We start from the raw sequence: 72,089 nt of genomic DNA on the forward strand, positions 1-72,089 counted from the left end.
TTGCTTAGAATTTTTAGAAATTTGCAAAATCTGGAAAATGTAAAAATGTTGCAGTTTCATTTACACAAATTGCTTAAAATGGCGGCCTTTATATTACACATTGCGGAAAATTGCATCAGATCACATGACATTGGGTACGGCCACGCAGGATTCCCCATAATGCCTTGCAGATATCCCGTCACTTGGTATCAATCAGCAGTATCCTGTGTAAAAGCAGAGGCAGAGAATGCAGCAGTCTTCTTAAGGTGAATCTGGATAGTGAGATGACGTCACAGCTCAGCGACAGATTCCTGTTTGAAAAAGACTTGTGTTCAAGCCGAAACGCGGAACACTTTGGTGAAGAGCATGGAATAAAAATCAGTAAATTGGGCAAACTTACAAGTCAGTGCCGTGTTCTAATGTTAATAGCTCAGTCACAGAAATAGAAAAAGCCATAAAACACTGAATAAACATTGAAAATAGTGTGCGACAGCTCAGCTGGGAACAAGAGCAACCCTCCGTTTACCCATAACCAGATATATGACGGTCACTTTTACTTTAACTAATGCAGTGTTTGCATTAAGGAGCTTTAAAGGGGAAGGATACAGTCCTAGGAGACCTCAGAGTGTTACACCGGGTAAGTGGACGTTTTGCAGTAGTTTTGATTCACGTTAAATCGATTCACCTCAAATTGATTTTTTGTGAAAAAAATTGAGAACCTGGTAAATTGAAATTTTAAAATATTTGCTCGTCAATTGGTATCACTGAAAAAAGGGAAGGGAGGAGGAGGACTCCGCATGTCTACTCTCATGTGCATAGTTGTACCAGATACAAGCTCCTTTTATCAAGGGCAGTTCTATAGCAGCCATAATTTCAGGCCCACATGTCACCTAAAAGTTCAGGTCTAATTCCACCAAAATAGTGCATAGGTTTATTTATTTATTCATCCTTTGTCTTAGGAAAAAGCTACATGTGCCCTGTCTCTTAACCTCCGGGCAGAAGAGTTTCACCTGATGTTGACCCGGAAGCATCTATGTGTCCAGAACTAGCTGCAGACTGTACAGATGGCAAATACAACTGTAATACTGAACTTGTAAGAAGCTCCTGATTTGTAGGCTCTATGACGCTCAAATAAGAAAAAAAATCTAAATCTGCAAGAAAAAATAAATAAAAAACAGCTTTAACTAAATAAATATAAACCAGGGGTCATAGAACATGGAGCCTCTCAAATAAAAAGTAAAAAGACAAAGATGAAGGAGAGAAAGTAGAACAATAGAGTACAAGAAGATTAAAGAGCTGGTCATCAATGAACGAGATGAATAAGAAGAAAAGCAAGAAAGAAAAGAAATAAAAAAGCAAAACTAATATAAAGAGATGTAGTAGAGTAAAAGGAAGAGTAATTATTAGGAGGTTACGATGAAGGACAAAGAAAAACAATACAACGATGTGCATAAAACAATAAGTGCAAGAGTCAGATGAAGAAGAAAAGTAAGATACGTAAGGAAAAGTGAACAAAAGAAATAAAACAAGAAAAAGGAAATGAAGTGGGCGAAAAAGAAGAAGAGGAGGAGGAAGAAGAGGAGTAGGAAGAGGAGGAGGAAGAAGAGCAGGAGGAAGAAGAGGAGGAGGCAGAAGAAGAGGAGGAGGAAACAGATAAAGAGGAGGATGGAGAGGAGGAGAAGCAACGATAAGAAGGAAGAAGAGGAAGAAAAACAAAAAATGGGATTGAAAGGGAAGAAGAAAAATTTGATGTATGAAGACAAAAAAAAGAAAATGAGGAGAGAGATGAAAAAGGTGAGGAGAAAAAAGAAGAGGAAGTAGTAGGAAAAGAGTAACACAAGGAAGTAGGTAAAGATGAAAAAAAGGAGAACAAAAAAAGCAAGAAGGAGGAAATGAGGAAGAGGAAAAAGAAGGAGAATAACAAGAAACAGAGGAAGAGATAAAGAAAGGATAGAAGGAAAAGAAGAATGAGGGCAAAGAACAAGATGATAGAGTAGATGATGGAGATGTAGACTATTAATGCACTATCCTCTGATTGGACGGAGGATTCGATGCTTTGTGCTATATTTTATGGCGATTTGTGCCGTGAATTACAATAAATGTGTTGGGTTCCTGGAGATCCAGTCGCCTCCTACTGAACCCTGCGCAATTTTCTCATTACTTCAAAGGACAAATCTACCCAAAGTTGCAAATTTTTGTGTCTTGCATCAATTGCAATTTTTTAGACATTTTTTCTGGGGTAAAGCCAATAATAAATCCCCCTGTAATTCCTGCCCATTCATAACATTGTGTCCTTTTCCTACAAGAGGTAAAATTCCGGGAGACAATTGAATTAGGCTTATTTTATGTAACAATGTAACATATTCTTCTTCTCTTGATAAGAACAGAAAACACGTATGTTCAATTATAAAGAATCCGATTAATAAACCCTATACAGTGGAAATATAATTTTCATTTTATCAGCTGAATCAATCCTTTGACATTACCTTGAAAAGCAATTTGATTTCCCCTTAAACATATGCTGACAATTTAACATATTATAATAATGGAAAATGAGTAATAGGAGAGGGTTTTATCTGCTAATCATTATACATTTTACTCTAATCCTATAATTGTGTAAGGGAATAGTTGGTGTTTCTTAAAGAGACACAATCCTAGAAATGGGGAGTTTTTTAATATAATTGAATTTTATATTTTGAAATAAAACTGAGATTTTTTTATATTATTAGTATTTATCACATCTCATATATCTTAATTAACTTCACTCAAATGAATCCCATTTAGTGGGATATTTAAGCTCATTTTGCTTAACCTTATAGCGCCCCAGAATTAACTAGAAAAGCCCCTTTCAGTTGAATAAACTGCTGCTCTTCTGTGGTCCTGCTTGTGAGTCAGTCTTGCAAATTTGGGGCTTTTGAAAGTCATGAATACAGTGGGATAACTTGGATTACTTTGTAGCAGAGTTTGTTCTGGGTTTCCCGACTATTTTGAGTCCTGGTAAATCCCTAGAAAAAAAACCCTCTAAAATGTCTACTGTCATGGATAAATAAACCACTTAAATTTATATGTTTTGGAAGTGCTGCAAAATTATTGGATTTTAATTTTTTTTTAACAAAGATAGATAGATAATAGATAGATAGATAGATAGATAGATAGATAGATGATAGATAATAGATAGATAGATGATAGATAGATTTTTCCAAATCCAATCCTTGGTGGACTGTGAAGTTCTAGGGATCATGGTCCTGTTGGAAGTTCTAATGATACCCGAGCTTCAGCTCTTCTTAGCATACATGACGTTTTCTAGGATTTCCTGTTACTTCATTGAATGTACCTTGTTTCCGTGTGCTGCAGCTTTCCAGCATTAGAGAACAAAACAGTCACAGAACATCATTGAGCCACCACCATGCTTCACTAAAGATATCAATGACCACCTACAATACTTTACTGTAGATATTATTGAGCCAACACTATGCTTCACTGTAGATATCGATGAGCCCTCGCCATGCTTGACTGTAGATATCACTGAACCTCCACCATGCTTCACTGTAGATATCTATAAGCCACCGCCATGCTTGACTGTTGATATCATTGAGCCACCACCATGTTTCACTGTAGATATCTTCAAGCCCTCGCCTTGCTTCACAGTAGATATCAACGAACCACCACCATGCTTCATTGTAGATATCATTTAGCTACCACCATGATTCTCTGTAGATATCACAAAGCTACAACTATGCTTCACTGTAGGTATCACTGAGCTTCCACCATGCTTCACTGTAGACATCGATGAGCCCCTGCCATTCTTCACTGTAGATATCACTAAGTTACCGCTATGATTTTCAGTAGATATTACTGAGTCCACCTCCATGTTTTACTGTAGACATCATCGAGACTTTGCCATTCTTCACTGTAAGTAGAACTGAGCTTCCACCAGGGCTTGCAGTAGATATCAACCAACCCCCTCCTTTCTTCATTGTAGGCATTCCCAAGACTCTGTTGTGCTTCATTGTAAATAGAATTGAGATCCCACCAAGTTTCTGCTAAGATAGTGCATCAATTCACTGTAGAAAATAGGGTTCCTGTGCAGACTAGAGGTCCCGACCCGCAGTCCCTAGTAGTTCATGCATGAGTTGAAATAGCCCTAACCACAGACTAAACAATGTCAACTTCAACATATGCTGCCTGAAAGGCCGTTGAGCGCTTCACGTTCCTCCTAAAGAACGAGAGGGCAGAGCAGAGTGTAAATTACCTACAAAAGGGAAAGTGTGCTGAAACAGAAAGAGATCCCATAGAGAGTAAAACAAACCACAAAATAAAAGTTTAAGTGCATACTGTTAGAGAATATGCTGTTTACTTCCTAAAATAAAACAGAAGATAGGTGCAGGGAGAGATATACCCTAGCTGGTCTTTCACTGACCGGCTTAAACTACAGCAGTATGGCATGAGAATATCCCCAGCAGGAAATACCATAAGGGGGAAGTATAAAAAGCTGCACCCAAAAGATGATAGGGCAGACAAATAAGTAAATAAAAACACATGCTACCCTAAAAAGACTGAAGCAGAGATAACAGAAACTAAACACCCAGAGAAAAGGTGTATCAGCTATGGCTCAGCAGACAGAGAAGCCAACCACAAAGTGCAGGCTCAGTGGTTAGAACCCAGACACATGATCTCTTCACTGTAGACATCACTGAGCCACTACTATTTGTAGGCAGGGTGTCCAGGGGGGTAGATGCTTTATTATCTTGTCTCCAGTTATGCCTTTGATCCATAGATCTGAAAAGTTGTAGTTTTATTTAATCGCTCTACAGAACAGAATCCCAGAACTTGTGTGGTTATTTCTATGGATTTGAGCTTATTGGAGGCAAATCTTCTTCTGCTTTTCGGCCAGTAAAGATGACATATTAGAGTTCAGACACGGAGACAAATTTGTGCCTTATTGTGTAAACTGAAAGCTCAACACACCTGCTGCCACAAGATCTCATTGCAGGTCTTCTGTAGTCACTCGAGGGTTTTGACTAACTACTTCCTCAGGAATCTGGTGGCAGTCAGTGACAGCTTCCTTTTTCTACCACATTCAGAAAGTTTATCCAATGTCCAATATCTCTTAACTTATTGGACCTTTGTCTTCACAGCCAAAGAATATTAATGACTTGGAAGCCACTGCCCATGAGGAATGGGCTAAGATTCCTCAGGAACTCTGCCAGAAGTTGGTATCTGGGGATGCATCATGTCTGTGGTGGGTCATAACAGCGAGAGAGACAGCAGGTCATAACAGCCAGAGGGGCAGCAGGTCAAAACAGCCAGAGAGACAGCAGGTCATAACAGCCAGAGAAACAGCAGGTCATAACAGCCAGAGTGACAGCAGGTCACAACAGCTAGAGGGACAGCAGATCATAACAGCCAGAGAGACAGCAGGTCATAACAGCTAGAGGGATAACAGGTCATAACAGTCAGAGGGGCAGCAGGTCAAAACAGCCAGAGAGGCAGCAGGTCATAACAGCCAGAGAAACAGCAGCTCATAACAGCCAGAGTGACAGCAGGTCAAAACAGCCAGAGAGACAGCAGGTCATAACAGCTAGAGGGATAACAGATCATAACAGCCAGAGGGACAGCAGGTCATAACAGCTAGAGGGATAACAGGTCATAACAGCTGGAGGGACAGCAGGTCATAACAGCCAGAGAGACAGCAGATCATAACAGCCAGAGGGATAACAGGGCATAACAGCCAGAGGGACAGCAGGTCATAACAGCCAGAGGGATAACAGGTCATACCAGCCAGAGGGACGACAGGTCATAACAGCCAGAGGGAGAGCAGGTCATAACAGCCAAGGGGATAACAGGTCATAACAGCCAGAGAGACAGCAGGTCATAACAGCCAGAGAGACAGCAGGTCATAACATTCTCTACTAAGTAAAGAAGATGCTGGTTATGAAGTAGGAGAATAATCCTGAGACTGTAGGAGTCAGTAAAAGTAGCACGTTGTGTTGAGTTTGGAGACACCTCTTGTATATTAGTTGTGTTTGGCTACGTTAATTATTCTGCTTTGATTAGTTTATTGCATTATTCAGAAATTGTTTAAGTTTTGCTAACAAACGAAATGTATATTGTGGGAGGGCGGATAATTGTCATTGACGCATCAGGCAATAGCAGCATTAGCAGATACAGTAAGTGGATTTAGTGACCACTGTGTTAGAGCGGCAGTTACGGGTGGTCTGCCAGATATATAAAGCTCTGCCGCTTTTACTTGCACTAAACCTTTGTATATTTCTGCTTTCTTTGCTATAAATTAGACACCATTTACGTGAATCCTGGAATTTACTTTCACTTGAACAGAATAATGGGTTTATTCTTGTTTGCTTAAGGTGTTAGGAAATTTTTGTGTATTAGACGAGCCAAGAATTTCTAAACGATTCCAATTTCCAGCTTGCTCTGAAAAAGCACTTAGTAAAGTAGCGAGCGTTCCTCTTTATCTGCACTAAATCCCTCGGTTAATGCACCGTCAGGCTGGAAATTGTGCTCTCACAGTATCATCCTAGGATGGAAAATGGCTTCAAATCCTAGAAATAAAATCTTCGAAAATCTGTAAACAAATCACATTAAGACGATTTCCACTAAAGTTCAGGAAAGCTATTTGCGCTGCGCAGACATAAATAACTCGCTGTATTATCACTGCTTCAAACCGCTCTGATGAAACAGATGGCGAAGTCCTAAAGATGATTGTAAAGTTGGAATTACCACGACGAGCTTTGTGTAAAGACGCACTTTCAGTAGAGGAAGAGGCTGGAGGGGCATTACGGCTTCTAGAGAGGAAGTGATGTCCGCCGGTGCCTCCTCTTCATGTCATCTTCATCAATGACTTTTCCTCTAATTAATTAGCACTTTACACTTTCACAGAGCCGCAGTCCTGTTGGTCCTGTATGGGAGCCACTTGGGCATTGTCTGTCTGAAGATCTTATGCCACTTAAAGGGGTTCTTCACTTTGGACAATTCTTACTATTCAGGAAACTTGACAATAAGCAGATTGCAGAGTTTTCTCCTGCCGGAATTTCCAGGGATCAGCAGAATCTGTGGCCAGAAGTGTTACAGCGTCACCAAAGGAGGGATGAAGTATTACACGTTGTCCATTCCCATCACTGGGTGTCGACAGGTCGGGTCCTCCGGAGACGCTGTGCGCTGGGGTTCAGTGTGTTATAATCGGATAAGGGTTTATGCACTTTCCGTATACTGCAAATCTGCTGAACATACTGATGTGCTGGCAGGTAAAATTCAGCAAAACATACCCACATTTTTATTAATTTTTATGCATTTTTGACTTTTTTTTTGCATGCATTTTTTATGTGTTTTACTTATTTATTAGAACAGGTGAAAAACATTGCAAAAAAGGCTGAATGAATTGACGCTGAGACCTCAGGAATCTTTTTCTCTGTGCTGTAAAACATTGTGCATTTTCTGCACCGATCCCATGGCTTTGGAATCTAGACAATGTTTTCACGTAGCATTTAAGTCTTATTGCATTGATGTCTTGTTTGCTCTTTAAAGGGATTTTTGTTTTTCAGAGATGATGCCGCAGTTCTCCACAAGCCATTGGGATGTACTTCCACTGAGTATCTCGCTTAGTATACGTTTTATACCACAGTGATCTTTACACTGTAGGATCGTGGACGACTGTTTTATGCAGTGATACATAAGTACGACTTGTACAATGGGTCGTATAACAAATGTACATTGCAAACACATGACAGGGATGAGGAATGTTTTCCCAAAGCACGACTGGCCCTTTAAGATCGGTAGATCCGACATCCTTTCTGCTTTGTCAGGTGGCATTAGAGTCGCCCCAGATACATTTAGGATCTTTGATTCCACCATTGGACCTCTCTTCTTCAGGTTTTTTTTCTTGTCTGATAAGTTTTAGATATTATCTGCGACTATCTGACCAGGGCATCACGGATGGTAATAATGGGCATTGTGGCGCCATAATGTGACTGGTGATGTATAAGAGGTAATTCGTAGTCACCAGCATGGCCGGCACTATATGGGAGCAATGAAAGCAACTACATCCCAATGAAGCAGGACCCCCTGTTATGTGTAAGCTGCAGCAATGGGGTCTTCATTAGTAGCAGAAACTCCATAACCAAGTGCACGCTCTCCCTCTGCGCCCTGCAGCTTCCATCCTGCCTTTATACGGTTAGTAGTAGAGTTTCAAGCACAGAAAAGCCGTCTTCTTCTTCTTCTATGAACACATTATATTTCTTGCATCATTAGTTAATGGTGAGAAGAATAACTGATAGAAGTAACAATTCCCATTTGTCTCAAATTTTGCATTAAAATTTAATTCAAGCCCCAAAACATTTTTTTGAGATTTTCTACAGGTGATTGTGTGTGACGACGTGAGGACCGGTCAATGACAGATCGGACAGAAGGAAGAAGATAGAAGAGACAATCAGAGGACTGGTGGCAGCGGTACAGGTACAAGGAGAGCGGGGCTCAGGTGAGTATAACGCAGAAGCTTTTTTTAGCCCCTTTCCCGGCTGATTTATACACAACAAATTTATTGGATGCAGATTTGCTGAACTGTAATTGTAGTGGTTGCAGTATTGCCTTGATTGGAGCTGAGCCGCAGCACCGGATGTAACCCAACCAATTTATTGCGCCAATTTTTAGGTGTAAATGCCTGTCCCAAGGTAAGCCAACAGGTACCTACTGTAAGGGAAAAAGTGTGTCTATCTTCTAGCGAGATGTCCCAAATCATGACGTCAGGTGCCCCTGAAATCATTGGGAGCATGTTCAGACTGCCTGGACTAAAGGCGCTCACACACATCATGGCCCCATTACATGTGAAATAATATGTGTCCAATTCTGGCTATAACGAAGGTTCATTGGCTGACTTGGGGAAATGAGCAATTCTTCATTTTGACAGATAGCCAGCTGAGGACTGACCAACTGGGTATGCTCGATTTTTTTTTTATAAACATTGGCTATATCATTGGTTAAAAAAGTTCAGCATGGTCTGACCTGTTTTTTTTTCCTGCAGTGCATTCAGAAGCAGCAGCAGCATAGGTGACAATATAAAATAATACTAAGCAGTGTAACTGTGAATCCAGCTCTGCGGTGAGATAAACATTTGCTAACAAGCAGCTGTATGTGGGACATTATTGGACAGTGCGGCTCTGAACCTAGCAATGGCGTAAGATAAAAGACTGGAAAATCAACACGACATTGCAAATGGCATGTGAGCAGGCAACGGAGCGCAATCCGGACTGTTTGCATAATGCGCACTGTCAAGATTTGGCAACCTGCCTTCACATAGAGTAACTGCACACATTTGGCTGAAGCCTTGAAATCCAGTGTGAGAGCCTGATTTAGGGATGCAGATATCGGTGTCACACTCTGAGCCTGGAGCGGGAGAGTCTGCATTATTAGTTTGCCACGTAAGGAGACACCAGTCAAATATTCATGTCCTTCTCTAGACATGTCCCAAGAACAGTAGCATAAGCCTTGAGAGTAAAAACATGATTTTGGGATGCTCTGTTGGTCGATGTTTCTGCCACATGTGCCTACATGTGACCACCAACATCTCTGGATGCCTTTTTACTTATGTTTCTCAGCTCCTCCTCCTCTCTCCCCATTTCATAGACTTCAATAGGCTGCTGTAATCTGATCCCTCACTGTGCTGGCAGTTCTTCTTATGTTCAGAAAGATGGATTTTAGTAGATTTTCAGAGTGAATGATGAGTTGGAGAGGTGGGTTCATGGGTGGAGCGTGGCTCATAAGTGGAGAAAGTAGTAGATTTCTATGTTAGAATGTATGACAAAGTTTCCTTTATTCGCTTGTGATATTGATCTTTGAGGAGTCCCACTATGTAAAGGTGAGACAGATCTGTTTCTCAAATTGCCAATGGCCGACTTTGTACTTGCTCCGAGGTGGTTGAAGGACGGGGCGGCTCAGGCTCCCACTCAACATTTTTGTTAATTTTTGCTTTCACATTTCAATCGTTCTGTAAATGAAGTCGACTCGCGTTACGTAAAACCTCGCGGCGAAGGGAAATGTAACATAAATCCATTGCGAACATAAAGGCTGAAAATTGGACCAAAGATGGGACATTAATTCTACTAGTTGTACTTTACTGTACTAATATCCCGCGGCTATGAAGGTGCTAAACTAATTTACAAGGTGTTAAATCAAAGATGAGTCTTCCTGCTTCTGGGGATTCTCCGCACCGAGAACAAAGAGCTGAGCGAGTCTTGTTTATACAGTACTAAATCCTTGTAAAGTCACACCGGGGCAAATCTGCTATCTGACCTCGCCTGGAAGGCTGCGGAACACCTGCAGATTTATGGACTTCAGATGTCTGCTCGGTTTAGGGTAGACGTCACTTCTGAGTCAGCGCCTCACATGGCCGAGGCCCTTCAATGATCACAATTCGATTTCTCTTGTTTTCAGGTTCCGAGTATCAGAATAAAAGGACAAATTACGAGACCCGCTGAGCGCCGAAAACCCCCGTATTTCTCCAACGCCAAACCTTTTAGTAGAATATTTGAATTAGGTTTTGAAAATGTTACCTGATCGGGAGGATGAGGACGAAGGTCAACCCAGTTCTTCCCGAAATGATGGTTTTGAGAAATCGCCTATGATCGTTAGAAATGCACAAAATCTTTTTTTTTTGGGTGATGATTAAGTGGTGCGAGTTCACGGAGGAGAGAGGAACCTGATGAAATGAATGAGGAGAAGGTTGGAAATCCTCTTCATTCCCAAGTTTTATCACAAATGTCCAGAGAGTTTTAATCAATGACGGGAGGAGAGAAAACTCTTCTGACATCTTTCCTCTTCTTACAGATGGCCATGAATATTTGAGATCTCACTTTTAAAGTGTTTTTCCAGGATTCATCCAAATTACTGCAATCACTCAATTTAAGTGCAAATTGCCGATTCCTGACAGTGTGCAATATACAGACAGTGAGGATTGTGCTGCATCTCTTAACTGGGAGCACGTGACGGCTATTTTTCACTTTTATCTCAATGCTCAAGAAAGAGAAGTAGATGAGATTCTAGTCGGCACATGACCTTGCAAATGGCATCTGAGCAGGTAACAGAGCGCAATCCGGACTGTGGGCTAATTACACACTGTCAGGATTCAGCGATCTGCACTCACATAGAGTAATTGCACACATTTGGCTGAAGCCTGAATAACTGCTCTAAGAGCCTGATTTAAGGATGCAGATATACAGGAGCTTCTCAAAAAATTAGAATATCATCAAATAGGTAATTTATTTAGTTCTTCAATACAAAAAGTGAATCTCCTATATTCTATAGAGTCATTACACACAGAGTGATCTATTTCACGTGTTTATTTCTGTTAATGTTGATGATTATGGCTTACAGCCAATGAAAACCCAAAAGTCATTATCTCAGTAAATTAGAATACTTTATGACACCAGCTTGAAAAATTATTTTAAAATCCGAAATGTCGTCCTACTGAAATGTATGTTCAGTAAATGCACTCAATACTTGGTCGCGGCTCCTTGTGCATCAATTACTGCTTCAATGTGGCGTGGCATGGAGGCGATCAGCCTGTGGCACTGCTGAGGGGTTATGGAAGCCCAGGTTGCTTTGATAGCAGCCTTCAGCTCGTCTGCATTGTTGGGTCTGGTGTCTCTCATCTTCCTCTTGACAATACTCCATAGATTCTCTATGGGGTTAAGGTCAGGCGAGTTTGCTGCCAATCAAGCCCAGTGATACTGTTGTTTTTACACCAAGTATTGGTACTTCTGGTAGTGTGGACAGGGGCCAAGTCCTGCTGGAGAATGACATTTCCATCTCCAAAAAGCTTGTCGGCAGAGGGAAGCATGAAGTGCTCTACAATGTCCTGGTAGACGGCTGCGCTGACTTTGGTCTTGATAAAACACAGTGGACCTACACCAGCAGATGACATGGCTCCCCAAACCGTCACTGATTGTGGACACTTCACACTAGACCTCCAGCAGCTTGGATTGTGGCCTCTCCACTCTTCCTCCAGACTCTGGGACCTTCATCTCCAAATGAAATGCAAAATTTACTTTTATCTGAAAACAACACCTTGGACCACTGACAACAGTCCGGTTCTTCTTCTCCTTGGCCCAGGTAGATGCTTCTGGCGTTGTCTATTGGTCATGAGTGGCTGACACAAGGAATGTGACACTTGTAGCCCATGTCCTGGAGACGTCTGTGTGTGGTGAAGCAATGACTCCAGCAGCAGTCCGCTCCTTGTGAATCTCCCCCACATTACTGAATGGCCTTTTCTTAACAATCCTTTCCAGGCTGCGGTTCTCCCGGTTGCTTGTGCTCCTTTTTCTACCACACTTTTTCCTTTCCTCCACTTCCCATTAATATTCTTGGATACAGCACTGTGTGAACAGCCGGCTTCTTTAGCAATGACCTTTTGTAGCTTCTCCTCCTTGTGGAGTGTGTCAGTGACGCCTTCTGGACATCTGTCAGGTCAGCAGTCTTCCCCATGATTGTGGAGCTACTGAAACAGACTAAGGGACCTTTATAAATGCTTAGGAGACTTTGCAGGTGTTTTTTTGTTAATTATTCTAATTTACTGAGTTAATGACTTTTGGGTTTTCATTGGCTGTAAGCCATAATCATCAACATTAACAGAAATAAACACGTGAAATAGATCCCTCTGTGTGTAATGACTCTATACAATATATGAGGTTCACTTTTTGTATCGAAGAACTGAATTAAATTCACTTTTTGATGATATTCTAATTTAGTGAGAAACACCTGTGTCTCACCCAGAACCTACAGCGTGAACATTTGCATTAACCTTTTGCCACGCTAGAAGACACTAGTAAAATATTGATGTGTCCTTTTCTAGACACATCCCAAGATGAGTGGCATAAGACTACCACCCTGGAGAACAAAAAAAGTGATTTTGTGACACTCTTTTGGGAGATGTTTAGGCTCTATGTGTCTACATGTGGCCACTCAGTGGTTGGGAGTTGACTTACAGCCTGTTAAAGATTTCACTATCATGTCACCATAACGTTCTGAAATTGAATAGTTAAAGCTGGAGTCCTTCATGAAATTCGTAGAAAGGTAAATGTCGGCATATATGTCAATGGTGGACTTGGTCAAAAGCATTTCCAGGATCCTGGTTCAGTGGCCATGTCGGTAGTCCATGGTATCAGAGTGTGGCCTGCTCCCAGCAACATCCCCCCCAGCTCCTCTTCTGATAAGTAAACTGACCCAACATCATCATGCTGCACCGCGATTCACACATGATGTCCCAATGGTCTACTACTCAGAAGAGAGGTCGGGATTGTCATTGGTAGTAGGAGCTCACAGGGCTCTGGGTTGTTGGACTATGGACTATGGACGTGGCCGCTGCACCAGGGCTCTTGGTTGTGGGACTATGGACTATGGACGTGGCCACGGCACCTGGGCTCTGGGTTGTCGGACTATGGACTATGGACGTGGCCACTGCACCAGGGCTCTGGGTTGTGGGACTATGAACTATGGACATGGCCGCTGCACCTGGGCTCTGGGTTGTCCGACCAGGGCCGGCGTTAGGGGCAGGCAGACCAGGCAGCTGCCTGGGGCCCCCACTCCCCCAGGGGCCCCCCACTCCCTCAGGGGCCCCCAGCTAGCGGCAAATCACGCAGCCGCTATGGGGCCCCTGTGAGGCAGGGGGCCCGCCTGCCGCCAGCGCTGACTTCCCCGCCGCATTGAACTGTACCGGCGTCTGCCGGTACAGTTCAAAGCAATGATGGAGGAGAGAGCGTCACCTGACGCCCCCTCTCCCATCATTCCCCGCTCTGCCTCTGACACAGCGGGTGCGCGCGCACTCACTGTGTCCCAGGCAGAGCAGCTGCAGCCGCCGACACAGGAGCAGCGCGGGCACGTGTGGAGAGGTGAGGAGTTTGTGTTTTTTTTTTTTTCTTTTCTTTTTACTGGACGGGGAGAGGAGAGGGGAGGGGAGGAGAGGAGAGGGGGGGATGTGAGCTGTGGTGTACACCACTGGGGGCTGTGCTGTATTCTACTGGGGGCTCTGCTGTATACCCCTGGGGGCACTGCTGTACACCACTGGGGGCTGTGCTGTATACTACTGGGGGCTCTGCTGTATACCCCTGGGGGCTCTGCTGTATACCCCTGGGGGCTCTGCTGTATACCACTGGGGGCTGTGCTGTATACCCCTGGGGGCTCTGCTGTATACCCCTAGGGGCTCTGCTGTATACCCCTGGGGGCTCTGCTGTATACCCCTGGGGGCTCTGCTGTATACCCCTGGGGGCTCTGCTGTATACCCCTGGGGGCTCTGCTGTATATTACTGGGGGCTGTGCTGTATATTACTGGGGGCTGTGCTGTATACTACTGGGGGCTCTGCTGTATACCCCTGGGGGCTCTGCTGTATACCCCTGGGGGCTCTGCTGTATACCACTGTGGGCTCTGCTGTATACCACTGTGGGCTCTGCTGTATACTACTGGGGGCTCTGCTGTATATTACTGGGGGCTCTGCTGTATATTACTGGGGGCTCTGCTGTATACCCCTGGGGGCTCTGCTGTATACCCCTGGGGGCTCTGCTGTATACCCCTGTGGGCTCTGCTGTATACCCCTGTGGGCTCTGCTGTATACCACTGGGGGCTCTGCTGTATACCACTGGGGACTCTGCTGTATACCACTGGGGGCTCTGCTGTATACTACTGTGGGCTCTGCTGTATACTATATGGAGGACTATGGCGTGTGCATTTTACAATATGGAGGACTGTGGTGCACATTATAATATATGGAGGACTATGGGGTGTATTATACTAAACAAGCAAAATGCTGCATATTCATTGGGTGATTGGATTGTTTATGCCGGAATAAAAATCATTGTTCTCAGCAGCACATCGCCGATGTAAACTGTAGATGTGCTGCTGATAACATGATACTGTATGGTGATCTGTTAGTGATCTATTAGTGATGGTTCTGTCCCATCATTCTTTCTCAGATGGTGGAAAGAGGCCGGGAAACAAGCGTCCAACGACTTCAGTATTGTCGATCACACTCGTTTAGCGGCCTGAGATCAGCGCAGGTAAATACAACCGAAATGCTTCCGTGTGATGTGCAATATGTTAGCATTTGGGGCCCCATTTTAAACTTTGCCTAGGGCCCCACTTTGCCTAAAACCGGCCCTGTGTCCGACTATGGACTATGGACGTGGCCGCTGCACCTGGGCTCTGGGTTGTCGGACTATGGATGGCACATGGCAGATGTGGGTCCAGAAACCTAATCATCCCTTTGTATGCCACCAAAAATACAAGTCATAGAGACATTTATTAAGGCAGATGAAGGTTTTTTTTCCAGATTAGAAAAAACTGCGAGCTATATTCCAAAAATAGTGCCACCCTTCGATCCATGGGTTGTGTCTAGTACTGCAGCTCAGACCCAATAGTTATGCATATCACACACAACCTATGGACTGGTCCTGGAAAAAGCAGACATCTTATTCTAATCTTGATCAACCCTGTAAGACTTGTACATATTAGTTCATCACTTGGTGTCCCAATGGCAGGGTACGATAAAGTTTATGTATAGTGTATAGTGTATATATAGTGTATATATATAGTGTATAGTGCATATATAGTGTATATATATAGTGTATAGTGCATATACAGTATAGTGTGCCGATGTATAGTGTATAGTGCATACATAGTGTATATACATAGTGTATAGTGCATATATAGTGTATATGTATAGTGTATAGTGCATATATAGTGTATATACATAGTGTATAGTGCATATATAGTGTATATACATAGTGTATAGTGCATATATAGTGTATATACATAGTGTATAGTGCATATATAGTGTATATGTATAGTGTTTAGTGCATATATAGTGTATATACATAGTGTCATAGTGTGGGCCCTACCGGTCAACCTAAAGAAAACCAACACCATGGTGTTCCAGAGGAGAAAGAGAAAATCAGACCAGCACCCATCATTTGTCCTCAACAACTGCGACCTCACAGGAACGGACAAATATACCTACCTGGGCCTAGAGATTCACCGGTCAGGGAGCTTCAAACAAGCCATAGAGACCCTGAAAGACAAGGCCTGCAAAACCTTCTATGCCATCCAAAGGAAACTCTACCATCTGAAGCCACCAGTGAGGGTCTGGCTAAAAATCTTCGACTCCATCATCGCCCCAATCCTCCTGTATGGCAGCGAAGTCTGGGGTCCCCACACCTACCCAGACTGGTCAAGGTGGGATTCCAGTCCAACAGAAATATTCCACCTGGAATTCTGCAAGCACCTTCTCCAGGTCCATCGGAGCACCTCCAACAGTGCTTGTCGGGCCGAGCTGGGCAGATTCCCTCTACACCTAACAGTTCTAAAGAGGGCGCTGTCATTCCGGGCTCACCTGCATAGGAGCAATCCAAGCTCCCATCACCATAAAGCCCTGATACATGTAGGTGAAACAGAAAAACCAGAACCCTCGGAACAGCCAAGCCAAACCCAACCGGACCAGAACACCAATCACAACAACCTGACAAAAGCCGGAATCAGGAAGATGGCAGAAGAAGGCCAGGAGAGGTATGTCAGTGACTGGAAGAATGATATCAACAACTCACAGAAACTGAACACGTACCGGAGTCTACAGAGAGACTACAGACTGGCCCCATATCTGGAGAAACTCCCGGACCCCAGAGATCGCAAGATCCTGAGCCAATATAGACCCAGTGCCCACAGTCTGGCCATCGAATGTGGCCGACACAGGCAGAACTACAAGCCCAGGGAGGAAAGACTGTGCCAACACTGTGATCAGGAGGCCATAGAGGACGAAACCCACTTCCTGCTACACTGCTCCAAATACTCAGCAGTGAGGGACACTCACTTCAGGAGACTCTCACATCTCTTCCCGGACTTCATCACCATGAAGGAGGAAGAGAAGACATATATCCTGCTGGGAGAAGAAGAGAGAGCAGTGGAGATAGCAGCGCGGTATGTGAGCGAATGTCATAGACTGCGGGAAAGAGAACTATGATGCCATGGACTATAGCCCCCACAATGGATCTGCCCCCATCCACCTTCCCTATGCCATGGACTATAGCCCCCACCCTGGATCTGCCCCCATCCACCTCCCCTATGCCATGGACTATAGCCCCCACCCTGGATCTGCCCCCATCCACCTCCCCTATGCCATGGACTATAGCCCCCACCCTGGATCTGCCCCCATCCACCTCCCCTATGCCATGGACTATAGCCCCCACAATGGATCTGCCCCCATCCACCTCCCCTATGCCATGGACTATAGCCCCCACCCTGGATCTGCCCCCATCCACCTCCCCTATGCCATGGACTATAGCCCCCTCCCTGGATCTGCCCCCATCCACCTCCCCTATGCCATGGACTATAGCCCCCACAATGGATCTGCCCCCATCCACCTTCCCTATGCCATGGACTATAGCCCCCACCCTGGATCTGCCCCCATCCACCTCCCCTATGCCATGGACTATAGCCCCCACCCTGGATCTGCCCCCATCCACCTCCCCTATGCCATGGACTATAGCCCCCACAATGGATCTGCCCCCCCCATCCACCTCCCCTACAGCTCCTACCCAACATCCCCACAGTCCCTACTCCTATTGCCTTTATACACCTGCTTTAGCAAAACTGATGTGTATTTGGTCCTGCCAATAAAGCTTCTTTGATTTGATTTGATTTGATGTGTATAGTGCATGTATAGTGTATATACATAGTGTATAGTGCATATATAGTGTATATACATAGTGTATAGTGCATATATAGTGTATATACATAGTGTATAGTGCATATATAGTGTATATGTATAGTGTTTAGTGCATATATAGTGTATATACATAGTGTATAGTGCATATATAGTGTATATACATAGTGTATAGTGCATATATAGTGTATATACATAGTGTATAGTGCATATATAGTGTATATGTGGAGCGCCCCCACACCGCCGCAGGGCCGAGGGGTACCCGGAGCCGGGCCTCTAGGTCTCAGTCCTGGGGTTGTCACGGTGGCTAGACCCGGTCCGTGGCCCTGTCTGTCAGTGGGGGACGTCCGGTGCAATAAGTGATGTTGTAGCGGTGCAGTTGTGGGGTGCAGGTCGCGGTAAATAACGAGGACACCAGGTTGCAGTCTCTTTACCTCTTTACTGAAGCTCTCTGGGTCCTCAGTCCGGAATACGGCTCACCAGGCTGCGCAAGTCCGGCCGGCCCAATGGCACTTCCAGAGCTCTCCTTGCAGGTGGAAATCGGTGCCTTCCTTCTAGCGCTATGTGTTGCAGTCCTTCCCTGCTGTGCTTACGGAAAGTACCCCACAACTGTTGTGTCTGTTTCTCGTGTTCCCTCACAACAACTTAATTCGCAATGATCTTCCTCGTCCCTCCAGATACTATGGTAGGAACGCACCCGTATGACGGGGAGGCTCGGAGATCTTCCGGGACTCTATCTGCGCCCCTCTCCTGTTGGTACCCCCCTTTGCCTTCCTGGGTGATGCGTGAGACAGTCCGCCTCAAGCTAACTGCCCTGCCGTAGGTCTGAGGTATGGCTTGAAACTCTTTACCTCCTCGGCGTTCCGGCCACCGGTAGTGCGCCTCAGTAAGGTGCTGCCTCTTTCAGCACAACCCTCACTGGTATCTCCTTTCGCTTGATTTCGTTTCTCACTCAGCACAATCTATCTCGCTTCTTAGTCCTTCCTTGGGCACCGCCGCTATGCTGAGCAGGCACGGTCCCTTTACGTTCTTTCCATGCCAAGCCTCTGCCAGGATCCCACCCCTGGCAGAGACCCTACAGTCTCTCCCTTCACAACACCCTCTGCCACCAGGTGTTGCTCCGTTCAATCCTGTCAGCGTTCTCTCTAACTTCCTGCCTGACCCCCAGTTTACCCACTATGGTGGGGAGTGGCCTAATGAATAGCACCCTTAGCTCCCCCCGGAGGCCCAGCTGTGAAATGTATTGGTGACTGTGATACCTGCTCAGAGAACTCCTTCCGTGCCATCGAACGCAGCATGGCCCCCCTTAGTGGCTGAACCATGCTACTGCAACGACCAGGACTCTGGGGCGCTGCACTCCCCCCTGGTTAAACACAGTACTCCGGGACTGGGAAGAAAAACAACAATACAGGTTAGCAAAAAGACATACAATTTTGTTGAGTGCAAATAACAATAAGTATACTTAAGTAGGCTTCCCTTTATGGGAGGTGAGGACACTTGTAACGTTACAAACATAATTAACCTTATAATTTACAGAGTATAAATAACTTCTGTTACCCAACCGGGTATTCTATTTAGTGCAATTTTTGAAATAATAACTTAACATTGCCTTTAAGAAACTCACACTCTTAGTCTATCAAAGGCCTTCCTATAATCACATTATAAGGCATTTCAACTTTACATTCTCCTTCTTGTGAACCTGCAGGACCGCGTGTCCCTATGGCACCAGACCTACTGCCTCTCCTTTCTTTTACAGGACCGCCCCGTTCAGCCAGGGCCTACTGCCTTTCGCTACTATACACAGTATAGACATAACATTCCTTTCGGTTGAAGAACTCTGAGCCAGCTCTACTCGGCCCCTTTAAGGACTCACTCTCTAACCCCTACGGGTTCACTCTCTGTCCTTAGCAATAAAGTAACTTTTCAATGGGGACGCAGGGTTTACCTTCTATCCTCACCCTCATTATTACTTCTTTTACTTTCAACTATGCAGACCTCTACTTCTACCCCTACGGGCTCTCTGCATCTTTCCTGTCTTCAAAACATTATTCAAATTTCACATTTTAACAAATTCAACACATATAACTCGGCATGTAAAACAGTTACATTTTCTTTTCAAGGCATCATTACCACATTACTGTTCGGTAACAGTATCGCTTTCAAGTACAATTCTTCACATCCCCTTTAAGAGGGGACCAGGTCTCTCTGAGGTAGCTCGTCTTCTCAGCCTACCAGTCTCATGCAAAGTTCCGGTCCGGTATCTTCACAAAGTGTCTTTAACTAGGACCAGTAGGGAGCAACTTTAAGAAGGTGCAAACTATTTACAGGAAAGTTCGAATCATGCACAGTCCATGATTCAGCAGTTTTTATAACATTGTGGAACAAAAAGCAAAAATGAAAGTGAAAGCAAAAATAAAAAGCAATAGGGATCCCGGGTAAACAAAGGGATCCCTTTAAGAGTTAACCCAGGACGGGTTTTAGCAGCAAAATAGCAAGGAAATAAACAGTTAACTATTTACAGTTTCAGGTTTCCGAGGCTTAGTGGGACGGCTTCCAGGGCTGCACCTGGCACTTAACCCTTCTTGGCCTGGGCAAAGTGGGATCCAGGGTTACTCCCAGTGCTGGACAAACGCCGTTAATCCGTCTCTCATGTACGGTTAGGTCATGCGCAGCGATGGAGGTCTGCGCAGCTTGAGTATGGGCATTTGCTGCAGCAGAGGTAGCGGCTGCTGCAAGATCAGTCACTGGAACGGAGTCAGCAGCTGTGGCACTAGCAGTCACTGGAGTGGTGTCGGTTGTCAGGGCAGGGTCGTCCTTCATACCTGCTTCAGATGCGGTCCCTCCGGTGCCGGTCTGCTCTGCCTCCGCTGGGGTCTGGAACGCTGGTTGCAGGGCCTTGTGCTGCGACGCTATCATCTCTGCTTGCAGCATACCCCTTTCCGGCAGGGCCTTGCTTTCCAGCTTCGGAGCGCTGGGACTTCTTCCCTGCTCCGGACCAGATGAGGCTGCCGACAGATGTCCGGTGAGGCTCCTGATGATGGCCTTCTTCCACCCGGCCTCGGTGCTCAGCTGCGTCCGCCGGGGTCGGTCGCTGAGCTCGTCCACTCCGACCTGCAGGAATTCAGCATCAGCGGTGGAGGCCTGGTTGCGGTGCCCCTCCGGGTGGCTGGGGGAGTCCTCTGCTCCGACCCCACGCTCCGGCTCCGGGTGGCTCGCCATGGCGTCCTCCATGTCGCTGACTTCTTCTTCCTGGTCCTTTTCCCGCTCTCTTCTTCGTGGGCGGTTTCGTTTTCTCTGTCTCTGCCCACCATTAAGGATCAGGAGGCGGATCTCAGCTGCTGACGGACACGTCCTCAAGGGGCCGAGATATTTAGACTGGGCGGCCATTGTCTTTCGCGCTCTTCAGCTTGTTCACGCCCACTTCCACGCCCTTCTTCTTCTCCTGCGCTCTCCTTAGCGCTGTAATGGCGGCGGTTTTGGCGGGAACTTCTGGCGGCAAGTGGCAGCACACAGTCCTTGTAATAAAGCACAGTCCAAGCACGATAAATCACAGTCTCTAGGCACACATGACCTGATTCTTCAGGCTTAAGTAGATCCTGTTCGTGACGCCAAGTTGGAGCGCCCCCACACCGCCGCAGGGCCGAGGGGTACCCGGAGCCGGGCCTCTAGGTCTCAGTCCTGGGGTTGTCACGGTGGCTAGACCCGGTCCGTGGCCCTGTCTGTCAGTGGGGGACGTCCGGTGCAATAAGTGATGTTGTAGCGGTGCAGTTGTGGGGTGCAGGTCGCGGTAAATAACGAGGACACCAGGTTGCAGTCTCTTTACCTCTTTACTGAAGCTCTCTGGGTCCTCAGTCCGGAATACGGCTCACCAGGCTGCGCAAGTCCGGCCGGCCCAATGGCACTTCCAGAGCTCTCCTTGCAGGTGGAAATCGGTGCCTTCCTTCTAGCGCTATGTGTTGCAGTCCTTCCCTGCTGTGCTTACGGAAAGTACCCCACAACTGTTGTGTCTGTTTCTCGTGTTCCCTCACAACAACTTAATTCGCAATGATCTTCCTCGTCCCTCCAGATACTATGGTAGGAACGCACCCGTATGATGGGGAGGCTCGGAGATCTTCCGGGACTCTATCTGCGCCCCTCTCCTGTTGGTACCCCCCTTTGCCTTCCTGGGTGATGCGTGAGACAGTCCGCCTCAAGCTAACTGCCCTGCCGTAGGTCTGAGGTATGGCTTGAAACTCTTTACCTCCTCGGCGTTCCGGCCACCGGTAGTGCGCCTCAGTAAGGTGCTGCCTCTTTCAGCACAACCCTCACTGGTATCTCCTTTCGCTTGATTTCGTTTCTCACTCAGCACAATCTATCTCGCTTCTTAGTCCTTCCTTGGGCACCGCCGCTATGCTGAGCAGGCACGGTCCCTTTACGTTCTTTCCATGCCAAGCCTCTGCCAGGATCCCACCCCTGGCAGAGACCCTACAGTCTCTCCCTTCACAACACCCTCTGCCACCAGGTGTTGCTCCGTTCAATCCTGTCAGCGTTCTCTCTAACTTCCTGCCTGACCCCCAGTTTACCCACTATGGTGGGGAGTGGCCTAATGAATAGCACCCTTAGCTCCCCCCGGAGGCCCAGCTGTGAAATGTATTGGTGACTGTGATACCTGCTCAGAGAACTCCTTCCGTGCCATCGAACGCAGCATGGCCCCCCTTAGTGGCTGAACCATGCTACTGCAACGACCAGGACTCTGGGGCGCTGCATATGTATAGTGTATAGTGCATATATAGTGTATATACATAGTGTATAGTGCATATATAGTGTATATACATAGTGTATAGTGCATATATAGTGTATATACATAGTGTATAGTGCATATACACTCACTGGCCACTTTATTAGGTACACCTGTCCAACTTCTTGTTAACACTTAATTTCTAATCAGCCAATCACATGGCGGCAACTCAGTGCATTTAGGCATGTAGACATGGTCAAGACAATCTCCTGCAGTTCAAACCGAGCATCAGTATGGGGAAGAAAGGTGATTTGAGTGCCTTTGAACGTGGCATGGTTGTTGGTGCCAGAAGGGCTGGTCTGAGTATTTCAGAAACTGCTGATCTACTGGGATTTTCACGCACAACCATCTCTAGGGTTTACAGAGAATGGTCCGAAAAAGAAAAAAAATCCAGTGAGCGGCAGTTCTGTGGGCGGAAATGCCTTGTTGATGCCAGAGGTCAGAGGAGAATGGGCAGACTGGTTCGAGCTGATAGAAAGGCAACAGTGACTCAAATCGCCACCCGTTACAACCAAGGTAGGCCTAAGAGCATCTCTGAACGCACAGTGCGTCGAACTTTGAGGCAGATGGGCTACAGCAGCAGAAGACCACACCGGGTACCACTCCTTTCAGCTAAGAACAGGAAACTGAGGCTACAATTTGTACAAGCTCATCGAAATTGGACAGTAGAAGATTGGAAAAACGTTGCTTGGTCTGATGAGTCTCGATTTCTGCTGCGACATTCGGATGGTAGGGTCAGAATTTGGCGTAAACAACATGAAAGCATGGATCCATCCTGCCTTGTATGGAGCATCTTTGGGATGTGCAGCCGACAAATCTGCGGCAACTGTGTGATGCCATCATGTCAATATGGACCAAAATCTCTGAGGAATGCTTCCAGCACCTTGTTGAATCTATGCCACGAAGAATTGAGGCAGTTCTGAAGGCAAAAGGGGGTCCAACCCGTTACTAGCATGGTGTACCTAATAAAGTGGCCGGTGAGTGTATAGTGTATATACATAGTGTATAGTGCATATATAGTGTATATACATAGTGTATAGTGCATATATAGTGTATATACATAGTGTATAGTGCATATATAGTGTATATGTATAGTGTTTAGTGCATATATAGTGTATATACATAGTGTATAGTGCATGTATAGTGTATATACATAGTGTATAGTGCATATATAGTGTATATACATAGTGTATAGTGCATATATAGTGTATATACATAGTGTATAGTGCATATATAGTGTATATGTATAGTGTTTAGTGCATATATAGTGTATATACATAGTGTATAGTGCATATATAGTGTATATACATAGTGTATAGTGCATATATAGTGTATATACATAGTGTATAGTGCATATATAGTGTATATACATAGTGTATAGTGCATATATAGTGTATATACATAGTGTATAGTGCATATATAGTGTATATGTATAGTGTTTAGTGCATATATAGTGTATATACATAGTGTATAGTGCATATATAGTGTATATACATAGTGTATAGTGCATATATAGTGTATATGTATAGTGTATAGTGCATATATAGTGTATATACATAGTGTATAGTGCATATATAGTGTATATACATAGTGTATAGTGCATATATAGTGTATATACATAGTGTATAGTGCATATATAGTGTATATACATAGTGTATAGTGCATATATAGTGTATATACATAGTGTATAGTGCATATATAGTGTATATACATAGTGTATAGTGCATATATAGTGTATATGTATAGTGTTTAGTGCATATATAGTGTATATACATAGTGTATAGTGCATATATAGTGTATATACATAGTGTATAGTGCATATATAGTGTATATACATAGTGTATAGTGCATATATAGTGTATATACATAGTGTATAGTGCATATATAGTGTATATACATAGTGTATAGTGCATATATAGTGTATATGTATAGTGTTTAGTGCATATATAGTGTATATACATAGTGTATAGTGCATATATAGTGTATATACATAGTGTATAGTGCATATATAGTGTATATGTATAGTGTATAGTGCATATATAGTGTATATACATAGTGTATAGTGCATATATAGTGTATATACATAGTGTATAGTGCATATATAGTGTATATACATAGTGTATAGTGCATATATAGTGTATATACATAGTGTATAGTGCATATATAGTGTATATACATAGTGTATAGTGCATATATAGTGTATATACATAGTGTATAGTGCATATATAGTGTATATACATAGTGTATAGTGCATATATAGTGTATATGTATAGTGTTTAGTGCATATATAGTGTATATACATAGTGTATAGTGCATATATAGTGTATATACATAGTGTATAGTGCATATATAGTGTATATGTATAGTGTATAGTGCATATATAGTGTATATACATAGTGTATAGTGCATATATAGTGTATATACATAGTGTGTAGTGCATATATAGTGTATATGTATAGTGTTTAGTGCATATATAGTGTATATACATAGTGTGTAGTGCATATATAGTGTATATACATAGTGTATAGTGCATATATAGTGTATATACATAGTGTATAGTGCATATATAGTGTATATACATAGTGTATAGTGCATATATAGTGTATATACATAGTGTGTAGTGCATATATAGTGTATATACATAGTGTATAGTGCATATATAGTGTATATACATAGTGTATAGTGCATATATAGTGTATATACATAGTGTATAGTGCATATATAGTGTATATACATAGTGTATAGTGCATATATAGTGTATATGTATAGTGTTTAGTGCATATATAGTGTGCCAATGTACAGTGCCTTCATGAGGCACCCTATTACAGAGGTATTTTCCCCATTAAGGGCACAGCCAGACCGCAGTATAAATCGGGCCGATATTGGGCTGCAATGCTCGCACTGGCTGTGGCTCTCCTGCACGGCGCTCCGACCTGTGTCCAATTTATATAGCCATCTGTAGAATACTAATACATTGTAAATATGGTTCCATTTGATATAAACTGTGAGATTAGAGTGTGAGGGATAACGCCTGTATAAACCATGAGACTAAATTTTCTATATTCCGTATACATTTCTGCAGGTCAATAAACTTGCACGGAGGAATAGCATGGATGTGTGCACGAAGCCGAGAGGAACAGAGATGGTACCCAGACCTGTAACGTCCCGTCCTGTACGTGTGGGGCTCCTGGAGGCTCGTACTATGCGGCCATTGATTTTACTATAAGAAGAATGACTCTTTTGGGAATATTGAGCTGATTTATTGATCACTTGGTTGGCTAATTGCCGTGTCCTATATGCTTCATAGATTGGAGAGCGGGGGCTAATTCCTAGACGCTCACATATTAATGTTCTCACCTGCGACTACACTACTTATTACATTGTGGCACCATTGACCTCTGATCTCCATATAGTAAAACTATGATCCACTTGTTGCAATGAATGAGGTTAGGGAGCACCCCAGAACTGACATGGGGGTCCCACTGGTGGAAAGCCACCGAGAACGGCTCAAGTAAAATGACGTCTTGCACGTCTCCCATTACAATCACTGGATGGATTTCCTTTAGGCTAGGCTCAGATTGCGTTAGTGCAATCCGTTTAGCGCGAGCGCTAGCGGATTGTGCTAACGCAATGTCTTTTTCGGGGCCGCGTTCAGGGGTCGCGTTAACGTCCTCGCTCTCACAGATCCCCGATCTGCGAGAGCGGGGAACGGACCTCTGGCGCGCCGCGGACGCTGCAAGCAGCGTCCGAGGCGCACTACAAAAGACTGGCACATCGCTAGCGCGAGCCGAAAATGACACGCGCTAGCAATGCGCTCTAACATTGCCGGCAATGGGAGCGCTAACGGACGCGGTGCACGGCGTTAATTTCGCCGTGCAACGCTGTCCGTTAGCGCTATCCCATTAACGCAATGGGAACCTAGCCTTAGTTTGTACAAAACTCTGGCAGAAATGAGAATCATTCCGGATGAGACCGATGAAGACTCCTGAAATTATAGACGAGGGAGCCGCGAACCCTAATGAGGGACACATGAGAAGGAACGCCAAGATTTAATATCTAGAAATGTATTAGTGACAAGAAAAAATATTAAAGGAGTTTTCCCAGAATCATATAAATTTTATCTACTTACATAAAACTGGAGAAACTCGCCAATAACCATCAATTTCACATTCAGCCAGGGCACTTCTCCCAGTTCCTGTGGTCGTACGTCCGCTTTGTGGTGATGATTTCTCATAGTCATGTTACGTCCATGGTTCTGATACAAATTCACGTCAGCCAACTATCTAATGGCTCTAACACTGAATATTGCACCCAACATGGAGGAGCAATATGGGGTCCACCACTCGGAGTGCCCTCTTCACTTCATTAAAGGAGCCCCAACGTTTAGGTAAAGCAATATGGATAATTTTTGGAATGGGAAGTTGTGGTCCCCCCAAACACTAGTGAATGAAGACTTCCATGGCGGTGATTCAGATCAATCAGTGAACAGGAGATCCATGAACAAAAGAGATGAGGAAATCAAATTTGTTGCAAATTTCATCAAAAATTTGGATTTGCTTGAATCCGAATTTTCTTGTGATTCACTTTATGTTAATACAGGAACATGGCAGCCATCTGGTAACAGTCCAGCAAAGAAGATAACACATCTTCATTTAAAAAAGCATTACACTTACCGAGTTTCTCACCTGTCTTGGTGCTCCGCTCCCGCCCAGCTCGCTTCCTCCGTGGTCTTCTATTCCACTCACTCTTTGGCGTCTCCAGCATTGAAAAGACTTTAAATGCCAGCATGACCTTGTGGAGCGGTACCTAGTCAAAGAGTGGAGAAGACGGAAGATAGTAGAGAAGCCTGGAGCGTGCAGACGACCGGGTGGGAGCTGCGGTACCGGGACGAGTGAAGGGCGCGGAGAGTCTAATATTTAATTTGAATTTGAGCAAATCTGGAAAATCTAATTTTGGCAAATTCAACATCTCTAAGGCTACAGCAGCAGGTGGCTCAGAGCAGAAGCTTGAAGAGAGGTGGCCCCTCTGTGACGTCTTTGTGCCTTTGTACAGACAAATCCATAAAATCCCAAGAATGTTTCCCCCATACCTATTAACTTCACTGGTGGGATGTTTCAGCTGTGCCCCTTTAGGAACCCTCCAAACTGGAAGTAAACTCCAACGTATTTATAATTTTACTCTTTTATATAGTGCCATCATATTGTACAGCACTGTACAGACATCGCCACTGTCCCCATTGGTGCTAACAATCTATATTCCCCGTCAGTATGTCTTTGGGGTGTGGACGGACACCCTGTCCCTATCCAGTCCAAGACTTGCACAAATCACCATGGTTGTTTCCAAAAATGTTGGGCATTCTCAGCAAACTCCGGACTGTGGGCAATTAAGTATCCCGCACAGTCAGAGCTTATGACCGCCTGGACTATATTTATAGGTGCAGACATTTTTCTACATTTCTTTTGGCGAAATTGAATGGAAACAATCTTAGCGGTTTTGCAATTTTTCTGAGTTTTCCAGGACATTGTCAGCATTGTTATCGGAGCCCCGTCCCGTATCACCCCCAGTGTGGCTTCTTACGATGACCTTCTCACGTACAGACAATAACGTCCTAAGAACGGTTTAATCTTTTTCTCTATTTTCTTAACCCAAATCATTTTCTCCTTCACACATATCAGATACAGGCTGGACAAGGTTTATCTGTTCCAACCAACCATCACTTAATGGGATCAGCCCCCTCCGCCCCTGGTAAAGTGATGAGGCTTCGGGGTCATGAGCTTTGTTGCCGGCCTGTTGTATCCATTAACAATGCAATGATCACAATGACAGCAGGTGGCTTGCATGCACTGTTTGGCGGCTTTCATGCTGCCCTTTGAATAGTCTTGACCTAGGCCATGGCCTTAGCAGACTTTCCCTAAATGTTATTTCCATGGGAATACTCCTGAAGGTCGTTAATGGTCTCTCTAATCTCTGAAGAACAATTACCGAGAAAATTGCTTCTGTATTTTTTTTTTTTTGCAATGCAAATTATGTTAGTGAGAGAACTTTCTGGGGTGAATGTAAGGTCCATTCACGCTACACGATTATCGGGATTATTTCTAGAAACACTCATTGCGGGAAGTAATGCAATAATAAAAAACAATACGTTTTGCTGCTGATCACGTGACGGACGAGCAAATCGCTTGGGTAAAACGATCTTTTATGCTGCACACAAGATCATCATTCTCAGCAGCACATCATCCTGCATAAATAGAACGATGACGAAAACAATGGCAGCCTATGGGCCAAGACCGATCTTCACCCGATCATTCAGTGAGCGGCCCGTGTAACCTGGCTATTAAACAAATGCTGATCAGCAAATAAGCAGCTGATTGGTGGTCTTAATGACCCAGGCTGCCCGTGTAAACAAGCCCTTAGGCCCACACCTATCATGTAATCTATATAACTGCTTCAAGGGACACTACTTAAGGAGACCAGCTAACTATGGAGTCTAAGCTCAACGGGAAGCAAAGTTTGCAAATGAGCCGTCTCGGAGAAGAGGCATGCACAGAGGTTGCTCCCTATACGTCAATGTATGTAGGACCTTTGTAACACGACCGGAGATATTAGCCATGCCAGAGAACACCAATAGGCAATCCTCCTTGGAGGTCCTCATCAAAGGTGAGGACCTTGAACGCTTCCTAAAAGATCACACATCTTGACTACTCTGATGCCCAATGAAGGTCCACTTTGCAATGTTTTCTTGGATTGATCGAGGTCCATAACGTTGTGCCAAGGTACAAAATGGACTATTGTTTGACGCACGCTACATCTTCATATACAGAAGTGTAATATGAAGCTCCAGAGCCAAATCTGTGCCAGGTGCCCCCATACCATGCACCATAATAATCCCAGGGTCCTCTTATGAGGCTTTTGGAGCCCCCAGGTGCCAGGGTCAGGATTCTTCTGCTTCCTTTGTATGTCCTATATACGGTATATACTGAATGCTTAGAATCTTACACATCTCACTCTCTTTTCATTTTTTCCTCCCATCACCGAGGTTCTGGGGAGAAAATATGCAGCCTCCCGAATGTATACAATCTCATCTGCTAGAATCATTAACATTGCTCCAGAGGTGTTATATTTCTGGCAAATTTCTATTGCTGCAAATTCTGTGCACATCACTGGAAAGAACTCAACTTGTCAGCAACAATTTAGAAAGAGAGGTTTGAAAAGTAAAATTGCTAAAACAGCAACAAGACTGAAGTGAAGCAAACGAGGGCATGTTTAGTGAGATGTTTCCAATTACGGGAACCAACGCTGCAACCAGGCGTCTCAACCACCTCTGAAAATAAGGTGATCATAAGGTGTCGTGCTGCATTGCCCCCAAGTAATCAGCTGTGGTCTGTGCGGGAGACAAGCAGTAAGGGCTCCGTTTCCCTGCAGTGCCTCCGCAGGAGTGATGAGGTATTACACTGTTGTGTTTTGACTTTATTTCAATAAGTTCCTTCAACTCAAAGTTATGAAACGACTTATATTTATTAGTGAAATTTTATCCTGATTGGAAAAACTGTTTTATTTATTTCCCATTGCTTTTATAGCACCAACATATTCTGCAGTGCTGTACTGCGATTGTCCTTGTTCATATCCATCTCTGCACCCAAGGGGGATCACAATCTACTTTTCTCACTCATTAGGGTCAATTTCACAGGAAACTGATAAACTTCTTATCTTAGTGTATTTTTGAGACGTTGGAGGAAACCCACACAAACATGGGGGGAACATGAAAAGTCCATGCTGACAAAGAATTTTCCACCCAGAACGGCGAGACTCCAATGTCATTCTATTTAAGGGCATGTTCATTCACAGAGATATGTGGAATTTTTTAGACTATGAACACCACAACTTTGAAGATGAAACTAAGATTGTAGATTTGTTTTGTTTTTACCTTTTTTTTTGCTAATCGTTTTAGATCAGACTCTATACCGAGGTCACTGTTCAGCATATATAGTTTCCTGATGTTCCCTATTCACAAACATTGTGGGCAGGATGTTATTAGATTCCATCATGATCGAGGTGAATCCTCACTGGGTGAATATGGCCTAACTGGCTCCTCATGGGCGGGGCTTAGAAGAGCTAAAGGCCATACGAGTAACAAAGCTGCTGGCAACAGCTTTTTTTTAACAAGTTTGCTATAAATATGTAACTTCTGGTTAACAACTTGTGCACATTTTTTCAATTGGGAAAAAAAGAGAATCATTACCAGAACCTATTTGTAGCAGTTTATCCTTTATGGGAATAAAGGATCGGGCATTTTTGAGATCCTTCTTTTTACCAAAATCTGCATGTGCTGGAGAGCCTGGAAGATAATTTTTTAGCCCATATTACAAAATCCAACATTTACCTAATGGCTACGGGCACCTTGAGGTTTCCCACAGGGTTCACAAACTTTACTAAATAAGTGAGGATGAAAGCCGATCAGAGTGTCATCCAGCCATTCTACACTACAAGGGGCAGGATTTATTGGATGCTGGTGGTTGACAAAATCACTTGACCCATTGCCTTGTAGATAAAGTTGTGGCACGGTCACTAGGAGGGGCCTCACTATTACTTTCGATAAGTGGGTCCATCGCCAACCCCAACTATACAGCAACGTAACCAGAATACAGAGTTACTATATAGACATAGACTAATCAGAATCCATTGTATCAGAGTCACGGTAGCTAATATCCTGCCGGCTGCCGCGGCTTCTGGCACACCATCGCTCGTGGCCAGTGCTGATTATACATTCCCATTAACACCCACTGTGCAAGTTGTGAAATTAAGAGCGATTCATTTTTATTGGTTGATGCTGGTGACATGATTTACGGTAATAGGTTTAGTAATGGCGCAGGTTTAATACGAATGCAATTTCAATGGATGAAGATTACAGTGAAATTATTCCGATCAATACAAGAAGGTGAAACGCAGATCGTTGGCCTTAATCGGAAAGCTTTTAAAAAGAGCGAGTTTAGGGTCAAGCAACTGAGCCATCAATACTGTTATACGGCTCAACCTCAGCTTTACCTAGAACGCAGTAATTGCCGTGTCATTAACATTGTGCTAGATTTATGTAACCTCTGGCACTATCACTATTTTCCAGGCCTGAAATATTGGAATCATTTCTCCAGTATCTCAAGTGCAATAAATCTTGGAATCTGTGATAGATCACTGTAAGAAAGCCATTTCCCATTGGAAGCAAAACCTCTCCGTAGGCAGTACTCATCATCTCCATAATGATGACTTCAACTGTACAGTTACCAAAAAAGACCCCGAGGGACGGGAGGGGAGCCGAGCCGGCCAAGATACATACTTGTGATTTGTTACCGATTCTCTTGGCATAATTGACCAAATAACTTTTTCCTTGCCAGACGCTATAAGATACGATGTTCTTACGACACATCCATTAAAAGTGTTTTTGGAAACTGGCCATTTCATACCTTTCGACTCACATCAAAGGAAAAACTACAAAAGAGTTCCTTGCTCAATATAAAGATATATATTTATATATTTCTGCAGAACAAACCGAACAAAAATTTTTTAATTTTTTTTATAGATTTTTAGCCAGGACAGAACAGAGAATGCGATCAGATAAAATCCATACATAAGCCTGCAGACAATACGTAACGATGGCAGCGGAGTCACTCTGTCCCGCTCTGGGTCGTCGTCTCTGACTAATCATAGGACATAAATTGCTTCTAGCTCTGGGGGAACTTCCAGACTGAAAATGTGAGGACTCTTATAGATGAGAGATTTTTTTTTTTACTGAAAAATCATAAAAGGGATGGCAAAAGTGAGCGAAATGTGTGGCGGGCCGGCTCCTCTCTGTGATTTCTCTATGAGATAGACCCGTCTTAATATCTCCGGCCGCCTGCTCCAAACTTTGATTACAAGTAGGAAGAAACTTTCCATTACCGCTCTGTAAATGTGTGAAAATCTGCTAAAGACGACCCGTCCGCTCCCCTGATCACTAAAAACTTTCACTGCCTATAGCACTCGGGTATCTCCAGCAGTCCCAGCCCACACAATGCATGAAGCAGCAGTGCGCATGCGCAGACGCGGGTCTATTCAGATAGGACACTTCAGAGCCTCATTTTCATGCATAATTGAGGTTCAAGTGGTGGGATCCCCAGCAATCAGCAGGTCATCAATCCTCAAGATAGGTGCAGTCATGAGAGATCCCCAGCAATCAGCAGGTCATCAATCCTCTAGATAGGTGCAGTTGGGAGGGATCCCCAGCAATCAGCAGGTCATCAATCCTCTAGATAGGCGCAGTTGAGAGGGATCCCCAGCAATCAGCAGATCATCAATCCTCTAGATAGGCGCAGTTGGGAGGGATCCCCAGCAATCAGCAGGTCATCAATCCTCTAGATAGGTGCAGTTGAGAGGGATCCCCAGCAATCAGCAGGTCATCAATCCTCTAGATAGGTGCAGTTGAGAGGGATCCTGTTGTGAACTCTGTTTTCAGGCTCCCTCTTGTGGTCACAGGTGGTATTGTGTGACTTTTGTTTTGGGCTCCCCCTGGTGGCTTTGTTTGTTATCCTGCGGGTCTGTGGCTGATCAGCTGCCTCGTTATTCACTTGGGGGTTTCCTATTTAGCTCTGTTTCACTTCCACTTGTTGCCGGCTGTCAATGTATTCAGTGCTATTCTGATTACTCCTGATTATCTTCGGTTTCAGTCTCTTCAGGAGAAGCTAAGTTCTGTTTAATTATTTTTTGCTCATCAGTCTGCAATATGATTTCTGTGTATGATGAGTTTAGTCCAGCTTGCTAATATGTGATTTCTTGCTGCTGGTTTGCTCTGGGGTACAGAGTTGCTTCCCCCGCACCGTTAGTTGGTGCGGGGGCTCGAGCAATCTCTGCGTGGATATTTTGAATAGGGTTTTTAATTGACCGCACAGTTCCCTTTCTATTTTCTGCTTTCTAGTGTTAGCGGGCCTCATTTGCTAAATCTAATTTCATCTCTGCGTTTGTACTTTCCCCTTAACTCACCGTTAATATTTGTGGGGGGCTATTCTATATCTTTGGGGTCATTTCACTGAGGCAAGTGAGGACTTTCGTTCCCTCTAGGAATAGTCAGTTTCTCAGGCCGTGAAGAGACGTCTAGGATTTTCAGGTAACGTTCCACGGCTACCTATAGTTGTTTGCGGATAGGATCAGGTTGCGGTCAATTCAGTTACCACTTCCCCAGAGTTTGTAGTCTGTTTAGTTACTTAGCTAGTCCTACTTGCGATCCTTGCCACTAGGATCATAACAGGATCCCCAGCAATCAGCAGGTCATCAATCCTCTAGATAGGCGCAGTTGAGAGGGATCCCCAGCAATCAGCAGGTCATCAATCCTCTAGATAGGCACAGTTGAGAGGGATCCCCAGCAATCAGCAGGTCATCAATCCTCTTGATAGGCGCAGTTGGGAGGGATCCTCGGCAATCAGCAGGTCATCAATCCTCTAGAGAGGCACAGTTGAGAGGGATCCCCAGCAATCAGCAGGTCATCAATCCTCTGGATAGGCGCAGTTGAGAGGGATCCCCAGCAATCAGCAGGTCATCAATCCTCTAGATAGGCGCAGTTGAGAGGGATCCCCAGCAATCAGCAGGTCATCAATCCTCTAGATAGGCGCAGTTGAGAGGGATCCCCAGCAATCAGCAGGTCATCAATCCTCTAGATAGGCGCAGTTGAGAGGGATCCCCAGCAATCAGCAGGTCATCAATCCTCTAGATAGGTGCAGTTGGGAGGGATCCTCGGCAATCAGGTCTTCAATCCTCTAGATAGGCGCATTTGGGAGGGATCCCCAGCAATCAGCAGGTCATCAATCCTCTAGATAGGCGCAGTTGAGAGGGATCCCCAGCAATCAGCAGGTCATCAGTCCTCTAGATAGGTGCAGTTGGGAGGGATCCCCAGCAATCAGCAGGTCATCACTCCTCTAGATAGGCACAGTTGAGAGGAATCCCCAGCAATCAGCAGGTCATCAATCCTCTAAATAGGGGCAGTTGTGACGGCCTCTTTAAAGCTTTGTTCACATTAAACCGTCTTCTGGAGTAAAACTTTCTGTGCATCCACAAACTTATAAACAGGACTTCATTTACCTTATTGATGCCCAGAAAGTGAGCTTTTGACATTCTTCAAGGTAGTAGATATTTTTTAAGTATATAGAAAATCATTGCTGCAGAGGAAGCTGGAAAAAAAGTAAACCGTGCCGTAAACATTTATTAAGATGGAAGTCTGAAGATTCAATTCATCCCTATATGTCCAAATAGTGGCATGCATCCGAGACTCGGGTCAGTGATGTACCTGCCTGGACCAGTGGTCGTCTGCTCAGACCCATTTAATTTAATACATACTGCAGAACCATGCACAGCGCCACTCCTATGTATAGGCTGTGTATGGTACTGCAGCTCAATCCCTTTTAATTAATGAAGATATGTTATAGAACCATGCACAGCGCCACTCCTATGTATAGGCTGTGCACGGTACTGCAGCTCAGTCCCTTTTAATGAAGGTATGTTATAGAACCATGCACAGCGCCACTCCTATGTATAGGCTGCGCATGGTACTGCAGATCAGTCCCTTTTAATTAATGAAGGAATGTTATAGAACCATGCACAGCGCCACTCCTATGTATAGGCTGTGTACGGTACTGCCGGTCAGCTGCAGTTATTTCGGTTGAAATTGCAGAGGCACACAGCCCATTTTTCTGTAAAATGACATCGTGGCTTCTAATCTCATACAACCCCTGTGATAAGGCAGCAGAGCTCGCTTTCATGCAGAGAACGTCAGAGAATAAAATATATTTCCATCCGAGCCGCGGATCAGAGAAGAACAAATTGTTTAAAATAAGAAACAACTGAATCCAATAAATCAGCTCTGACGATCAATAACAATTATGATATTCACTTCAGGGCCAATGATGGTAACAATGGAGAGTGTAAAAGACGGAAGACCTTACCGATATCTAATAGGCGGCGGGTGTAATCCTCGGGATCAAAGACAGAGAGATCCAGAATTACCTGGTCCTGGTGGTCAGCTGGTCGCTCCCCCCTGAATAGGGATATGCTGTATTCTATATGAGGGAAATGCAACATTTATTAGAATGGATGGGAGGATTATCCAAAGCGTGAAGGATCCGACCGCTCATTTCTGTCCTTCAGGGAACAATGTATCAAATCCATAAATCCAATAAACTTGTTGCTTCTTAAGAAACTCTTCTCTTTATCGTCGTTGTTTCTGCATTTAACCTTTTGTTGTCTGCAGTTTGCTGCATTCTTATTTATTAATGGTATTGTCAAACTAAAGCTTAATAAAAGAAAATCAATAAAACCAAAACTGATACATAAAATGTAGTTTAATATCCGTCCTCCAACTGCAACTTTTACTGAGCTCTACATGGAAAAGAGACTATTTGTACTCAACTAGTGAGTTCTGCAGCAGCTTAGGTGTATTATGGGGCCCCTCTACCCAATCTACTGAGCACAGTAACATGTCAGGAGCCCCTCTACCCAATCTACTGAGCACAGTAACATGTCAGGAGCCCCTCTACCCAATCTACTGAGCACAGTAACATGCCAGGGGCCCCTCTACCCAATCTACTGAGCACAGACACATGTCAGGGGCCCCTCTACCCAATCTACTGAGCACAGACACATGTCAGGGGCCCCTCTACCCAATCTACTGAGCACAGACACATATCAGGGGCCCCTCTACCCAATCTACTGAGCACAGACATGTCAGGGGCCCCTCTACCCAATCTACTGAGCACAGTCACGTGTCAGGGGCCCCTCTACCCAATCTACTGAGCACAGTCACATGTCAGGGGACCCTCTACCCAATCTACTGAGCACAGTCACATGTCAGGGGCCCCTCTGCCCAATCTACTGAGCACAGTCACATGTCAGGGGCCCCTCTACCCAATCTACTGAGCACAGTCACGTGTCAGGGGCCCCTCTACCCAATCTACTGAGCACAGTCACATGTCAGGGGCCCCTCTACCCAATCTACTGAGCACAGTCACGTGTCAGGGGCCCCTCTACCCAATCTACTGAGCACAGTCACATGTCAGGGGCCCCTCTACCCAATCTACTGAGCACAGTCACGTGTCAGGGGCCCCTCTACCCAATCTACTGAGCACAGTCACATGTCAGGGGACCCTCTACCCAATCTACTGAGCACAGTCACATGTCAGGGGCCCCTCTGCCCAATCTACTGAGCACAGTCACATGTCAGGGGCCCCTCTACCCAATCTACTGAGCACAGTCACGTGTCAGGGGCCCCTCTACCCAATCTACTGAGCACAGTCACATGTCAGGGGCCCCTCTACCCAATCTACTGAGCACAGTCACGTGTCAGGGGCCCCTCTACCCAATCTACTGAGCACAGTCACATGTCAGGGGCCCCTCTACCCAATCTACTGAGCACAGTCACGTGTCAGGGGCCCCTCTACCCAATCTACTGAGCACAGTCACATGTCAGGGGACCCTCTACCCAATCTACTGAGCACAGTCACATGTCAGGGGCCCCTCTGCCCAATCTACTGAGCACAGTCACATGTCAGGGGCCCCTCTACCCAATCTACTGAGCACAGTCACGTGTCAGGGGCCCCTCTACCCAATCTACTGAGCACAGTCACGTGTCAGGAGCCCCTCTACCCAATCTACTGAGCACAGTCACGTGTCAGGGGCCCCTCTATCCAATCTAATGAGCACAGACACATGCCAGGGGCCCCTCTACCCAATCTACTGAGCACAGTCACATGTCAGGGGCCCCTCTACCCAATCTACTGAGCACAGACACATATCAGGGGCCCCTCTACCCAATCTACTGAGCACAGACACATGTCAGGGGCCCCTCTACCCAATCTACTGAGCACAGACACATGCCAGGGGCCCCTCTTCCCAATCTACTGAGCACAGACACATGTCAGGGGCCCCTCTACCCAATCTACTAAGCACAGTCACATGTCAGGGGCCCCTCTACCCAATCTACTGAGCACAGACACATGCCAGGGGCCCCTCTACCCAATCTACTGAGCACAGACACAAGCCAGGGGCCCCTCTACCCAATCTACTGAGCACAGACACATGTCAGGGGCCCCTCTACCCAATCTACTGAGCTCAGACACATGTCAGGGGCCCCTCTACCCAATCTACTGAGCACAGACACATGCCAGGGGCCCCTCTACCCAATCTACTGAGCACAGACACATGTCAGGGGCCCCTCTATCCAATCTACTGAGCACAGTCACGTGTCAGGGGCCCCTCTGCCCAATCTACTGAGCACAGTCACATGTCAGGGGCCCCTCTACCCAATCTACTGAGCACAGTCACGTGTCAGGGGCCCCTCTACCCAATCTACTGAGCACAGTCACATGTCAGGGGCCCCTCTACCCAATCTACTGAGCACAGTCACGTGTCAGGGGCCCCTCTACCCAATCTACTGAGCACAGTCACATGTCAGGGACCCCTCTACCCAATCTACTGAGCACAGTCACGTGTCAGGGGCCCCTCTACCCAATCTACTGAGCACAGACACATGTCAGGGGCCCCTCTACCCAATCTACTGAGCACAGACACATGCCAGGGGCCCCTCTTCCCAATCTACTGAGCACAGACACATGTCAGGGGCCCCTCTACCCAATCTACTGAGCACAGTCACATGTCAGGGGCCCCTCTACCCAATCTACTGAGCACAGACACATGCCAGGGGCCCCTCTACCCAATCTACTGAGCACAGACACAAGCCAGGGGCCCCTCTACCCAATCTACTGAGCACAGACACATGTCAGGGGCCCCTCTACCCAATCTACTGAGCACAGACACATGCCAGGGGCCCCTCTACCCAATCTACTGAGCACAGACACATGTCAGGGGCCCCTCTATCCAATCTACTGAGCACAGACACATGTCAGGGGCCCCTCTACCCAATCTACTGAGCACAGTCACGTGTCAGGGGCCCCTCTACCCAATCTACTGAGCACAGTCACATGTCAGGGGCCCCTCTACCCAATCTACTGAGCACAGTCACGTGTCAGGGGCCCCTCTATCCAATCTAATGAGCACAGACACATGCCAGGGGCCCCTCTACCCAATCTACTGAGCACAGTCACATGTCAGGGGCCCCTCTACCCAATCTACTGAGCACAGACACATGTCAGGGGCCCCTCTACCCAATCTACTGAGCACAGACACATGTCAGGGGCCCCTCTACCCAATCTACTGAGCACAGACACATGCCAGGGGCCCCTCTTCCCAATCTACTGAGCACAGACACATGTCAGGGGCCCCTCTACCCAATCTACTGAGCACAATCACATGTCAGGGGCCCCTCTACCCAATCTACTGAGCTCAGACACATGTCAGGGGCCCCTCTACCCAATCTACTGAGCACAGACACATGCCAGGGGCCCCTCTACCCAATTTATTGAGCACAAACACATGTCAGGGGCCCCTCTACCCAATCTACTGAGCACAGACACATGCCAGGGGCCCCTCTACCCAATCTACTGAGCACAGACACATGTCAGGGGCCCCTCTACCCAATCTACTGAGCACAGACACATGTCAGGGGCCCCTCTACCCAATCTACTGAGCACAGACATGTCAGGGGCCCCTCTACCCAATCTACTGAGCACAGACACATGTCAGGGGCCCCTCTACCCAATCTACTGAGCACAGACACATGTCAGGGGCCCCTCTACCCAATCTACTGAGCACAGACACATGTCAGGGGCCCCTCTACCCAATCTACTGAGCACAGACACATGTCAGGGGCCCCTCTACCCAATCTACTGAGCACAGACACATGTCAGGGGCCCCTCTACCCAATCTACTGAGCACAGACACATGTCAGGGGCCCCTCTACCCAATCTACTGAGCACAGACACATATCAGGGGCCCCTCTACCCAATCTACTGAGCTCAGACACATATCAGGGGCCCCTCTACCCAATCTACTTAGCACAGACACATGACAGGGGCCCCTCCATCCAGACTAAACTGCTGTGTCTTGCCTGAGTAACATGCAATTTGTTACATAGACCTTGTGTAACTAATGCGGCTGCTTACACTAACAGTAATAATAATAAGGATAATAATAATAGTGTTGCTTCAGTCCCTGCACCACGTGTAGCTTCTTCTTCTCTTCTCCGTGTGCGGGGCATGTCGCCCGCATTGTATCCGCATCATCACAAGACGTTGTAGAAGGTCATGAAGTGTAAAGACAGAGCAGACATTGTCTTCTGTGTGCAGGAGAAGCTTCCCGCCGTGAGAGCCGCACATCGCTACTGCTGTGGAGTGACATTGAGACGTGGCGTTACATCTCAGTTATTCAGGACTTCCCACGGCTTGATGGGCAGCTGTCAGTCAGTGCGTCTGACCATCAGGTCCCGGGGGCTCGGAGTGTTTAAATTCAGGGCATGTTGAACACTGCATTGTCCCCGTGGAATGACCCCCAACCTCCTGAAGACAAAGACATGGCATTATCTGGAGGCTGCCTCCTTCAGCTGTTGGTGTTTGTGTCGCCTTTCATGCTGTCAATCTCGATTACATCTCTGTTATATGGTAATAAAGACGGTTCCAGACCATTGATTGCACGTTATGTGGAGAGTAAAAGCTCAGTGAGTAAGTGTCACTAGGATATTAATCATTCTGTGGAGCTCAGTGAGTAAGTGTCACTATGATATTAATCATTCTGTGGAGCTCAGTGAGTAAGTGTCACTATGATATTAATCATTCTGTGGAGCTCAGTGAGTGTCACTAGGATACTTAGCATTCAGCGGAGTTAAGTGAGTAAGTGTCACTATGAATCCTATCATGATGACACGTACTTACCGAGCTCCAGAAAACAATAGATATCATAATGACACATACTCACTGAGCTCAGAATGAAAAATATCATAGCGATATATACTCACTGAGCTTCACTGAACATTAGATATCATAGTTTCACATACTCACTGAGGTCCAATGTACAGTGGAGCTCAGTGAGTATGTGTCACCATTATATCTATTGTTCTTTGGAGCTCAGTGAGTATGTGTCACCATTATAGCTATTGTTCTTTGGAGCTCAGTGAGTATGTGTCATCATTACATCTATTGTTCTTTGGAGCTCAGTGAGTATGTGTCATCATTACATCTATTGTTCTTTGGAGCTCAGTGAGTATGTGTCACCATTATATCTATTGTTCTTTGGAGCTCAGTGAATATGTGTCACCATTATAGCTATTGTTCTTTGGAGCTCAGTGAGTATGTGTCACCATTATATCTATTGTTCTTTGGAGCTCAGTGAGTATGTGTCACCATTATATCTATTGTTCTTTGAAGCTCAGTGAGTATGTGTCACCATTATAGCTATTGTTCTTTGGAGCTCAGTGAGTATGTGTCACCATTATAGCTATTGTTCTTTGGAGCTCAGTGAGTATGTGTCATCATTACATCTATTGTTCTTTGGAGCTCAGTGAGTATGTGTCATCATTACATCTATTGTTCTTTGGAGCTCAGTGAGTATGTGTCACCATTATATCTATTGTTCTTTGGAGCCCAGTGAATATGTGTCACCATTATAGCTATTGTTCTTTGGAGCTCAGTGAGTATGTGTCACCATTATAGCTATTGTTCTTTGGAGCTCAGTGAGTATGTGTCATCATTACATCTATTGTTCTTTGGAGCTCAGTGAGTATGTGTCACCATTACATCTATTGTTCTTTGGAGCTCAGTGAGTATGTGTCACTATTATAGCTATTGTTCTTTGGAGCTCAGTGAGTATGTGTCATCATTACATCTATTGTTCTTTGGAGCTCAGTGAGTATGTGTCACCATTATATCTATTGTTCTTTGGAGCCCAGTGAATATGTGTCACCATTATAGCTATTGTTCTTTGGAGCTCAGTGAGTATGTGTCACCATTATAGCTATTGTTCTTTGGAGCTCAGTGAGTATGTGTCATCATTACATCTATTGTTCTTTGGAGCTCAGTGAGTATGTGTCACCATTACATCTATTGTTCTTTGGAGCTCAGTGAGTATGTGTCACTATTATAGCTATTGTTCTTTGGAGCTCAGTGAGTATGTGTCATCATTACATCTATTGTTCTTTGGAGCTCAGTGAGTATGTGTCACCATTATAGCTATTGTTCTTTGGAGCTCAGTGAGTATGTGTCATCATTACATCTATTGTTCTTTGGAGCTCAGTGAGTATGTGTCATCATTACATCTATTGTTCTTTGGAGCTCAGTGAGTATGTGTCACCATTATAGCTATTGTTCTTTGGAGCTCAGTGAGTATGTGTCATCATTACATCTATTGTTCTTTGGAGCTCAGTGAGTATGTGTCATCATTACATCTATTGTTCTTTGGAGCTCAGTGAGTATGTGTCACCATTACATCTATTGTTCTTTGGAGCTCAGTGAGTATGTGTCATCATTACATCTATTGTTCTTTGGAGCTCAGTGAGTATGTGTCACTATTATAGCTATTGTTCTTTGGAGCTCAGTGAGTATGTGTCATCATTACATCTATTGTTCTTTGGAGCTCAGTGAGTATGTGTCACCATTATAGCTATTGTTCTTTGGAGCTCAGTGAGTATGTGTCATCATTACATCTATTGTTCTTTGGAGCTCAGTGAGTATGTGTCATCATTACATCTATTGTTCTTTGGAGCTCAGTGAGTATGTGTCACCATTACATCTATTGTTCTTTGGAGCTCAGTGAGTATGTGTCACCATTATAGCTATTGTTCTTTGGAGCTCAGTGAGTATGTGTCATCATTACATCTATTGTTCTTTGGAGCTCAGTGAGTATGTGTCACTATTATAGCTATTGTTCTTTGGAGCTCAGTGAGTATGTGTCATCATTACATCTATTGTTCTTTGGAGCTCAGTGAGTATGTGTCACCATTATAGCTATTGTTCTTTGGAGCTCAGTGAGTATGTGTCATCATTACATCTATTGTTCTTTGGAGCTCAGTGAGTATGTGTCATCATTACATCTATTGTTCTTTGGAGCTCAGTGAGTATGTGTCACCATTACATCTATTGTTCTTTGGAGCTCAGTGAGTATGTGTCATCATTACATCTATTGTTCTTTGGAGCTCAGTGAGTATGTGTCACCATTACATCTATTGTTCTTTGGAGCTCAGTGAGTATGTGTCACTATTATAGCTATTGTTCTTTGGAGCTCAGTGAGTATGTGTCACTATGATATATATATATATATTGTTCTCTAGGTATCATAGTGACACATACTCACTGAGCTTTAATGTTCAGTCCCACAAATATAGTTGGTAGGTGATACCTTCTTCTCACTAGAATATTCCGGTCAGCCCCCTCCCCCGTTGGTGGCCATACACTAGATCGCTGCTCGCCATAAACTCGTTCCGCTAATGATCCCTCAATACACGTTCACGTTAGGCACGCGTTCACATGGCAGCCAGGAGAATAAGCTGCTGCTAGATTCCTCTGGAGATGGATTGGGCATGTTGAAATCTCCTGATGTTTTTCCCCCAAATATCTCCCAAAAGAGGGAAGTTGGGCAGCCCGGGGTGTTTGCCAGCTCCATCCCATATAAAGTCCCTCGTACATTTTTAAAAGTGAAAAACACGCAAAACATTTGTTCAAATTCTCTATTGTTCTAAATTTTGCAACTTTTTGTTGGTAGAAAAGCGACCTGGAGATTGTGATAAATTTCCCTCCATGTGGTCATGTATAACAACCAGATCCCGGCAGAGGTACAGAACGGGCCCCTGGAATTTGGGAGAATTTCTGACTATTCCAAACTGTAGGTCCCATTTTGAAGAATAAATTAGGTGTCCTGCAATATTTATTTCCATCTGCTTGTTATATCTCCATTTGTAGAAAACATGCAGTGTTCTTACAGGCACAGCTCCAGCTCTGTCCTCAGGTTGTGCGTGATACTGCAGCGGAGTCCCATTCATACCAATGGAGCGGCGCTGCAGTACCACTTACAACCTCTACGTAGGTGTGGTGCTGTTTTTGGAAACCGCTCACATTGTTTCCCAATCTCCTGCCATGACATGATAAGGTCGCTGGAAGGATGACTTGTGTATAATTTGGGATTGGAGCTTAATTTTTAACTCTTCTTTCAGGTTCTCCTCGCCCTTCCATTACTTCACTGATCATTTATTTCCTGTCCAATCTGTGGGACAATATCGTGTTATCAGCGAATGTTCAACAAGCAATTCTGAATCAACTGATTACATTGTCCACTTGTGATTGTTTGTAATCCAAAGTGTCGGCTCCGGCTTTGTTCTAATGAGGAAACGTCCTTTAAGGACATTGCAGGTGTGAAATGAACAGAAGGGGGGAAAATAACAAAAAGGATGGGGTCTCCAAACACCAAGGAGCATTTACCCTGCTGCCAGCTGCTGGGATTACAGCTCAGGTGCATCTAAGCTAGTGGTGCAGAGCTGGGATACACAGACCTCGGCAGAAGAAGGCAGCCATGATTGACTAATGCTGGACAAACCCTTTAAATAGATTCCCAAGATAGCAATGTATCACCTCTCCATAGGAAAGGGAATATCTTACTGGTCACTGGGTCCGAACATTGGGACCCCACTGATCCTAAGGGCAGGCACTGGGAAGCAATGTACTTGGCTATCTGTGGCCGTCCCATAGACAATGGATGAAGCGGAGGGGAGCACTCTTCACCTCTCCATTCAGGTGGGAATCTGTAGATCCCAGTTCTGGAATTGGTGGGAATCTAAGAGATTAGACGCCCATTGATAGGTCAGGATCATCTATCCTACAGATGGGAGACAACTTACAATAATCTTTAGAAAATATCATCAATGTCCGATTGATGGGGTGAGAGGTGAAACTGGAGCAACGCAAATTAAGTTTCAGAGGCATTTCTAACCCTACAGCCCTTGTTTAAAGACTGTAATGTCCTCTCAGAGGGCTACAGGTTAGGGTCTGTCTGGGATTAAAGAAAGCTCAGCCAATGGGCAAGCTATAATGGTGGCCATATTAGATGACACCAGATTTCTATACTCCCATTAGATTGAATATGGAAATAGTGGGATCTATGGGAATAGGAGAAGGGGATGTGAGCTTTCCTATGAGGAGTCGTCTTAGTTACCAATGCCTGCCAAGATGGGAAGAAGTAGCCACCAGGACACAAGACGACAAGCAATAGTCGTAGTCAGACAGTGTGGGGATCTGAGGGAGGTGGAATTTGGTCATTCAGTTCTCCAGACAAAGGTCGGACAGGCAGTAGTCGTAGTCAGACAGTGTGGGGATCTGAGGGAGGTGGAATTTGGTCATTCAGTTCTCCAGACAAAGGTCTGACAGGCAGTAGTCGTAGTCAGACAGTGTGGGGATCTGAGGGAGGTGGAATTTGGTCATTCAGTTCTCCAGACAAAGGTCGGACAGGCAGTAGTCGTAGTCACACAGTGTGGGGATCTGAGGGAGGTGGAGTTTGGTCATTCAGATCTCCAGACAAAGGTCGGACAGGCAGTAGTCGTAGTCAGACAGTGTGGGGATCTGAGGGAGGTGGAATTTGGTCATTCAGTTATCCAGACAAAGGTCGGACAGGCAGTAGTCGTAATCAGACAGTGTCGGGATCTGAGGGAGGTGGAATTTGGTCATTCAGTTCTCCAGACAAAGGTCGGACAGGCAGTAGTCGTAGTCAGACAGTGTGGGGATCTGAGGGAGGTGAAATTTGGTCATTCAGTTATCCAGACAAAGGTCGGACAGGCAGTAGTCGTAGTCAGACAGTGTGGGGATCTGAGGGAGGTGGAATTTGGTCATTCAGTTCTCCAGAAAAAGGTCGTACAGGCAGTAGTCGTAGTCAGACAGTGCGGAGATCTGAGGGAGGTGGAGTTTGGTCATTCAGTTCCACAGACAAAGGTTGGATAGGCAGTAGTCTTATTCAGACGGTGCGGAGATCTGAGGGTGAGGGAGGTGGAGTTTGGTCATTCAGTTTCACAGACAAAGGTCGGACAGACAGTAGTAGTAGTCACACAGTGCAGGGATCTGAGGGAGGTGGAGTTTGGTCATTCAGTTCCACAGACAAAGGTTGGATAGGCAGTAGTCATAGTCAGATGGTGCGGAGATCTGAGGGTGAGGGAGGTGGAGTTTGGTCATTCAGTTCTCCAGACAAAGGTTGGACAGGCAGTAGTCATAGTCAGACAGTGCGGAGATCTGAGGGTCGTGGAGTTTGGTCATTCAGCTCTCCAGACAAAGGTCGGACAGGCAGTAGTCATAGTCAGACAGTGCGGAGATCTGAGGGACGTGGAGTTTGGTCATTCAGCTCTCCAGACAAAGGTCGGACAGGCAGTAGTCGTAGTCAGACAGTGCGGAGATCTGAGGGAGGTGGAGTTCGGTCATTCAGTTCCACAGACAAAGGTCGGACAGACAGTAGTAGCAGTCACACAGTGTGGGTATCTGAGGGAGGTGGAATTTGGTCATTCAGTTCCCCAGACAAAGGTCGGACAGACAGTAGTAGTAGTCACACAGTGCAGGGATCTGAGGGAGGTGGAGTTTGGTCATTCAGTTCTCCAGACAAAGGTCGGACAGGCAGTAGTCGTAGTCAGACAGTGCAGGGATCTGAGGGAGGTGGAGTTTGGTCATTCAGTTCCACAGACAAAGGTTGGATAGGCAGTAGTCATAGTCAGACGGTGCGGAGATCTGAGGGTGAGGGAGGTGGAGTTTAGTCATTCAGTTCCACAGACAAAGGTCGGACAGACAGTAGTAGTAGTCACACAGTGCAGGGATCTGAGGGAGGTGGAGTTTGGTCATTCAGTTCTCCAGACAAAGGTCGGACAGGCAGTAGTCGTAGTCAGACAGTGCAGGGATCTGAGGGAGGTGGAGTTTGGTCATTCAGTTCCACAGACAAAGGTTGGATAGGCAGTAGTCATAGTCAGACGGTGCGGAGATCTGAGGGTGAGGGAGGTGGAGTTTGGTCATTCAGTTCTCCAGACAAAGGTTGGACAGGCAGTAGTCATAGTCAGACAGTGCGGAGATCTGAGGGACGTGGAGTTTGGTCATTCAGCTCTCCAGACAAAGGTCGGACAGGCAGTAGTCGTAGTCAGACAGTGCGGAGATCTGAGGGAGGTGGAGTTCGGTCATTCAGTTCCACAGACAAAGGTTGGACAGACAGTAGTAGCAGTCACACAGTGTGGGGATCTGAGAGAGGTGGAATTTGGTCATTCAGTTCCCCAGACAAAGGTCTGACAGGCAGTAGTCGTAGTCAGACAGTGCAGGGATCTGAGGGAGGTGGAGTTTGGTCATTCAGTTCCCCAGACAAAGGTTGGACAGGCAGAAAGCAAGGTCAATAATACAAGCAGGGAAGACCCAGAACAGACACGTCAGCTGATTGCAGGAAACACGTGGACCTCACCGCTCAGATGCAGAATGGTGCGAGATAAGTGAAGCAATTTAAGGCAGACTGAATTGATCTCAAACTTTACAAAAAATACAGATTCTCCCAAATACAATATATTTCTGATTCACTTCCAGCTAATTCATCAAGGTGGCTGCCAGATTTACTGCCATTTTGCTGATATGTAGAAGGCTGGAAAAACAGATAATAAATAATACCTCACTGCTCCTCTGTTCCAATGTTGCTGCCCTCTGTCCAATACTCCATGCTGCTCTCACCAAGACTGTCCTCTTTGACTCCACTGGTATCTCCACTCGCCGCTGGGCCTCTAGCACAAATCAGATTTCCAAGCCAAATTTCAAGGGATTTGCTTATCACTATTCCCAATAAATCCCAGGCACCTTAGCACTGGTCAATGACTGGCAACTGGTGCTACTGGCCCTTTAAGATGCTGAGCGGAGTGGGGCAGGAGGTCGGTGGCAGAAGATGCTGCTCACAGAGGAGAAAGAAGGATGCAGAGTGACACTATGGCGATTATGACAGGTACAAGCCAGAGAAAACTGTAGAGCTGCAGCATCAGGGCTGCCATGTTTTATCCATGTATCTAGATAATTTCTTGCCCTATACGCTGTGTTTTTCTTTATCGCCTCCGTACTTTACACTGTTGTACTGTCGCCTTTAACGTTCAGCTCATGTTGTCATCAATAATCCCCTGGTTGTAGCACATGAAGAAAACTGCCATTGATATCATAGGATCTTCTGGGAAATCCTCAGGATGAAAGATGACCTGTCTGCGGTGTCAGTTCTGGGGGTGTAGGGACGGAGCAGGGACCCGCTCTGGTTTCCCATGACTGTCATATGTTCACCAGGAGGGGGGCAATTAGTTTCCTCCCAGGAACCAGGACTCGATACATGTGGATATTATTGAGTAGCCGAAGATGAGGAAGGAGACGGGTGAAAAAAGGAAAGAGGGAGAAATATTATATGACCAGTACTGTGAGCTGTGCCGATAACGCATGCGTCATGTTATACTTTGTATATTATCTGCTGCTTATAAACATCGGCAACAATCTAATTCATTGTCTCAGTGCACGAAAAATAAAACTAAATTGCAGTTTTCCATTCTTTTGCCAACAGTTCTCAGGTAGGTTATTGTATCTTTAGGGTTACAGCGTAGAAACAACTTGTGTATTATTGTGTGTTACTCGTTTATGTCGGTGTCTGTGGGGGAAATGGAGGAACACAAGAAGCAAGATCAGATCGCTCAGAGCCATGGTATCCCAGCAAGCCTGCAACTATACAGAACGCATATAATATTTATCTACAGTTAGGTCCATATATATTTGGACAGAGACAACATTTTTCTAATTTTGGTTATAGACATTACCACAATGAATTTTAAACAAAACACTTCAGATGCAGTTGAAGTTCAGACTTTCAGCTTTCATTTGAGGGGATCCACATTAAAATTGGATGAAGGGTTTAGGAGTTTCAGCTCCTTAACATGTGCCACCCTGTTAGAAAAATGTTGTCTCTGTCCAAATATATATGGACCTAACTGTATGTATCCAGTGGCGAAACTAGAGTCCCCATCCTGTAATAATGTCCTCCATCCCTAGCACCATCCTGTAATAATGTCCTCCATCCCTAGCACCATCCTGTAATAATGTTCTCCATCCCTAGCACCATCCTGTAATAATGTCCTCCATCCCTAAAAAATCAAAGTGGAAAATCAAATTACAGGCTGATCCAACTTCAGTGGAAATGTCTCATGACAAGGAAAAGATGCTCAGTAGTGTGTGTGGCCTTCATGTGCCTGTATGACCTCCTTACAATGCCTGGGCATGCTCCTGATGAGGCAGTGGATGGTCTCCTGAGGGATCTCCTCCCAGACCTGGACTAAAGCATCCGCCAACTCCTGGACAGCCTGTGGTGCAATGTGACGTTGGTGGATGGAGGGAGACATGATGTCCCAGATGTGCCCAATCGGATTTAGGTCTGGCTAGTCCATAGCTTCAATGCCTTCATCTTGCAGGAACTGCTGACACACTCCAGCCACATGAGGTCTGGCATTGTCCTGCATTAGGGGGAACCCAGGGCCTACCGCACCAGCATATGGTCTCACAAGGGGTCTGAGGATCTCATCTCGGTACCTAATGGCAGTCAGGCTACCTCTGGTGAGCACATGGAGGGCTGTGCAGCCCTCCAAAGAAATGCCACCCCCCACCATTACTGACCCACTGCCAAACCAGTCATGCTGAAGGATGTTGCAGGCAGCAGATCGCTCTCACGGTGTCTCCAGACTCTGTCACGTCTGTCACATGTGCTCAGTGTGAACCTGCTTTCATCTGTGAAGAGCACAGGGCACCAGTGGTGAATTTGCCAATATTGGTGTTCTGTGGCAAATGCCAAGGGTCCTGCACAGTGTTAGACTTTGGGCACAACCCCCATCTGTGGACGTCGGGCACTTAGACCATCCTCATGGAGTCAGTTTCTAACCGTTTGTGCAGACACATGCACATTTGTTGCCTGCTGGAGGTCATTTTGCAGGGTTCCTCCTGATCCTCCTTGCACAAAGGCTGAGGTAGCGGTCCTGCTGCTGGGTCGTTGCCCTCCTACAGCCCCCTCCATGTCTCCTGGTGTACTGGCCTGTCTCCTGGTAGCGCCTTCAGCCTCTGGACACTACGCTGACGAACACAGCAAACCTTCCTGCCACAACTCACATTGATGTGCCATCCTGGATGAGCTGCATTACCTGAGCCACTTGTGTGGGTTGTAGAGTCCGTCTCATGCTACCATGAGTGTGAAAGCACAACCAACATTCAAAAGTGACCAAAACATCATCCAGAAAGCATTGGTACTGAGATGTGGTCTGTGGTCCCCACCTGCAGAACCACTCCATTATTGAGGGTGTCCTGATAATTGCCAATAATTTCCATCTGTTGTCTATTCCATTTGCACAACAGCATGTGAAATAGATTGTCAATCAGTGCTGCTTCCTAAGTGGACAGTCTGATTTCACAGAAGTTTTATTTACTTGGAGTTAGATTCTGTTGTTTAAGTGTTCCCTTTATTTTTTGGAGCAGTGCATTATCTATCTATTATTTATATATCATTTGTATATCTGGCTATCTATTTTCTACAGTGGTATGTAAAAGTTTGGACACTCATAGTCAAAAATACTGTTATTGTGAACAGTTAAGCAAGTCGAAGATGAAGTGATCTCTAAAAGGCCTAAAGTTACAGATGACACATTTCCATTGAATTTTAGGCAAACCATATATACAGTAATAAGCAAAAAGCTTTTACAAACTGTGATACTTGCAAAAGGGGGTGTAACTAGGTACTAACCATGCAGGGTGCCCAAACATTTGCAACGGCCCGTTTTCCATTCTGTAATTTTTAAAATGGAAAAAGATGTGTGTGTATGTATATATATATACATAGAACCAAAAAAAGGAAAACAGCACAAAAAATAACTGAAGAAAAAGTGGACTTTAATGCCTGAACGGCGTGGCGACCTTTCGGATATACTATCCTTTCTCTTGGCTTGAGAAAGGATAGTATATCTGAAACGTCACCACGCCGTTCAGGCATTAAAGTCCACTTTTTCTTCAGTTATTTTTTGTGCTGTTTTCCTTTTTTTGGTTCTATGTTTGGAGGTCACTGGATCGGTGGTTAGGAAAGCTTTGCATATTGTTGGAGGTAACACTGGATGCTGTTCCAATTTTTTCCTATATATATATATACATATATATATTACTTATTTATTTATTTTTTGGGAGGATGGGATAAAATACAAAGGAAATGTGTCATCTGTAACTTTAGGCCTTTTAGATCATTTCCTCTTCAACTTGCTTAACTGTTCACAATAACAATAATTTTGACCAGGGGTGCCCATCCATCCATCCAACTATTTATCTGCCTATCTACTCTTATTTCTATCTATTGTATCCATATTTTATTAACTGTATCTCATTGTTTAAAATTAATTATTCTCTTCCTGTAACACAATAGCTTCACTGCTATAAACCCAGATGCGATGGATTGCATGCAGTATGAGAACGCACACCCCGGCTTGCAGTACACACACTTCGCACACCTGATAATGGAAATATTCGATTTCTAAAAATTCATTATAAATTCAACCGGATCATATCCCAGAACAATCCTGAGTCACAAACAATCCAAAACATATGCATAAAATATTTGACGGACTCGTCGCAGAGCGCTGCATTTATGCATGACTTCATATTTTAAATATTAACTGCATATGAAATGTGAAATCTGCATATTTGCACATAGGTAATTTGATTCAGAATATTTTTTTTTAATATCAGTTCGACGACATGTTCCTATTAATGGTTTCTGTGAGAAATCTATGCCGGGTTAAAAGACAAAGCAATTACGGCCTATATTGCAATTCTATTCATCTCGTGTTCCTGACGTTGATTAGCTGAGTCCTCTTGTACAATCTGTGTTATCTCTGTAACTATGACTGCAAATATGATTAAACTGTCAACATAAGCTTTGTGTTCCCATAAAGTGATGTGCCATGAAGCGTAAGTATGTGGGCTCAACACCAAAAGGAGCAGAATCATAAATGTGTCCATAAAATAGCAAACGGTAAACATAATAATATTATATAATAAAAAAAGTAAACTGAAGGAACTATAGCGTAAAGATTAAAAATGACGTCTTACAAATAAATTAGAAACTAAAGAAATATGTAAAAAAAAAAAATAATAAAATGGAAAAAAGTTAAAAGACTAAAAAATAAATAAAAGGGTAAATAAGTAAAATGAAGTAATTAAAGAGTTAACATTAGAGAACAAAGAAAATATTTCCATAAAAATAAACCAAGCGACTAAATAAATATGTGAAACTGGTTAAAAAAAAAAGTGCAAATTTAAGTTTAAAAAAGATAAATGTAGACAAGTAAATGAACAAAATAAAAATGTAAGAAAGATATAAAAATATGAAACAGTGTAAATAAGCAAAATGAAAAAAAATACATTAGAAAAAGTAAAAATTCTAAAAAATATATAAGAATAAGTAAAATGAAGTAACTCTATGTAACAAGCCTTACTCAGAATGATAGCCCCCCACTAATTATTTATGGTCAATTATCAGTTGCCAGTCACCCTTCCTATACTTGAGGATAATTGTGTGTCCGCTGTCTGTTGAGTTGTTGTAATGGAGAGTTTCATCATGGACATGACAGCTTTGAGGCATGTTCTTTCTACCTCAGACAAAGCCCATCTCCTCCTCTCCCTTTTACAATGACACTTCTCAAACTCAGAATGGAGAGTTAAGAAAGGGAGCAATGATGAGTTGACACCAGCTTTATAACCAATCCTTCCTTTACATTGGTCATTGTTTTATTCCTGCTCCTGCTTAGTTATTGACAAATATTGCAACAACAAAAAATAGTTTTTGAAATAAGTTACATTGTTTCATTTCTGTGAATTTAAAAATATAAGCGAATTTAGAGCCTCCAAGATGTTTTTTTCTCTTCTTTATTATTGTACATTGTCCCTTTATGTTCCCCTGAAAAACTCTAAAGGGGACTCTCTTTCTAATTCCCATTACAATGCCAAATCTTTCTTCCTTACAGACTCCTTTGTTATGGGAACCTGGCAATCACAGATGAAAAGTACTAATCAGTTAGAAAAAGACCTACTTTTCTGCACAAAAGTAGCAGTCATAAGAAAAATACCCATTGGTCACGGGTGAGAAGGAAAGCTTGCCAAGGATTTGGCTGCACAATAGTCGTTAATAAGCCTCGTTTTGCTTCAGACCTGTGCACTTCACATGCAAAAGGTTGAAGACTTTAAAGGCAAAGTCCACGAACATCCAGCAAACAACATATTCATTAGTGGAGGAGTCCACACAGAAAGCAGCTAATAATCCTGCACTGAAAAGCTATTCAGGTTATTTCTGGACTTCCACGTAAATATCGTTTTGTAACTGTTTTGCATTTATCTTTTACTAATCACATTTTTAGTTGCTTTTTTTGCTACATAAGGAATATTTATAGGCCGTGTTCTCCAGCACAAAATGAACCCAGTTCTCATTTATTTCTGAATAATCCAAGTAGAAAGTTAAAAAAAAGTAAGAAATGTATTTATATAAACTGAATCTTTTTTGTTTATCGTTGTTTATGTACATTTATTATACTGAGGCTTCACATCTGGTGATTGTCAGCAGGGTTGTGCTGACTTGAGACCCAATGTAAATACAAAGTGACAAAGTGATAGCTGCAAGAAGTCCAAAATTCTGGTATCTTTGATCAACGGTCACAACCTCACCATCAAGATATGTGTCACACTCACTGCAACCGCACAGTTACTTTTTTTATTTTTTAATCTAACAGCCAGTTGCAGACTGTTCACAAAAATATTGTGGGTAATAAGACTTGTCTTGGACTATAAGGCAGGAACCTAAATTATAATTAGTTGATTATCTATTAATCTAGCTAATATATATGTATATGTACATACGGTATATATAATCTATCTTATCTATCTATATATCTATCTATCTATTATTTATCATCTATTATCTATTATCTATCTATCTATTATCTATTATCTATCTATTATCTATCTATCTATCATCTATCTATCTATTATCTATCTATCTATCTATCTATCTATCTATCTATCTATCTATCTATCTATCTATCATATATTATCTATTATCTATCTATCTATCTATCTATCTATCTATCTATCTATCTATCTATCTATCTATCTATCTATCTATTATCTATCTATCATCTATCTATCTATCTAGCTATCTATTATCCATCTATCTATCTATCTATTATCTATCTATCTATCTATCTATTATCTATCTACTGTATCTATTATCTATTTATTATCTATCTTGCTCATCCTCCCATTTTACCAGTGCGGCATTTCATTATTACATACAATTATTTCCCGAGTAGATAATTAGGAGGAATGTCGCACCACATATGGAGGACTGATTCTGGAATGTTCGGGATCATGACCTTGTTGGTCAGATCAAATTTTCAAAGTACAGTGACTCTAAATACAGAATTTCTCGTATTGATAATGGAGCAGAGTTAATGATCTGTTAATTACATTATTCCCCAAATGCTCCTCCGGGAGGAGTCGTCTGCAGATCGGCATCTCTTGTGTTTAGTCTCATTACCCTCTGTCTGTAATATCAGAACCGCAGACGGTCTTGTACGGGAAAGTGACTGCCTGGCTCAGATTTAAAGGCAATCATCTTAGTAACATAGTATAGAAAGAATTAAAGGGGCTGTCCACTTTGTTGCTGAAAGTGTTCTAATTAAATCAGTGGGAATCCAGCTCCTTGAACACCAGCAATCATCTGTATTCTGCGAGAGTTTATTTGTCCTGCAGCGCCACCACAGGAGAAATGAAGCATTACACTATTCCTTTTAAAATCAACAATGTGTAGATATAACAGGAGACATTTCTGAGATCCTTTTATATACAGATGTGAAAAAGTGTTCGCCCCCTTCCTGATTTCCTATTCTTTTGCTTGTTTGTCACACTTAAATGTTTCAGATCACCAAACAAATGTAAATATTATTATTATTATTATTATACATTTTTATAGCGCCATTTATTCCATGGCGCTTTACATGTGAAATACGGGGCAAATATAGACAAATACATTAAACATGAGCAAAAAACAAGGCACACGGGTACATAAGGAGGGAGGACCCTGCCCGCGAGGGCTCACAGTCTGCAGGAGATGGGTGATGATACACTAGGAGAGGGTAGAGCTGGCCGTGCAGCGGTTCAGGATCACTGCAGGCTGTAGGCTTGTCAGAAGAGGTGGGTCTTCAGGTTCTTTTTGAAGGTTTCTATGGTAGGCGAGAGTCTGATGTGCTGGGGTAGAGAGTTCCAGAGTATGGGGGAAGCACGGGAGAAGTCTTGGATGCGGTTGTGGGAAGAAGAGATGAGAGGGGAGTAGAGAAGGAGATCTTGAGACAAAGATAACATTAGACAAAGATAACACAAGAAATGACAAAATACAGTTTATAAATGAAGGTCTTTATTATTAATGGGAAAAAAAATCCAAACCTACAGGGCCCTGTGTGAAAAACTGATTGCCCCCGTACACCTAATATCTAGTTGGGCCCTTAGCAGGAACAACTGTAATCAAGCATTTGTGATAACTGGCAATGAGTCTTTACAACGCTCTGGAGGAATTTTGGACACTCATCTTTGCAAAATTGTTGCAATTCAGCCTCATTGCAGGGTTTCCGAGCATGAACCACCTTTGTAAGGACATGCCACAGCATCTCAATCAGATTAAGGTCAGGACTTTGACTAGGCCACTCCAAAGTCTTAATTTTGGTTTTTTTTAAGCCATTCAGAGGTGGACTTGCTGCTGTGTTTTGGATCATTGTCCTGCTGCATAACCCAAGTGTGCTTCAGCTTGAGGTCACGAACAGAAGGCCGGACATTCTCCATAAGGATTTTTTGGCAGTAAGCAGAATTCATGGTTCCATTTACCGCTGCAAGTCTTCCAGATCCTGAAACAGCAAAACAGCCCCAGACTACCACCACCATATTTTACTGTTAGTATGATGTTCCTTTTCTGAAATGCTGTGTTACTTCTACACCAGATTGATCGGGACATACACCTTCCAAAAAGTTTAACTTTTATCTCGTTACTCCACAGAGTATTCTCCCAAAAGTCTTGGGGATCATCAATATGTTTTCTGGCAAACTAAGATGAGCCTTTATGTTCTTATTGCTCAGCAGTGGTTTTCGTCTTGGAACTCTACCATGCTGGCCATTTTTGCCTTGTCTCTTTCTTATGGTGAAGTCATGAACACTGACCTCAACTGAGGCAAGTGAGGCCTGCAGTTCTTTGGATGTTGTGGTGGGGTCCTTTGTGATCTCTTGAATTTGTCATCGCTGTGCTCTTGGGGTAATTTTGGCTGGCCACTCAAAAGAAGGTTCACCACTACTCAATTTTTTCACCATTTGTGGATAATGGCTCTCACTGTGGTTTGCTGGAGTCCCAAAGCTTTAGAAATGACTTTATAACCTTTTGCAGACTGATAGATCTCAATTACTTTGCTTCTCATTTGTTCCAGAATTTCTTTGGATCGCGTCATGATGTCTAGCTTTTGAGAATCTTTAGGTCTACTTCACTTTGTCAGGTAGAACCTATTTAAGTGTTTTCTTGATTGAGAACAGGTGTGGCAGGGATCGGGCCTGCGTGTGGCTAGGGAATGTGATCTCAGCTTCCTAAGGGTATGTGCACACGTAGGTGGGATGTCTGCGGATTTTTCCGCACCTGTTTTTGTAAATCCGCAGGTAAGCCGCACTGTGGATTACCTGTGGATTCACTGTGGAATTACTGCGGATTTACCGCGGTTTTTGTGCGGATTCCACCTGCGGTTTTACACCTGCGGATTCCTATTATGGAGCAGGTGTAAAACGCTGCGGTATCCGCACAAAGAATTGACATGCTGCAGAAAATACAACGCAGTGTTTCTACGCGGTATTTTCCGCAGCATGTGTACGGCGGATTTTGTTTTCCATAGGTTAACATGGTGCTGTACAACGCATGGAAAACTGCTGCGGATCCGCAGCAAAATCTGCACCGTGTGCACATAGCCTAAAGATGTGCTAAACCAAAGTAATTTATGTTTTAAGGAAGGCAAGCAATCACTTTTCCACTCAGGGCCCTGTAGGTTTGGATGTTTTTTCTTTAATAATAAAGACCTTCATTTATAAACTGCATTTTGTGATTAGTTGTGTTATCTTTGTCTAATATTTACATTTGTTCGGTGATCTGAAACATTAAAGTTTGACAAACATGCAAAAGAATAAGAAATCAGGAAGGGGGCGAACACTTTTTCATTCAACTGTACTTAAAAAAGAGCATTAACGGAGACCCCATTTATGGTTTTTGAGCCAGAAAAACTTTGTAACGCCTGCGTTCACTTTGCTGCTTCTTTATAATTAGTAACTAAAAGAGATTTTAGGAGTAAACATTTTAAGAGATATTTGGAAAGATCGAGATCCTTACAGTAATTATGATATCATGAAAGAAAACTCAGTGACTGACGACGAGAGGAGTCCATTGTGCTGTCAGTCAGCAGCAATGAGAGCACAGTGGCTGCTATGATTGACACATGGACTTTCCTGGGGTCTCATATTCACGAGCCCCATTAATATGACACCTACATGAACAGAGTAGCCTTAAGCTGCCCCCTGACCAGGCAGAGCTCCAATATAAGTATCACAGAGGAAAGTACGTAGTATGTAGGTAGAAGACTCCACCATGATGACCCTTATCACGGCATTGGTGGAGCAACAACATGGTTTCCTATTAGTCCGGGGTCACAGGAACGTGTGTCCTCTGGGGCGAGAGAATTGGGCCAATTATGCAAATCGACTTGAGAAAACAATCGCAGATCCGCACTGCCCCATAGTAAAACACTGGGCTGTGAGCTATCCTATAAAACAAGGGATAGCACTTGGCCATGTCATAGGCTCATGTGTGCGAGCTCTATGGGGAAAAGTGGTGATTAAATGCATGTGTTTGGGGCTAATAATCACTTCTGCAATTGTGGGTATTACTGCGGAATGAATTAACTGAGAATCTGTCAGTGAGCTCATTCTGATAATTCAGTGTACAACTCTTTCTTCTTTTTTTTCTCCCATCTCCCTTCAGATGATTTATGACCATAAGTTTCAGTTCAACTTTCATGTAACCAAGAATCAACGGAAAGGAACTCAGGAGAAAAACAAAGTTCTGAATAAGGATGAGTGAATCGATTGTAAACAAATCAAATTGGCTACAAATTTCCCCAAATAGTTGGAATTCTAATAAATAATTTTTTTTAGAAATTCAATTTGCGCAAATTTAGCATCATGGTATCCAGCAGACGGCTATTTTGCAGTTTTCAGGGTGTCAGTAAGGGGTTAAGAAAACAAAACAATAATCTCTCACAATCATCTTCCTTCTCTTCACCTTGTCCCACTGATCTGCTCCTCTTCGCTCTTGTTCCCCTGATCCTCCGACTTGTGCCGCCACTTTCCAGACTCTAGCCCTCAATGGCATGCGATGTCCTTGCTGTGACCACATTGGGTGCAGAACGTGGCATTAACGCCAGTAACTTGGACGGCGCCTCTCGTGATAACCTGAGATCTTAAGAGACCATCAGAAGATTGGAGGGAGAACAAGAAGGAAGAGGAGCCGATCGCAAGAAGGGAGAGGACTTGTGACTCTGGGGCTGAGATGTGAATTCTAACTCTTACTTTTTTATCACTTTCAATTTGCAATGAATTAATTTAATCATAAATAAATGATTTATAAACTCTCCCTGCAGAATGAGCTCACTCACTGATTATCTGTTAACTCATTCCGCAGCCAAGCAAGAGATTATGCAACATAGAGATTAAAGAAAGCAAGCGGTGCGAAATGTTTAATAAAAAACCAAATGTGAACATGAATCTTATCCAAAAATACGGTACATGCAATTAAGTAAAAAAATTAAGATTTGCAAATGTTATAAATCTCAAGAAGTTTTGGGGGATGTGAAGAAAATGGGCAAAGTGTTGCAGAATACGTCTCCGTACCTGCTCTACTGCTTGGCCTGTGCCGTGGCTCCCACTCCCCGCGGTAACTATATCCATCCTGGACGGGATCGGCTGTAATTTCCACAGCAATCTAACGTCACAGTAACAAGCAGAAGCTTAATGTGACAACTCTGAGAGGTGAGTGTCAAGGTCGCCCAAGGTCAGAGGTCACGTTACTGCGAGCACTCGATACACTATGGAAAGCGTAAACCGCTCTGCACCAGATGTGGCTCTTATGAAGCGATCCACAGTATGATCCTGATACGTGAGCTGTTTATTTACCCAGAATGTAATTTTTGATGTATTAACCCTGTGTTTAAAAGAGAAATGTTGGGAAAAAGTAGGTCAAGGGGGGTTCACAAATTATACACCCATTCAGAAAAGAAAAGTGTAAGGTGTCAGAAGCAATTCTTCAAGTTTTAATTGGGGATTTACTAAAATGCTATCCCCATGTAAATGGCCGAGCCTTGTGAAAGAAGCCAATGGCTGAAATAGTTACATGGGACCCGAGCACGTGACCCAAAATATATCAGATCCCCGTGGACTCACATGGGACATTTACTGTACGGCTACATGCCATACAGGGGCCAGAAAAGTAATGACACCCTCCATCAGATGCCAAAAAAGAGGACTGTCAGTGGTCTGCGGAAATCACTCCGTACTGAAGAGCCCTGTCCTCCGGGTACTTCTACTTCTACTTACAGCAGTCTGGAGCCCCCCTATAACAGCAGTCTGGAGCCCCCCTATACCAGCTGTCTGGAGCACCCCCTAAAACAGCAGTCTGGAGCACCCCCTATAACAGCAGTCTGGAGCCCCCCTATACCAGCTGTCTGGAGCACCCCCTATAACAGCAGTCTGGAGCCCCCTATACCAGCAGTTTGTAACGCCCCCTATAACAGCAGTTTGGAGCACCCCCTATAACAGCAGTCTGGAGCCCCCCTATACCAGCTGTCTGGAGCGCCCCCTATAACAGCAGTTTGGAGCACCCCCTATAACAGCAGTCTGGAGCACCCCCTATAACAGCAGTCTGGAGCCCCCTATAACAGCAGTTTGGAGCACCCCCTATAACAGCAGTCTGGAGCACCCCCTAAAACAGCAGTCTGGAGCTCCCTATACCAGCAGTTTGTAGCACCCCCTATAAAATCAGTCTGCAGCATCCCTTATAAGAGCAGTCTGGAGCGCCCCCTATATCAGCAGCCTGGAGCACCGATATACCAGCAGTCTGGAGCGCCCCCTATAACAGCAGTCTGGAGCCCCCTATAACAGCAGTTTGTAGCGCCCCTATAACAGCTATTTTTAGTTTCCAGTGTTGTTATTTACTATAGTGAAACATATCCACAGTAATTAATTAGCAGATGCAAATGAGATGGTCATTAGCATATCAGGGTGTGGGAAAGGTGATTAGCAAACATTGTAACAAAGCATTTTATAAACAACTTTTTACACTAATTTGTTATAGAAACAGATACTGATAGAAACACTGGATTACTCCAGAGAAGGTTCTTTATGAACAACATTTACCAAGTCATTAATTAACGAGGTCACAAAACAAATGGACTGTTTTCTCAGGATTAGTGCTGGAGTTTTCAGCTGAGCAGTTTCTCTTTTTATTGTGGACAAGTTAGTTACTGATCCTGACCTGGAGAAGGGATTTAAATAATAAGCTAAAAACTTAGCTCATTATAACAAAGCTGTAACATAACATAACCAGTACTCTTTTTGGCAAAAATAAATATAGTGCCAGGTTCACGGGAAAGGCAGCAGTACATAAAGATTGTCTCCACCATGATGACTACTCTCCATCTCCTCCTCCATCTTTCCCTCCTTATTTACCTCCTCAGCCCATCTTTGTAGGAGAGTCAGGATGAAGCTTGTTAACCAGTCCAGAAAGGTGAGATGAGGCAGGGAAGTATCTCCCTGTCTCAGGTGTTCCTCCATCTCCACCAGGTCTGCATGCAAAGCTTCATGTTTAATTATCAGTACGGCTGCTTATGTAGGTACAGAAGCGGGATTGTTGCAATGATGATGCCGTCATTGCTACTCACCATCTTTGCAGAGTCTTCAAAGTCTTGGAGAATGGCACAAATGTCGGACATTCATGCCCACTTTTCAGTGGTTATGTGCAGAGGCTGACCAGAATACCTACGGGCGTGTTGGTGCTGGTATTTCACAACTGGCCTCTGCTGCTCACAAAGTCTGGACAGAATGTGCAAGGAGTTCCAGATCGGGGTGACGTCACACTCCCGTCGGTGAGCTGGCACTTGCATGCACTATTGCAGCACAGCCAGAGCGGCAGAAACTGTAGCTGACTTATGGAAATGGCCACTAATGCAGCGTATCTTGACCAGAAGCTCTGGTACATATGGGTAGGTTTTCATAAACCACTGAACTACCAAGATGAGCACGTGGGCCAAGCATGGAACGTGTGTGAGCTTGCCAAGCTTCGCAGCTGCCACCAGGTTACAGCCATTATCACACATGACCACGCCTGGTTGTAGGTTCAGCAGTGAGGGTCACATATCAGTTTGGTTTGTTATTCCTTTCAATAAAAGCGAAGTGGTGTGCGGTTTGTCTGCTAGACAAATTAGCTTCAGCAGAGCCTGTTGCCGCTTCACAGAGGCATTGCTGCAGAGCTTCCAGCTGATGTGGACGATGTAGTCTGAGATAACACATTGGAGATGGGGTATGAGGAGGAGCAGAAGGGGGTATAGTAACTGGTGTAGGAGGTGGATGAAACCCTAATAGAAGTAGGTCCATCAATACTCAGCGTTGGTAGCACATGTGCCGTGCCAGGGTGGGGCTCAGTCCCGGCCTCCACAATGTTTACCCAGTGTGCTATCAGTGAAATATAGCATTCCTGGCCACAAGCGATTGTCTACGTGTCGGTCGTTAAGTTGACAATCCCAGTATCTGCTTTGGTAAGGGCACAGGTAATGTTCCTGGACATGTGCTGGTACAAGGCAGGGATGCCACACGGGAGAAATAGTGGCGTCTAGGGACCAAGTACTGAATAATCAAATTTGTACACCTGTAGCAGGCCAATTTGGATTTTTATTTCAAGCCAACAAAATTTCACACAAAGCAGGTTCTACAGTATGTATGACAATAGTCATTTTTTTAATAAAAAAAAATGTGTGATCTGTACCTGAGCAAGCGGTATTTAATAATTTGTACCCACTTTAATTTTACACAAAGTGTGTTAAACTGGATGAATAATTTAATCCATAAATAATTTTGGAAAAATGTTTTTAGTTTTATATGTCACCGTAATGTAACAAGAACCACATTAAACTGTAAATCAAATGAAAAAAAAGGAGTGATCTCACCGTACTGAGTTGAGTGCCGTATCCAAAGCTGTTGACTCGCAGAGAAATCCACAAAAATGTATGAAGGAGGAAGGCACCTTTGTTTTTAAATTCCTTCAAGGTTTTATATCACATTCAAAAAAGATAATATCTACACATGTTAGCAGGAAACACTCTGACTCGTTTCTGACACTAGTGTGCCCTTAGTCATAGAGCACATTAAACTGTATGGATGACTAATTGAATCCATTAAAAAGTGGCCCTTTTTTGGGAGTTTTATATTCCAAGCAAAAATTTTATTTAACACAAAGCACGTAATAGTGTATGGATAAGTAATTGAAACCAGACAAATTTTTCAACCCTTTTTTGTACTGTTGTTTACCACCCTAATGTCACATAAATCACCTACTACTGTATTGAAATTTTTGAATGCTATATGCCACCGAAATGTAACACAAAGTACCTAAACTGTATGATGACTAATTGAATGCAAATAAATTTTTCGATGCTTTTTTAGAGTGATATATACCACCGAAATGTAACAGAAAGCACCTAATACTGTATGGATGCCTAATTGAATACAGACACATTTTTCAATGCTTTTTTTAGTGTGTTATATACCACCATTATGTAGATATGGAAAACTAGGAAAAACAGAGTGCAATAGGGTCTTAACTGATAACACAATAAGGTGCAGAGAAAAAAGGAATCTTCACACCTGATGAAGTTGCACCTAAGCAACATGTTTAGCACATTTCAGCCGCTGCAAGACACAGGTCCATAAGGAAAAAGTGGCACAGGATCCCAGTGAAGTATCAATGGATGAGCGACTGATGAATATATTCTGATAGTCGATGATATTTTCAAAAGCTTTATTGGACAGGCTCTGTCCTGATGAAGAGGTCCTGTGTATGACTTCGAATTGCGTTGACCTGAAACCTGTATAATAAAGCTTTGGAAAATATCATCGACTATCTGAATATATTTATCCTATACCACCATTATGTCAGAGAAAGCACCTAATACTCTATGGATGACTAATTGAATACAGACACATTTTTCAATGTTTTTTTGGAGTGTTATATACCACTGAAATGTCACATTAAGATCCTAGTACTCTATGGATGAGTATTTGAATACAAATTTTTCACTGCTTTTTTGACTGTTATATACCACTGAAAATTAAAAGAAGGCACTACTGTACTACTACTACTGTATAGATAACTAACTGAATACAGACAAATATTTCAATGCTTTTTTGGAGTCTTATACACCGAAATTTGACGCAATGCACAAAACACTGTATGGATGACTAATTGATCTATTATAAATTTTTCACCACTTTTTTGGAGTATTATGTACCACCGAAATGAAACAGAAAGCACTAAATACTTTATAAAAAACTAATTAAATACAGACAAATTTTTGAATGCTATATACCACCGAAATGTAACACAGAGCACGTAATACTGTATGGATAACTAATTGAATCCAGACAAATTTTTTAAAGCTTTTTTGGAGTGTCATATATCACCCTAATATCACACTTTCTCCCTCCAATACCAATTGTCACAGAGCTGTACAATGGCGTCAGTGTGCCGAACCTGGGGGCACCTGTCCTTTTTTAACCTCTGATCAAGTCACACAGGCAGCCAATCATAGTAATGCCACTACCAAGATGGCTGTGGCAGAACATTGTCTCACAGGCTATCCCTACATGCTTATTGTCTGTGTAACAGGCGCCAAACATGTGGGGCGAGGATTTGAGTTTGAAATCGAGTGCCGAGCACATCCGAGCATCCAAATGTTAGAGTGATAAGTATCACTGAGCACGTTCGCCCATCCCTAGTTACAAACTCTCATTTTAGGCCTTCAGAGAAAGCTCACTGACAGATTCTGCAGTTAGCAATAGGAAGTGCAACTTTGAGCCTATTGAAGGCAAAAAGTGCAACATTTCTAATAAAACCTAATTGCAAAAATGATTTTTAGCCAAAATTAGACATATTTATATAAAAAGTATCCGCAAAGGTGGATAACCAGTTTTAAAAAGGGAACTTTGCTAAGAGCGGAGTTACAAGTTGGAACTGGACCTTGGTGCCTTCAGGTGACCCCAAAGTGCCACTGACTCCAAAGATGACAGAAGTTTTGTAAAGAGCACTAGGTAGGTGGGTGTCCTGGTACAGACTTGGCATCCGGATCCACAAACCTCAGGTTACGCTGTGCCTCTGAAGGTGCACAGAATATTCCTTGAGTACATGCTATTGATTTTTCATACAGATGTGACAAGAAGCTTTTTTTAGTTTTGGTGTATTCGACTATCAGGATAATGAGAAAGGAAAAGAGAGGAAATTAAAATTAAATATTCAGACATTATTCCCTTCAATATTACGGCTATCAGAGTAATTGCAATTTATGTGCAGTGATCACATTTTATGAAGCAGAATGCCATGATACGGTTGTGTATAGTAACACCGGTATACATAGGATCTGCTCTTTATTATATATCCTTGCATATTATTTTAGGGAATGTTCACACATAGCTTACATGATGCTTTTTTCTGCCTGAAAAATAGAGTTTGGTGCATTTTTGGAGTGTTTTTCTTGCATTTTTTTCTCTGCCCATTTGATCTTAATGCTGGAAACACTGCAGTAAAAGCAATGAATTGAAATACTGCAACTTAAAAAAAATGCATCACAGGAAAAAACAAAATGCAAGATAAAAAAAATCACCATGTGAATGAGATTCTAGAAATCTCCTTCATTTTGCTGTCACTATAAAACACCTCGAGCCTGATTCATTATTGCATTTGTGCCATTTTATGTCCAACTTTTGAGGTTTTTTGCCAGTGTTCATTTTCTCCTTATTCTTCTTTTCATGTGCTCCGTATTTCAAGTCTGTTACATGTGTTCAAAAAGTAAGAAAATAGGAGCGCACTTACCCAAGTGGAATGAAAATCACTTTATGTGGACATGTAATAAAAACGGCAGGGAGAGATGAAGAAAGCCACGGACAACGGCCGTTTCGTGCTGCACGGCACTTCAACGGGTCCTCAGGCTTAATGGATTAGGGGAGGGTTTTATAGACCCACCTGAGCCGCCAAAACTCCTCCCCTTAAATCTTCAAAACATAAACATAGTTAATTAAAAACAACGAGTGCAATTTAAAAACAAACTCTGTGAAATTTCTACATTGGCAAAATAATCCGCCCCCTTTTTGTCCGCATCAGAGAGCATTTCAATTCGGTGAAAACAGGTAAGGGAGCCCCAAGGTTGATAGAACATGTTCGCATTCACCATGGGGGGAACGTCCAGGTGTTAAAATTTGCCGGCTTGGAACGGGTTTCGCTGCCACAGGAAGGAGGTGATTTGTGCCGCCTCCTGCTACGCAGAGAAGCTAGGTGGATTCTGCGCACAGACGCAGCGGGCCCGTTCGGTCTTAATGAAAAAGTAGACATGTCGGTCTTTTTGTAAATTATCTGTTATGTCTAATCTGCTTAATGTCTTGTTCACAGAGTTTGTTTTTAAATTGCACTCGTTGTTTTTAATTAACTATGTTTATGTTTTGAAGATTTAAGGGGAGGAGTTTTGGCGGCTCAGGTGGGTCTATAATACCCTCCCCTAATCCATTAAGCCTGAGGACCCGTTGAAGTGCCGTGCAGCACGAAACGGCCGTTGTCCGTGGCTTTCTTCATCTCTCCCTGCCGTTTTTATTACATGTCCAAATAAAGTGATTTTCATTCCACTTGGGTAAGTGCGCTCCTATTTTCTTACTTTTTGGCCTGATTTCGTCTGTTTTTCCTGGAGGCAGCACCCCATTCATAGTGTGGAGGAGACATATAGCTGACGCTACCTATTGGATGTCGGGTTGATCGTTTGTGGTGTTCATTTTACCAACAGTGCGGCTGTGCTTTTCTCCTCGATATTTGGATTTTGCTGTTACATGTGTTCATCTGTTCCTTTTTTTATGTTCGCCATTGTGAGCGCCATTAATCAATTGCGTGACTTTTTAAAAAGTTGCAAAATGTTTGTGCAAATGCTCTCCAGTCCCCCTCACGTGTATTTATACCTGAAACATTGCTGCACATTTTGCAACATTGTTGCACAATAAAATTAATAAAACAGGTTAAAAACAAAAGAATAATTTTATTTTTTTGACAAAATCCATGAACCCACTGTTCCATTTTGATGAGTTTGGTCAAAAATCACCAGTGAATAAAACGAGACAAAAAAGAAAAGCGACTTGAATACAAATAATACATCAGGCCCTGTGATCTTTTTTATGTGAACAAAACAAGCAGAAGAAGTAAACGCTACATGTGAATAAGCCCTATGGAGTATGGACGTGTTCACATGAAGGAACTTTCCTATGGATTTTTAGATGGAAATTAGTGTGATTTACATAAAGAGTGGAGGTTCATTAATTATCGGGTTTTAATTATTCAGGATCTTGTTTTACTGGATACATCCGCTTTGTTCCTGCTGTGCCGCGTCTCCGGATTACTTACAGCCGACCCCAAGGAAATTGATGGACTGCCCACTTTTTTCTCTATTTTGACAAGGATCGAAAAGGGAAGTTTTGTGGAATTCATTAGGAATGTGGAGACGCGATCACTGATCGCCGATCAGTAATTCCCTTTTATCGTCTGCTGCTTGCTTATATTATATAACTGGCACATGGCAGTCGGGGGGCCCTGGTAACGATTTGGGGGCCCCAGAGGTGCAGGATATAACTGTAAAATCAGCACTAATTACTGGCGGCTTACGAGGAAAAGAGTCATTTAAGCTACAAATAATTAACCTCTTCCTGACATGTGCCGTATATATACGGCTCAAAAGGAGCAGCGTTCAGGCAAATTGCAGTATCTATGTGGAATGATGATCACACGGGTTCACGCTGAGCCCCGCTGCAATCAGTATGAGAACTGACTCCCTGCAGCAATGCCCACAATCGGTGCTAGCACATTAATCACAATATAACAGTACAGCACAACCCTTTGAAATGGTTCTATGCCTTGAGTCAGATTGATCTCATCTGATAGATCTGTGATAAGCAGACTAGCTGCAAATCACTTTAGAAATCGTGTGATCTCACACCCTGAAAAATTGCAGCAAAGTCACAAGGTGTTGGTGGTTCTTGTCTCCCTCTATAGGAAGTGTTGGAGGGTCTTTGACTCTCTATAGGAAGTGTTGGCGGGTCTTTGTCTTCCTCTATAGGAAATGTTGGTGGTTCTTTGTCTTCCTCTATAGGAAGTGTTGGAGGGTCATTGTCTTCCTCTATAGGAAATGTTGGTGGTTCTTTGTCTCTCTCTATAGGAAGTGTTGGAGGGTCTTTGACTCTCTATAGGAAGTGTTGGAGGGTCTTTGTCTTCCTCTATAGGAAATGTTGGAGGGTCTTTGTCTCCCTCTATAGGAAGTGTTGGAGGGTCTTTGTCTCCCTCTATAGGAAGCGTTGATGGGTCATTGTCTCCCTCTATAGGAAGTGTTGATGGGTCATTGTCTCCCTCTATAGGAAGTGTTGGAGGGTCTTTGTCTCCCTCTATAGGAAGTGTTGATGGGTCATTGTCTCCCTCTATAGGAAATGTTGGTGGTTCTTTGTCTTCCTCTATATGAAGTGTTGGAGGGTCTTTGTCTCTCTCTATAGGAAGTGTTGGAGGGTCTTTGACTCTCTATAGGAAGTGTTGGAGGGTCTTTGTCTTCCTCTATAGGAAATGTTGGTGGTTCTTTGTCTTCCTCTATAGGAAGTGTTGGAGGGTCTTTGTCTCCCTCTATAGGAAGCATTGATGGGTCATTGTCTACCCCTATAGGAAGTGTTGATGGGTCATTGTCTCCCTCTATAGGAAGTGTTGGAGGGTCTTTGTCTCCCTCTATAGGAAGTGTTGATGGGTCATTGTCTCCCTCTATAGGAAATGTGGGTGGGTCTTTGTCTTCCTCTATAGGAAATGTTGGTGGTTCTTTGTCTCTCTCTATAGGAAGTGTTGGTGGGTCTTTGTCTCCCTCTATAGGAAATGTGGGTGGGTCTTTGTCTTCCTCTATAGGATGTGTTGGTGGTTCTTTGTCTTCCTCTATAGGAAGTGTTGGAGGGTCATTGTCTCCCTCTATAGGAAGTGTTGGAGGGTCATTGTCTCCCTCTATAGGAAGTGTTGGTGGGTCTTTGTCTCCCTCTATAGGAAGTGTTGATGGGTCTTTGTCTCCCTCTATAGGAAGTGTTGATGGGTCTTTGTCTCCCTCTATAGAAAGTGTTGATGACTCTTTGTCTTCCTCTATAGGATGTGTTGGTGGGTCTTTGTCTCCTTCTATAGGAAGTGTTGGTGGGTCTTTGTCTCTATAGGAAGTGTTGGTTATTCTTGTCTCCCTCTATAGGAAGTGTTGATGACTCTTTGTCTTCCTCTATAGGATGTGTTGGTGGGTCTTTGTCTCCCTCTATAGGAAGTGTTGGAGGGTCTTTGTCTCCCTCTATAGGAAGCGTTGATGGGTCATTGTCTCCCTCTATAGGAAGTGTTGATGGGTCATTGTCTCCCTCTATAGGAAGTGTTGGAGGGTCTTTGTCTCCCTCTATAGGAAGTGTTGATGGGTCATTGTCTCCCTCTATAGGAAATGTTGGTGGTTCTTTGTCTTCCTCTATATGAAGTGTTGGAGGGTCTTTGTCTCTCTCTATAGGAAGTGTTGGAGGGTCTTTGACTCTCTATAGGAAGTGTTGGAGGGTCTTTGTCTTCCTCTATAGGAAATGTTGGTGGTTCTTTGTCTTCCTCTATAGGAAGTGTTGGAGGGTCTTTGTCTCCCTCTATAGGAAGCGTTGATGGGTCATTGTCTACCCCTATAGGAAGTGTTGATGGGTCATTGTCTCCCTCTATAGGAAGTGTTGGAGGGTCTTTGTCTCCCTCTATAGGAAGTGTTGATGGGTCATTGTCTCCCTCTATAGGAAATGTGGGTGGGTCTTTGTCTTCCTCTATAGGAAATGTTGGTGGTTCTTTGTCTCTCTCTATAGGAAGTGTTGGTGGGTCTTTGTCTCCCTCTATAGGAAATGTTGGTGGTTCTTTGTCTCCCTCTATAGGAAATGTGGGTGGGTCTTTGTCTTCCTCTATAGGATGTGTTGGTGGTTCTTTGTCTTCCTCTATAGGAAGTGTTGGAGGGTCATTGTCTCCCTCTATAGGAAGTGTTGGAGGGTCATTGTCTCCCTCTATAGGAAGTGTTGGTGGGTCTTTGTCTCCCTCTATAGGAAGTGTTGATGGGTCTTTGTCTCCCTCTATAGGAAGTGTTGATGGGTCTTTGTCTCCCTCTATAGAAAGTGTTGATGACTCTTTGTCTTCCTCTATAGGATGTGTTGGTGGGTCTTTGTCTCCTTCTATAGGAAGTGTTGGTGGGTCTTTGTCTCTATAGGAAGTGTTGGTTATTCTTGTCTCCCTCTATAGGAAGTGTTGATGACTCTTTGTCTTCCTCTATAGGATGTGTTGGTGGGTCTTTGTCTCCTTCTATAGGAAGTGTTGGTGGGTCTTTGTCTCTATAGGAAGTTTTGGTTATTCTTGTCTCCCTCTATAGGCAGGGTTGATGGGTCTTTGTATCCCTCTACACGAAGTGTTGATGGGTCTTTGTCTCCATCAATAGGAAGAGTTGGTGGGTCATTGTCTCCTTCTACAGGAAGTGTTGGTGGTTCTTTGTCTCCCTCTATAGGAAGTGTTGGTAGGTCATTGTCTCCTTCTATAGGAAGTGTTGGTGGGTCTATGTCTCCCTCTATAGGAAGTGTTGGTGGGTCATAGTCTCTTTATATAGGAAGTGTTGGTGGGTCATTATCTCTCTTTATAAGGTGTTGAATGGTCATTGTCTCCCTCTATAGGAAGTGTTGATGGGTCATTGTCTGCCTGTATAAGATGTGCTGGTGGGTCTTTGTCTCCTTGTACAGGAGGTAGGATGTTTCTTTGTTTCTTCAGTAAGTGAGTGAGGGTCTTTATCCTTCTACAGGAAGTTGATGCAGTACTTTATTTCTCTAGAGGAAGTGTGGGCAGGTCTTTGTCTCCCTCTAGAGAAATTGGGGTGGGTCTTTGTTTCTTCAGGAAGTGAAGGAGCTTATTTTCCTCTATACAGGAAGTGGTGGTGGTTCTTGTTTTAGGAAGTGGGAGCAAGTCTTAATTTCTCTACAGGAAGTGTTGGCAAGCTTTTGTCTCCCTCCACAGGAAGTGAGGGTGAGTCTTTATTTTCTACAGGAAGTGTAGGCGGGTCTTTGTTTTTTAATGGACGTCAGGGAGAGTCTTTGTTAATGGTCACTCTACCTTTTGGCCTAATGAATCAGAATGGCTATCACTTTTCTGAGAATATAACCTTCATCTTTTTTTTTTATATGTCAGGGTTTTATGGATGGGAAAATGCCGTAATCACTTAGGACTCAATGGTTGGTATTTATTGGGATAATGATGTGTACATGTGAGTGAAGGATAGAAATATTGCTGGAACTTGGACATAAGCTAAAGTTTCATGGAGTGTGAAGAGTTTGGAAAAGAAAATGTTTTATGTAACTGGAAACAGCAACATCATCAGAAATAAAGCAAGCAGTAATAAGAAGTGAAACAACAGGAATAAACAAAACTATACCCACGGCTCGGCTGCTGGTGATACAAGCCTAAAAATGGGGGTATGACTAGCAAAAACATGTCTGCTTTCTCCTGAAATGGCGCCACAGCTATCTACAGGTTGCGTCGACTATTATACCTCCGACAAAGTAACTTTAATGGAGCTGTAAAATAAGACACAAAATATGGACTGGGGTGGCGCTGTTTTTAAATTAAATTATCGGTTACTGTACAGGAGGAGGAGGTGAGCTGTGCCATCACCTATTGTGAATGGTGGATCCTGTGTTATCTACTGTATATAGAGGTGTTATCAGTCATTGTACAGGAGGAGGAGGTGAGCTGTGACATCACTTATTGTGAATGATGGATTCTGTGTTATCAGCTGTATATAGGGGTGTTATCAGTCATTGTACAGGAGGAGGAGGTGAGCTGTGCCATCACCTATTGTGAATGGAGGATCCTGTGTTATCTACTGTATATAGAGGTGTTATCAGTCATTATACAGGAGGAGGAGGATGTGAGCTGTGCCATCACCTATTGTGAATGGTGGATCCTGTGTTATCTACTGTATATAAAGGTGTTATCAGTCATTGTACAGGAGGAGGAGGGGAGCTGTGATATGACCTATTGTGAATGGTGGATCCTGTGTTATCTAATGTATATAGAGGTGTTATCAGTCATTGTACAGGAGGAGGAGAGCTGTGATATCACCTATTGTGAATGATGGATCCTGTGTTTTCTACTGTATATAGAGGAGTTATCAGTCATTGTGCAGGAGGAGTAGGTGAGCTGTGATATCTCCTATTGTGAATGGTGGATCCTGTGTTGTCTACTGTATATAGAGGTGTTATCAATCATTGTACAGGAGGAGGAGGAGGTGAGCTGTGCCATCACCTATTGTGAATGGTGGATCCTGTGTTATCTACTGTATATAGAGGTGTTATCAGTCATTGTACAGGAGGAGGAGGTGAGCTGTGACATCACCTATTGTGAATGGTAAATCCTGTGTTATCTACTGTATATAGAGGTGTTATCAGTCATTGTACAGGAGGAGGAAGTGAGCTGTGACATCACCTATTGTGAATGGTGGATCCTGTGTTATCTACTGTATATAGAGTGTTATGATCCTAGTGGCAAGGATCGCAGGTCGGACTAGCTAAGTAACTGAACAGACTACTAGCTCTGGGGAAGTGGTAACTAGATTGATCGCAACCTGATCCTATCCGCAAACAACTACAGGCAGCCGTGGAACGTTACCTAAAAAATCCTAGACGTCTCGTCACGGCCTGAGAAACTGACTATTCCTGGAGGGAAAGTAAGTCCTCACTTGCCTCAGTGGAAGACCCCAAAGATATAGAATAGCCCCCCACAAATATTAACGGTGAGTTAAGGGGAAAGCACAAACGCAGAGATGAAATCAGATTTAGCAAATGAAGCCCGCTAATACTAGATAGCAGAAAATAGGAAGGAAACTGTGCGGTCAATAAAAAACCCTATTCAAAATATCCATGCAGAGATTGCTCGAGCCCCCGCACCAACTAACGGTGCGGGGGAAGCAACTCCATACCCCAGAGCTTACCAGCAAAAAGAAATCACATGTTAGCAAGCTGGACTAGACTCATCATACACAGAAATCATATTGCAGGCAGATGAGCAAAAAATATTCAAACAGAACTTAGCTTATCCTGAAGAGGCAGAAAACGAGATAATCAGGAGTAATCAGAATAGCACTGAATACATTGACAGCCGGCAACAAGTGGAAGTGAAGCAGAGCTAAATAGGAGCCTCCCTGGTGAATA

Source organism: Ranitomeya variabilis, chromosome 8, assembly GCF_051348905.1.
Source record: "Ranitomeya variabilis isolate aRanVar5 chromosome 8, aRanVar5.hap1, whole genome shotgun sequence".
Lineage (NCBI taxonomy): Eukaryota > Metazoa > Chordata > Amphibia > Anura > Dendrobatidae > Ranitomeya > Ranitomeya variabilis.